At 45.4% G+C, this 60,948-nt stretch overlaps 1 protein-coding gene and 1 long non-coding RNA gene across 2 annotated transcripts; one reads left to right on the forward strand and one right to left on the reverse strand.

Annotated features, from left to right (window-relative positions):
• Positions 1-24,893: 24,893 nt before the first annotated feature.
• Positions 24,894-35,255, reverse strand: CKAP4 (cytoskeleton associated protein 4). The gene is made up of 2 exons (XM_003832672.6): positions 34,082-35,255; positions 24,894-27,357 (listed from the first exon to the last, which is right to left on the reverse strand). The coding sequence occupies exons 1-2, from the start codon at positions 34,553-34,555 to the stop codon at positions 26,032-26,034; spliced, it is 1,800 nt and encodes a 599-aa protein (XP_003832720.4). The 5' UTR covers positions 34,556-35,255; the 3' UTR covers positions 24,894-26,031.
• LOC134728453 (uncharacterized) lies at positions 35,238-39,500 on the forward strand. Its single transcript, XR_010108868.1, has 2 exons — positions 35,238-35,463; positions 36,375-39,500. It is a non-coding gene; the product is annotated as an uncharacterized LOC134728453 (long non-coding RNA).
• The last annotated feature ends 21,448 nt before the right edge of the window (positions 39,501-60,948 follow it).

The following is a 60,948-nucleotide window of genomic DNA, read 5'->3' on the forward strand; positions in this document are numbered from 1 at the left end:
CACTGGGAGCTGCAGACCGGTGCTGTTCCTATTCAGCCATCTTGAATCCCCTCTGAATGTTATTGAATTAACTTAGCCTTGCAGGTAAATCAAAAGGAACAGTAGAATTTTCTCCTATCAGAAAAGTGTGTTATGAGTCCTCCCCCTTTACCACAGTCATGAAGAACGTGGGCTTTGACATCAGACAGACCTCATTTTGCACCCTGGTTTCACTGCTTTCTTGGGCAAATTATTTAATCTCCCTTAGTCTTGGTCTTCTTAGTTGTAAAAACGAGCTAATAATTGCCCCCACTGTATTGTGTTCCAGCAATGATTCCGTGAAGTAAGGCCTTTTACCACTTAACCATAGTCTTTGCATAAAGCAAACTCAATATATGGTTTCTACAATTTTTCATTTGGTCCTTCCAACACCCTCTGGGCTTAGAATTTTATCTCATTGCTTCCTCTCCAAAAAGGCTATGATGTGCATTGCAAGAATCCCTCAAAAGTTCACCTTCAAATCCTAGTGCAGTGGAAAAACAGGGGGTCCTAAGCTAGGATTCAAATCCCATCTCAGCCACTGTCTTTTCCATTTAAAGCAAGTCCCCTCTGTTCTCACCACATGACTGAAAGAACTGCCTTTCAAAGAAGCCAATAGTAGACAAAATAATGGCCCTCTCACGCTGCAAGATGTACACATCCTGATCCCTGAAGCCTGTGAATATGTTGCCTTACATGGCAAAGAGGACTTTGCATGTGTGATTAAGTTAAAGTCTTGAGAAGGGGACATTATTCTGGGTTATCCAGGTGGGCCCAAGGGTCCAAGGATCCTCATGAGGGTCCTTAAAAGAGTCAGAAAGGGATTTTCAAAGAGAAAAGCAAAGTGTCAGAGGGACTCCAGGTTGATCTGAAGATACTGCACTGCCAGCTCTGAGGGGGGCCAAGGAATGCGGGTAACTCTAGGAGCTGGAAAACACAAGGAAACAGATTCTCCACTAGAGCCTCCAGAAGGAATGCAGCCCTACCAACGCCTTGATTTCAGCCCAGTGAGACGATCTTGAACTCTGACTTCCAGAACTGTGAGAGAATAAAATTTGTGTTGATGTAAGGCACTAAGTTTGTGATTAGTCACAGCAGCCAGAAGAAACTGATACAAGGCTGTTCTGTGAAAGGTCTTTAAAAGTCACTCTCAGCCGGGTGCGGTGGTTCACCCCTGTAATCCCAGCACTTTAGGAGGCCGAGGTGGGCAGATCTCAAGGTCAGGAGTTCCAGACCAGCCTTACCAACATAGTGAAACCCCATCTCTACTACAAATACAAAAATTAGCCGGGCGTGGTGGCGCGTGCCTGTAATCCCAGCTACTCAGGGGGCTGAGGCAGGAGAATTGCTTGAAGCTGGGAGGCAGAGGTTGCAGTGAGCAGAAATCACACCACTGCACTCCAGCCTGGGTGACAGAGCAAGATGCCGTCTCCAAAAAAAAAAAAAAGTCACTCTCTGGCCGGGAGCAGTGGCTCACACCTGTAATCCCAGCACTTTGGGAGGCCGAGGCGGGCAAATGACTTGAGGTCAGGAGTTCGAGACCACGCTGGCTAATATAATGAAACCTCATCTTTACTAAAAATACAAAAATTAGCCAGGCATGGTGGTGGGCGCCCATAATCCCAGCTACATGGGAGGCTGAGAGGCAGGAGAATTGCTTGAACCCAGGAGGCAGAGGTTGCAGTGAGCCAAGATCATGCCACTGCACTTTAGCCTGGGTAACAGAGACTCCGTCTCAAAAAAAAAAAAAGTCACACTCTGCCTGCTTGCTTTCTCTCTCTGTCTCACACACACACACACACCCCATAGCTACTGCTAACATTTAAGGTGAGTGACTCGGCAGGTCAGCTGGTAGTCCATGCTCTAGCAGAGGGGAGAAGTGTAAACCCAAGACTTCACTACCCAGAGGTCAAGGGTCCCTAAAACTTCATTAGACGAGACCCAGCTGTCACAGAAACTAAACTGGGAGCTTCCCATTCACAGCTCCCTGGGAGATCCAGAGCCTGGAGAAGGTCAAGGAATTTCCAATCTTTCCAACAAACCCTTATTATGCTTTCCACCCTTACTCAGAACCAAAGATTTTGTCCCAACCAGATCCATCCTGGCAGAAACGCACCATCCGCAGGAATTTAGCACAGCCGTGGCTATTTTGCATCCAACATGAAGAATACTAAGGAAAAAAAAGCCAGCCTTCTTCCAGTGGTCACTGACAGCATTTCGCTCCATCGTCTGTAATTACCCTGTGTTATTGTTGGTGTCTTGTGTTTTTTTTCCCCCATAAACAATGCAATTTGCCTTTGCTTTCTGAGAAAGTTCCTTGGAGAAAGTGCAAAAAAAAAATGTTTTTCGGGATCCCTCCCTGATGTTTCAAACTGCTTGGCTCCAGATTTTTCTGCGGAAAAGTTCCATAAACATTCTACCATGCGGAGAGCTCTTGCCTGGCATGAGGAGCATTGATTTTGGCAGCCAGACGTGTAGCCAGGAGCACACCTGCTAAAGGTAGCCCTCTCCCGTGCTCTGCAAAAGCTGAGGTTAGGTGGGGAAGTGGGCCATTGCAGGTGGCCAGGGCAGAGATGGGAGCCAGGGGCTAAGGCTGGGGCTGGGGCAAAGCTTAATAGGACACACCTGTTGGAAACAGCATCACAAGGGAGCCCTCAAGTCAGCTGGGCACTTTTCAAGACCATGTGCTGTGAAAACGCAGCCCAAGATATAGTGATAATAAAAGGGGGAGAGACTTGTGCAAGGAGAAGGGAGGGTGGGTTGGTGGAAGCCAGTGGAGATGGAAAAAGAAGAATGGAGAGAAAGGAGAGGACAGGAGAGGAGGGGAGGGGAGGGGAGAGGAGGGGAGGTTGAGAAAGAAACTATTAGTGTTGGGGGTATACATATTATTGTTTAGAATTTATGGTTGGGAGAAAGATACGTACACACACACACACACACACACACACACACACACCTTAAATGCTGACATATCCTGAGAGATCAGTGTTGTGTGTAGCTCACTTCAGCTCAAGGTCTTCTCTTTTCTGGGACACTTAAGATGCGGGGGTCTCCCTCTTCCTAGCTCACCCTCCATGGCTGAGTCCCCCAGGCTCAGTGGAAAGACTGCTGGATTCAGGACAGTGAGGAGCTGCTCCCTAGCCTCCTGCTTTTTCTTTCCTTCTGCAGCCCCCTCCTAATGAACAGAGGCCCAGGCAAATGGTACCCTGGAGAAGTAAAACCCAAGTCCCAAGCAAGCCTCTAAGCACCAAAATGTGCCCACTGGAGTAGGCTAACCAGACCACATGGAGGAAGCTGCCCGACTGAGAGTGTTATATACCCCGCTAAGGGTCTGAGACCTCAGCTACATGGTAGGTGACAGGTAGCCAGGGAGAGATGCAGGAAAGGAACATGTTAGAATAATGAAGCTGGTAATCTTTGGCTGAGTGGATTAGAGACAGAGAAGAGGAAAAAGTGTGAAAAACAGGAGAATTTTGTGGTTTTTCTATAATGAAAGGAAAAGAATGACAAAAGGAAGGGTTAGAAGTAGTGGCTTTATGAAAACAGACTGATTGGCTTTATCTTTCTCATTTTCATGCTAGAAAACACAGAAAAGGATAGCAAAAATAAAAGTGATGCATAATCCTCCCATCAAGAAATATTTTTGTTAACAGCTTTCCTCAAGTACAACTGGCAGACAATAAAGGGCGTATGTTTCAGGTGTAGAATTTAGTCAGTTCTGACATATGTCTACACCCATGAAATCAGCACCACAATAATACAATGACCATGTCTGTCTCTCCTGAAAATTTTCTCCTACTCTCTTGGAATCCCTCCTTTCCACCCCTTTGCATTTTATCTTCCATGGTGGTTTATTAGCTATAACTTTGGTTTGCAATTTTGGTGGATTTTCTAGGGTTCATAACATACATCTTTTTTACTATTATACTTTAAGTTCTGGGGTACATGTGCAGAGCATGCAGGTTTGTTACAAAGGTATACACGTGCCATGATGGTTTGCTGCACCCATCAACCCGTCATCTACATTAGGTATTTCTCCTAGTGCTCTCCCTCCCCTTGCCCCCAACCCCCCGACAGGCCCTGGTGTGTGATGTATAACATACATCTTTAACTCACAGTCTACCTTCAAGTATATAATGCTGCTTCACATCTAAGAATTGTACAACTATCCTATTTTGCCGTTCCTCCCTTTCTGTGTTCTCGTTCTCATATATTTTATTTCTATATATGTTATAAGCTCCACAATAGTTTGTTACTTTGTAAATTTGAAGTCAATTATAGTTTACAGAATTTAAATAATGAGAATTTTTACTCAACATAATTAACAATTCTGAGGCTCTTCATTCTCTTACATAGATTCAAATGTCTACCTAGTAGCATTTTGCTTCTGTCTGGAGGACTTCCTTTAATATTTCTTTTTCTTTCTTTCTTTCTTTTTTTTTTTTGAAGCAGGGTCTCACTCTATTGCCCAGGCTGGAGTACAGTGCTGTGATCATGGCTCACTACAGCCTCTACCTCCTGGGCTCAAGATCCTCCCACCTCAGCCTCCCAAGTAGCTGAGACCACAGGTGCATGCCACCATGCCTGAGTAATTTTTTTGTTTGTTTGTTTGTTTGTTTGTTTTTTTAGAGATGGGGTTTCGCCATCTTGCTGAGGCTGGTCTTGAACTCCTGGGCTCAAGCCATCCTCCTGCCTTTGCATCCCAAAACACCGGGATTACAAGTGTGTGAGCCAGTACACCCAGCCTAATATTTCTTACAGTACAAATTGGTTGGTGATATTAATAAATTCTTTCAGCTTTATTTTGCCTTCATTTTTGAAATGAGTTGACGGTTTTTCTGTCAATATTTTAGATATATTGCCCAATTTCCTTCTACCTTACATCATTTCCAACAAGATATCTGCTGTCTTCTCTTTGGTAGAAAATGTGTTTTTCTCCCTCTGGTTGCTTTTAATATTCTCTACTTGTGACCTGTTTTAAGCAATTGAATCACGATGTATCTTAGTGTAATTTTCTTCATGTTTCTTGGGATTAGCAAGCATCTTGGATCTATGGGTTTATATCTTTCATCACATTTGAAAAATGTCTGCCATTATTTCTTCAAATATTTTCCTGCTCTCCCCTCTGCTTCAGAGATTCCAATTACATGTATATTTGGCTACTTGCAGTTTTGCCACAGCTCACTAATGCTGTTCGTTCTGGGTTTTTTTCAATGTTTCATTTCCAGTAATTTCCACTGTTATGTCTTCAAGTTTATTAATCTTTTTTCTCAAATGTTTAACCTGCCGTTAGTACCATCTTGAACATCATTGTTTTCACCTCTAGAAGTTTGACTTGGGTCATTTTTATAACTTCCATATCTCTACTTACCATGTTCAATATTTCTTCTAGCTTCTAGAACACATGGAATACATTTATAATAATTATTTTAACATCCTTGCCTATAGCTCTTAACATCTGTGTCACTCCTAGGTCAGTTCTAATTGATTGAATTTTCTCTTCATTATGGGTTGCATTTTGCTGATGTTTTGCATCAGCCTAACATTGTGAAATTTACCTTTTTGGGTAAAACTTTGTATAGTTTTTGTATTATTATAAATATTCTCGAACTTTGTTCTTGGACAGAGTGAAGTTACCCGGAGACAGTATGATGTTTTCAAGTCTTGCTGTTAAACTTTATTGAGCAGGACCAGAGCAGTTTTGTTTGAGGCTAATTTTCCCTACATCTGAGTCCTCTGCCTAATGTACTGTGAAGTATGAGGTTTTGAGGTTTTCACTTTTACTGGTGGGAACAGAATCCTAACCCTATGTGAGCTCTGAGAATTATGGCCTTTCGTTCTTTGTTTGTTTGTTTGTTTTTGAGATAGAGTTTCACTCTGTCACCCAGGCTGGAGTGCAGCGGTGCGATCTTGGCTCACTGCAACCTCTGCCTCCCGCGTTCAGGTGATTCTCTTGCCTCAGCCTCTCGAGTAGCTGGGATTACAGGTGCATGCCATCATGCCTGGCTAATTTTTGTATTTTTAGTAGAGACAGGGTCTCACCATGTTGGCCAGGCTGGTCTTGAACTCCTCACTTCAAGTGATCTGCCCACCTCAGCCTCCCAAAGTGCTGGGATTACAGGCGTGAGCCACTGTGCCCAGCCTCTCATCCTTTTAAGTCATTCTTTCTCCAGCCTTGGATAATTTTCTAAAACACATGTGCTGGTGGGTACTCTATTGAAGATTGGAGGGAGACCATCTGCAGATCTCAGAGTTCTATCTCCTCTGCAGTTCTCTGTCCTGTAACCTCTAGCCATGTTGGCCTCACCAGGCTCCTGGCTTTGCCTCTTCAACTCAGGGAGACTGCCAGAATCCACCTGGGATCTCCCTCCCTGCACCACAGCCTGGGTTCCCCAACTCTCCTCAGTTGGGCAACATATTCCTCTCCAGGCAACAAGCTAGGGCAGCTGTAGCACTCATTTCATTTGCTTCTCTTCTCTCAAAGATCGCTGTCCTTCATTGCCTAGTGATCAGTATCTTGAGAATCATTGTTTCATATATTTGATCCAATTTCTTAGTTTTTTCAGATGAGTGGGTAAATCCACTGCTGTTATTCCACCTTGGCCAGAAGTAGAAGTCAAAATATGAGTTTTTCATTTATTTTCTTAGGGAATTTTCTGGCACACACTCGTCTGTGTTACATATATATAATGTATATATATGTATATATACACACACAAATCTTTACTGGGTGCTTGCTATGTGCAAGGCACTATAGTAGTGCTGGGGATAGAGCTCTCATCAAGACAGACACAACTTACAGCCTAGGAGATGAACTAGGCAAACACATAACTATATAATTACCACAGTTCATCAAATCTAAGATGCCATTGCTCATAAATTGCACCATTAGTTTATATGCCACTAAAAAAAACACTACCAATGATACTTCTGAGATGCCTTCAATTATAAGATGCATCCCAACTTCAGAGATGTTAGGTGTTTAGAAACATATACACATATCAGAAAGTCAAGGAAATATAGTAATAATTAATTGCAATTTTGATGAGAGCTGAGATAGAGAAATCCAGAATGCCAGCAGGCCACGTATTAGAAAAACCTGACTTAGCCTGGAGAGGCAAGGAAGCCTTATTCACATGCAGCATTTCAGCTGAGATCAAAAAGATGACCTGGTGTTAGCCAAGTGAAGGTGGGTAATAGGAAGGGCATTCTAGGCAGAGGGACTAGGTTGTGCCAAGATGCCAAGGTGGTAAGCAGTTTTGCATTGGTGGGGAACTGAAAGTGCTTCTAGTGAAAACTGAGGGACTGCAATGTGATTTTTAACTTTACCGTCAGAGCAACACAAGCCAGACTGTAAACAAAGGAATGATACACAGTCGTGTATCACTTAACAATGGAGACACATCCTGAGAAATGTGATGTGTGGTTAGGTGATTTTGTCATTGTGAGAATATCACAGAGTTCATACACAAACCTAGACAGCATAGCCTACTACACACCCAGGCTATATGTTATGGCCCATTGCTCCTAGACTACAACCTATACAGCATGGGACTGTCCTGAATACTGTAGGCAATTGTAACAGAATGGGAAGTATTTCTGTATCAACATATGTAAACATAGAAAAGGGACAGTAAAAATATGGTATTATAATCCTGCAGGATCAACATCGTATATGCAGTCCATCACAGACTGAAATGTCATTAAGTGGCAAATGACCGTAAGTAAATTTGTCCTGTTGAAACATCACTCCAGCTTCTGTGTGATGGGTGGACTGGGAGAAGCACAGACACTGGTTAAGAGGCAATTACGAGAGTCTGGGAAAGACAGAATGATGGTTTGGACAAGAGTCATGGCAGTGGAAATCAGGAAAAGTTCCCAGGAGATATTTATAGAGATGCATCAATACGATGACCGGCTGTGGACACTAAGGGAGAGGGAGGCACAAGGACTCATGCTTCTGACATGAGAAATTAGATAGATGGAAAAGCCATTTACTCCGATATGGTTCAATGGAGAAGGAGGAGGTTTCAGAGGAGTGGTCAATGAGCTCATTTGGAGCACAGTGAATGTAATAAGTTTGTACCACTCATGGGTTTTTGTTGCAATCAACACAAAACACTCCTGAACATTTGCCACCTCAACCCTGAATGCTCAGTTTCTTCAGTTTCAGTGTAAATAATTCTTTTTTTTTTTTTTGGAGACTCAAGTATAGTTTTATTATCTTTCTACATAGAAAACCTAGTTTTAGGGTACATGTGCACCTATGTGCCACAAAGATTCAGAGCTCTAGTCTGAGAGTATGTAATTGGCTAAGAACTAGAAGAGATAACATCTGTGCCCCCTCCCTAAAATAGAAAGGGTGTTTTAATGATGGAGAGTCCACTGAAAGATCTTTAAGCAAGCCTTGGAAGGATATCCAGTGGCTCACGACCAAGCCCTTAGGACTGGTGGAGGAAGAGAAGCCTGCACAGCTCCCAAGAGGAAGTGGTCATCAGAAAGGCCAGAGATTCAGGTGCTGAAATTATTCAGGCAGGAGGGAGGCAAAGTTCAGGTGAAAACAGTCTGTTGTGGATGCTACTAGTGACATCACCACACCAGGACATTTGCCACCTCAACCCTGGACCCTCAATGTCTTCAGTTTCAGTATAAATAACCTCTGATCATCTCTGCCCCACAAAGACTAGAAGTTCTAGTCTGAGAGCACGTAATTGGCTGAGAACTAGAAGAGAGGATATCTGAGCCCTTTCCCCCAAATAGACGGGGGGGTTTTAATGACAGAGATCTGCTGAAGGATCTTGGAACATCCGGGTAGAAATGACAAGTAAGCATTTGACCAGTGCTGGGCTGGAACTCAGAAGAAAGGTCTGGACTAGAGATAAAACTTTAGGGTCCTCAGCCTGTGTAGGTGGCCTGCATAATGTAGGCACAGATGGCATCACCCAGGAGGAAAACATAGAGCAAGGAGAGAGAACAGCTCACATCCAAGCCCTTAGGTCTGGTGGAGGAAGAGAAGCCTGCACAGCTAGCAAGAGGAAGTGGTCAAGAAAGTAAGAAGAAAACCAGGAGCATGAAGTTGCATGCACACCAAGGGAGAGAGTGGGCACCTGCAGTGAACACGGATGACAGGCTAAGGGAGATGGGAACAGGAAGAACTCAGATCTTGAAAACTATCGGTGACTTCAGAAAGAACCATCTTGACGACAAAGAGCAGAGTTCATGATACAGGGGATTGAAGAGTGAAGACAAGCAGACAAGGACAGGTGACTCCTTGGAAGGTTTGTCTGTGGAGGGAAGGTAAGGGGTGAGATGGCACTGGAGCTTTTCTTTTTTTGTTGTTTTTTTTGTTTTTTTGCTTTTTTGTTTTCCTGAATAGGAGAGAGGCAAACATGTTTAAGACTGGACTGGATAAAGCCAGGAAAGGAGAGGTTGAAGAGACAGGAGAGGAGGAAGAGGATCGAGAGTATCTCCTTCTGGGTGGTTGGGGCCATTCATTCAACAAATGTCACTGAACCCTTAGCTACATGCTTGGGCATGATAGCACAGTGGTTCAGAGCACAGTCTCTGGGCCAGGCACGGTGGCTCTCGCCTGTAATCCCAGCACTTTGGGAGGCCGAGGCAGGCGGATCACCTGAAGTCAGGAGTTTAAGACCAGCCTGCCCAACATGGTGAAACCCCATCTCTACAAAAAATACAAAAATTAGCTGGGCGTGGTGGCACATGCCTGTAATTCCACCTACTCGGGAGGCTGAGGCAGGAGAATCACTTGAACCCGGGAGGCAGAGGTTGCCGTGAGCCAAGATCGCACTACTGCACTCCAGCCTGGGTGACAGAGTGAGACTCTGTCTCAAAAATAAAAAGTACATAGCCTCTGGAATGTCTGCATCTTGACTCTGCCTCTTACTAAGTGACCTGGTCAAGTCACATAAGCCATATGAAACACAATTTCCTCAGCTGTAAATGGAACTAATAATACAACCTGCTTCACACACTTGTGAGGGATGAGTTAAAGCATGAAAATAATAATGGTAAACATTTAATGAGCACTTATTATGTGCTTATGATTTAGTTGTTTCAGACAGGTTGATAAATCTAGTCCCTGTTACTCTACCTGGCCAGAAACAGAAAGCAAGAGATTTTTTTTTTTATGTATTTTCTTCTGAGATTTTTTTTATCAGGATACATCAATCTGTGTAATATAGACATGCATGTATATATTCAACAAATCTTTGTTAGGTGCCTGATAATAATGCTGTAAGCACTTTATAGATTTACTTCTCACGAATACTCTATGAGGTAGGTACTATTATAATCACCTCATTTTCCAGGTGAGGAACTGAGGCAATACGTTTAAGTGCTTTGCCCCAAGTCACACACCCAGGTGGTCTAGCTGCAGAGCCTAAGTTTCTAGCCACGAGGCTATCCTGCCCCCACCAGCTCCAGAAACAAGTCCAAGGGTAATACCAGGACAGCGGGTAAGAGGGCCACAGCCACGGATGCAGGAATAGTCTGGAAAATGGGAAGTGAGGTAGGAGGGCCCTGAACAAGTCTCACCTACCCTATCCAGCGCTCACACTTCTGGTGCTGGCTTTGTGGTGCTAGGTGATTCTGGCAGGATCAGAGGCCAGTGGAGAAACAAATACCCAGAACCATCGAAAATACCCATTTGTCTCTGAATGACAAGCCCTTAGGCCTCCAGAGCACCCACTGAAATGACTCCAATGGAAAGAGACTCTGCCCAGAGTCAGAGGCTGGGAGGTGAGGGGACTGCCAATGGGGTTTCTGAAGCATAACAAGGCATGTTCGGTGGCCGCCTGAGCCAAGCCAGAAAGGGTTCGCCTGCTGACTTCACTTTTCATCTCTGCCAAGGAGCACCCAAGGCCACCACAGACTCTGCAGCAAGCCATTTCTGGAAGGCAGTTCCATCAAGAAAGAAAATAGGCTCTGCTTTTACAAAATGCAGAGATGGGCAAACCACCAGTGTGTGCTATCTGTAACTTTAATTGTTTCTTTGGGATTAAGCACTCCTCCAACAAGGGCAGGAGTGAGCTATAATGTCATGTTGGATTCCAGTCGACTTGGGGTGGTTTGACAGGCTGCCCAACCTGAGCATGTGACCCCAGGGGAGCTGTTTTAAGGCTTTTTTTTCCTCCTGCTGGATTCACTTAGACAGATTTTAGCCCCCAACAAAAGAAACTTTCCAGCCACACCCACCTCCTCCCCCAGCCCTTGCTTCTGGTTTCTTCCTTCTATAACCCACTTGGAATTCTTGACTGATTCATTCCAGTTCTCTCCTGATGGGATTGCAGAATGTCAGAGCTAGAAGGGGCCATCAGGAAAAATTGGGCCAAGCTTCTTAACGGCAGGTCCCAGCTACTTCCATGCACTCTGGCCTAGAACCTTCATCGGCTGCAGCTGCTCCCTCCCGGGCCGCTGCACTACAGTGCCCTCTTCTGGTAGTGGATGGCAATTGCCTCTGAGTGGCACCTGATTTTCAGGACTGTCCTGTGGCTCTGACACCTCCTCAGCATAGACTTTCTCTGCAGAGCGGCTCTAGGGGTTGAGTGTGTGGGCTGCCTCTCTGCAGATTTTACTCCCTCTCTCCTGTGCCCCTCCTTACCTCAGCAAGCCCCGGTTCCTTCCCGTGAAGGCTAGGAGGAAAGTAGCCATCTGCAGAAGAATCTGGGGAGGGACTGCCGTGGTGGGCTTTAGTTCTTGGCTAGAAGAGCCTCTGTTCTCGGCAGGAGAAGCCAAATTGCACAAGAAAACCCAAAGATCTTCTTTGATGTACAAAGCCATGAAGTCACAGCCCTTAAAAGAGGTCGACAAAGAGCCCAAAGTTTCCATCAGGTTGACAATGTCCATGTAATTCATCTCACTCACTGTAAGGATCAAAACACCAAATGCTTCCAGGAGCCAGACAGGAGGCCTAAATGAATGCAGAAGCAGACACAAGTGAGTGGTGGGAAATGTGAGAATCTAGAGGCCACAGGCCCACCTGAAGGCCTCACAATCAAACACAGGCCCACCTGAAGGCACTCACAATCAAACACAGGCCCACCTGAAGGCACTCATAATCAAAATTCCAAACTCAGCGGGGCGCAGTGGCTCATGCCTGTAATCCCAACACTTCAGCAGGCCGAGGTGCAAGGATTACTTGATCTGAGGAGTTTGATACCAGCCTAGGCAACATATTGAGACCCCTGTCTCTATGAAAAAATCAAAACACGAGCCAGGTGTAGCGGTGTGCACCTGTGGTTCCAGCTACAAGGGAGGCTTAAGCGGGAGGATCGCTTGAGCCCGGAGGGTCAAGGCTGCAAGTGAGCTATGATTATGCCACTGCACTCCAGCCTGGGCAATGGAGTGAGACCCTGTCAAAAAAAAATTCTAAACTCACATTTTGCAGGCCAACAATAGGAGGGCTCATTTCACAAGCCTGGCATTTCAAATTCCCTGCATTTAGTCAATTTCTAAGTACTATTTATTGAGCACTTCACTGTCATGGCCACTGTTCTAAGCACCTCAGATGGAGTAAGCCTCACAACAACCCTATGAAGTAGGCACTATCATTAGCATCATTTGCATTTATAGGTGGGGAGACTGAGGCATGGAGCACTTAAGTAACTGTCCCGATGTCAGACAGATAGAATATGCCATGGCTGGGAACTCAAATAGTAAGGCTCAAAAACCCAACTTATCCAATTTCTTAACTTTTTTTTTTTTGAGACAGGGTCTCACTTGGGCTAGAGGGCAGTGCTGCCGTCATGGGTCACTGCAGCCTCGACTTCCCAGGCTCAAGCAATCCTCCCACCTCAGCCTCCTGAATAGCTGGGTCTACGGACATGCATCACCACACCCGGCTAATTTTTATATTTTTTGTAGACATGGGGTTTTCCGCCATGTTGCCCAGGCTGGTCTCGAACTCCTGGGCTCAAGCAATCTACCTGCCTTGTCCTCCCAAAGTGCTGGGATTACAGGCACAAGCCACTGCACCTGGCCAGAACCCAGTGTCTTAACCACCAGTACTATACACACAGTACAAGTACATAGTTGTATCCTGGGACATTATGGGAAGCTGATTTTATTACTATGGGAAAGGGAGTATGGTTTAACAGACAAAAAGCAGGCCTTGTTAGAGACAAACAGAGTCCGAGTCCTGCTGCTACCACAGACTGTGTGCTCCCAGAGCAAATTAATGACCATTTCTTAGTGTCTGATCAGTAAATCAGAGACAACCACTTTTACTCCCTGGGATAATCGTCAGGGTAAGCGAGATGATAAATGTGTTCCACCTAAAGCATGACATCAAACACAAAACACAATTATGGGTGACTATTACTTAAGTGAAGGACTAAGCATCCAACATTTGACTTGCCTTATTTAAAGGGCGCCACTTGCACTTTTTTTTTTTTTTTTTTTTTGTCCTTTTTGAAACAGAGTCTCACTCTGTTGCCCAGGCCGGAGTGCAGTGCTGTGATCTCAGCTCACAGCAACCTCCGCCTCCCAGGTTCAAGCGATTCTCCTGCCTCAGCCTCCCGAGTAGCTGGGATGACAGGCACGTGCCACCACGCCCAGCTAATTTTTTGTGTTTTTAGTAGAGATGGGGTTTCACTGTGTTAGCCAGGATGGTCTCGATCTCCGGACCTCGTGATCCGCCCACCTCGACCTCCCAAAGTGCTAGGATTACAGGCGTGAGCCACTGTGCACTTCTTAACTAGCTTGACATGGGAACGATAAAGGTCTTTCGGTATCTAAACTTCTACTAACAAAAGAGTCATATTAAACAAAACCCTTTATTACCTAAGTTTTCAAAAGGGGCTAATTAGTAGGATAGTATACACATTACAAAAGCATTCATGTCACAGAGAAATACACACATAGGTCTTTTAAATAGTGGATTTCTCTGGTATTTTTAATGGTACAATTGGATTTTATCCCCTTTCTGGAACAAGAGCTAAAAATGAAGAAATCATTCCTGTGATCCCTGACTCTGACACTAGATGGCAATAAATTCTCACTTCAATTATGTTCTCTGGGTTCCTACTGCCACAGTCAGCTGATTTGGGGCTATTCCCCAGCTGAAATAATCCAGGGGCTTGAGCCGCTCTGGATTTTTTACTGGTGCATCCCGGCATCTTCTGAAAGTGAATAGTCTTCACATGAGGTTATCCAAGATGTCAGCCCGGCCCAGCCAACATTCCCCATTTCACCCCAATAAATGAGAAAACATTAATTGTGACCCAGTGTGTGTCGGCCCCCATGGGAGCTACAAACAGACCCTTGGTTAAGACAGAAGCCACCCTGGCCCCTAGAGATCTGCTCACTGTCTAGTCCTTTTTCCCTTAGGCCTCCTCCTGCCCACCCGAGGCTCCAAAAGACTCTTGTGCAATGGTTAAAGTCAAGGAAAGTTGGATCTGGAAGAGAACATGAAGATTACTTTATCTCCCCTCACTTTTCAGATGGGAAAACAGATGGAGGCCCAGAGAAGGAAAGTGAATTATCCTAGGCAGCACAGCCCGGCAGGCCAGCATTCGGACCAGAGTCCTGATTCCAGGTGACTTCCCCCATCCCTGCTGTTCTTGTCACACCATGTGAGAACTCCGTCCTGGAGTGCAAACCAAGATCATACCCGTGAATGGAAGAAAACAAAAAGACCTAGGCTTCTGAGTTTCCATGAAGGACTCTGTGGGACAGGATGTGTCCTCACACCAGCAGCCACACCCAGTTGGTAATGCCTCTTTCAACACAACATCACCAGCTATTTGAACACAGGCCGGGATTTCCCCACAGCCCCATTACCCAACAGGTATTGCTCCTGAGTGTTCGCTGCCACACGCGGGGGCTTGCACAGCAAGGCCAGGCTGCCACACCCCTTCCTGCCAAGAGTGGGTTTTGCTGCCTGCAGCAACTCAACTGCCCTGATTCTTCGCTTACTTCTGAGCATTTTGCATCTGTGCTTAGGCCTGGAGCCAAAACAAATTGTGGGGGATAAGAGAAGAAATTAGGCCCTGTCTTCTTAGCCAGTTAGTGTATGAGCTTGGGTGAACAACTTCCTCTGAGACTCAGCCTCCCCATCTGTAAAACAACAGAATTAGATTAGAGCCTTCTCTTAGCCTTAGCTTTCTAAGGCCTGTCACATGGCTACTTAGCTATCATTACTATGAAAAGTAATTAATCATGCGTAAATGCAGCACTTCACATAATATATGTAGGCGTCATTTGTTTTCTGACCTGTACTAGTTTAACTATTAAAAGTATAAGCTTTTCTCTATGTGTTTCTTCCCCTTAAAAAAAAAAAAAAGTTTAATTACAAAATATTTCTGACCTATGAAAAGATATCAGGAATATGGGGAGGCCAGGCATGGTGGTTCACACCTGTAATCCCAGCACTTTGGGAGGCCAAGGCAGGTGATCACTTAAGTCCAGGAATTCAAGAACAGAATGAGCAACAAGGCAAGAACTTGTCTCTACAAAAACACAAAAATTAGCCAGGTGTGGTGGTGCACGCCTGTTAGTCCCAGCTACTACTTGGGAGGCTGCGGTGGGAGAATCACTTGAGTTGGGGAGGTAGAGGCTACAGTGAGCCAAGATCGGCCACTGCACTGCAGCCTGGACGTATATATATCACATATATATATACCATCTCCCCATTTTTTTTTATTTTTCTGAACAGAGCAAGACACTGTTCAAAAAAATTTTTTTAATGGGGAGATGGATATATATGCGATACACAAACATAGCAAAGTGTTCATTATAGTATCTAAGTAGTAGATATATGAGTATCCACTGGACAATTCTTTCAACTTTGCTGTTTGAATTTTCATAATAAAATATTGAAAGGACAGAAAATGTATTATGAGTGATATCATGAATACTTAGGTAGCCCCCACTCAGCCTAAGAAATCAAATGATCTGAATTTGGATATTCGGTCTCCTAGTCATTTCTTGGTACTTTCACTACAATGTATAGTATTATTTTACACGGTAAAATGTCTTAGTTTTAAGAATTAAGGAATTTCTGAAGTGTCACACTGTATATTTTGTCTGCAGCTTATTTTTCCACTCGGCATTTTAGTTGTGAGATTCATCCCCACGATATATGAGATTAGGATTTCTTCCTTTTTGTTGTCGTTTTGAGGTCTATTGTATGAACAAGTGATAGTGGATTTACTGATCTTGTAGCTACTTTCTCGGTGTTTCCACTTTTCTTTCTTCGTAAGCGGCGCTGCTGTGCCCATTCTCTCCACGGCTGCATGTCGCCTTGTGCGCAGGAAAGGGGACACAGTGGTGTTCAGGGGCTCTGTGGAGACACACATGGCCTCTAGCACAAGTGACCTGGGTGTTCAAACTATGTCCTCAGGAACCTGTGTTTCGCCGACTCTTGGTTCTGTTTTCTTCTATGCTGGCCTCATTCTCAGTGGCCTCTGCACATGTTGTGGCCTTTAGCAGCTCTGGGCATTTATCCAGCTTGGCAGTCCCGGTGGGCAGAAAGCATCCCTTTCCAGAAAGTTCCAGCAGTAGTCAATGGACTGGATGGCGACCTGTATTCCTCCTGCACAAGTCAGACCAGATTTCTGATTGGCCAAACCTGGGTCATGCACTCAGCCCAGTCAGTCTCATCAAAGCGAAATGGACTGAGAGTGGGGAAGGGGTGATTCCCTAACAGAAAACAGAGAAGTGGTCACCAAATGAAGGAGGACTGGATGCTGGGCAGGCAACAACACATGTCCAGGACCCAGCAGTCCTCATGTGGTCCCTTGACCACTGCACAGGTCACCCTGCATGTGATTATGGTGCCATTTACATGTCTGTGTCCCCTGTTTGGCTGGGAGCCTCTCAAAGAGGAAGACTTCATCTTTCATCTCATCTCCGCTGAGCAAATGCAGCTCAGCACCCAGTTTATAATAAATGACAGTGGGTGGAATCAATCCCTTGACCAAACACATCCTGAAGACGGGGAAGGGCAATTCAACCCTCTGCCTCTGAGGTTTTAGGTCCTCCCTCTGTGAACCCAGTCAGAGGGGTACGATGAAGAAAACGTCCACTACACCTCACCCTCTCTTTTTCTCTCTGAGTTACTGACCATCATGACAAATGCAATGTCCAGTTCAGAAGTCGGTATGTTCTCAAACAGCTGCCCTTTATTGAACACCTACTATGTCCCACACATTTTTTTAATACATGGCGGGGCAAGATTCATCCAGATAGGAATGTTTCCAGCCTTCTGTGAATATGCTGAAAACAATTGTACACTTTAATAGGGTGAACTTTATGGTATGTGAATTTTATCTCAGTAAAGCTGTCATTTTTTAAAAGAAATACCAAGTCTTATATGGTATGATTTCATCTCTACAAAATTCAAAAATGGGCAAAATATTCTATGGTGATAGCAGAATAGTGGTTAGGTTAGAGAGTATTGACTGAGGAGCACAGGGAGCCCCTGGTGTGCTGGAAAAGTTGCATATCTTGATCCGGTAGTGAGTACATGGAGATACCGTGTGCAGAAATTCATTCAGCCATATATTTCAGATGTGTGTGCCTTAAAGCACCAAAGTTGCACCTCAACAAAAAGTAATCCCAAAGAGTGATGTCTTTTTAAGTGAAGAAAAGAAACCAGTTCTAGAGCAGTACAAAATTTTAATGGTTTGCCATTACTTTTAATGGCAAAAAACACGATTACTTTTGAACCAACCTAATAACTCAAGCTATTGGGTTCTAAACCTGGCTACCCCATTTGCTAGCTATGACTAGGAAGTACTTTGCCCAAGTTACTGAATCGCTCTGTACCTCAGTTTCCCCATCAGTAAAATGGAGAGGCCAATAGTACCTACCCTTAGGACTATTATAATGATTGAATGAGATAATCCTTGTAAAACCTTTAGAGCAGTGTCTGGCACATAGTAAATGCTCAATAAATTTTAGTTATTTCTGTTATTATTGATGTGGGCCAAGCACAATGATCTCTGTGGATGCAGAGATGAAAGACAGAGCCTTATTCTCATGTGGAACACACCAGAAGCAAGCGGTCATGATACAGACAGAGGAGCACTTTGAAGACAAGAAGCCTGGAGTGTAGGCTCTCGTGGGAGGAGCTCCCAAATTCAGCCTGTGGTTTGGGTTGAAGGATCCAGGGAACGTGCAAAGGCACCAAGAGTGACAGAACCAGGGGCCACATGAGGGGTAGTTATGCTAATCAGGGCGGCTACAAACAGAGTTCACAGAAGAGGAGGCTGGAGGGCAGGAAGACAGAGCAATCGGAAAGCTCCTTCTTGGCCACGACCCAGAGCCAGGCTGCTCCTGAGGCCAAGGGGAGAGCCTAGGGATTTAGCAGGGAGGGGACACAGGCAGATTTACTTTTGAGAAAGAGAACGATGGTCACCCATGGAGGATTCCCTGAATGGGAGCCAGGCTAGAGACAGGGAGGCCAGTTAGGAGGCTGTACCCGTCCCTCAAGCATATACTGCAGTCTGTATAATACATTGTCCTGTATGTCTCCTCCCAGCTGCATCATGAGCACCATGAAGGCAGGAACCATATCTGTAAAGTAATCTCCTTAGTCTGGCAAAGAGTGTGTGCTCTCTGAATATTGTTGAATGGATACCGAGTGCATGGACCACGTATCTGATCTCAGTTGACCAGCAGAGAGCATCATGGGGAGCGGCTGCTGCTGGAACCCAAAAGGCTGGGAGGAGGGGACAGAGGTGGATGTGACAAGGCCTCAACCCTAGGAGAAGTGGAGGGAGGGGAAAGGGGAGAAACAGGGAGACAACGGGTGACTCCTGAGCTTCTAGCTTAAGCAGTGAAGGGGCCAGCTGTGCCATTTACTTCGAGGGGAAATGACTTCAGTTTGGATCCGAGGGAGATTTCTGGAGGTGTTAGGGGGCAGCAAGGTGTCCAGATATTATTGGAAAAACAGATCAGTAGCTCAGAGGTATGGTCTCAGCTAGGCATAGGGATTTAGGAATTATTATTATCTAGGTGGCAAATTACATGAATGCATATACAAGAAAAAGTCTAGAAAATGACTGCGTCATTCTGGCACCTATGTTGAAATAAAAAATGATTTAATGAATTCATTCATGCCCAGCCTTGTTATGAAAAAAATTGAGATGGCACTCATAAATATACTTTTTATATTTCTCTTTAGCCTATAGCTTCCGGCTCCTTCATCTTTTTCCTCTAGGTAGAAATAAATACACCTGCCACCATAGAATTTTAGTCTTACTCTCTAATTCTGCCCTAGTGGTTCTCAAAAGTGTAATCCCCTCACCACCAGCATCAGAATTATCTGGAGCTTGTTAAAGATGCAAATTCTTGGGTCCCTCCCCAGACATCCTGACTTGGAAATTCTGGGACCTGCAATCAGTGTTTTTTTGTGTGTGCGTGTGCGGTTTTTTTGTGTTTTGTTTGTTTGTTTGTTTGTTTGGAGACGGAGTCTTACTCTGTCGCCCAGGCTGGAGGGCAAGTGGTGTGATCTTGGCTCACTGCAACCTCTGCCTCCCAGGTTCAAGCAATTCTCCTGCCTCAGCCTCCCAAGTAGCTGGGAACACAGGCGCGTGTCACCACGCCCAGCTAATTTTTTGTATTTTTTTTGTAGAGACAGGGTTTCACCATGTTAGCCAGGATGGTCCCAATCTCCTGACCTCGTGATCCACCCACCTCGGCCTCCCAAAGTGCTGGGATTACAGGCGTGAGCCACCCGGCCCAGTGTTTTCACAAGGTTTCAAGGTGACTCTAATGCATGTTACAATGTGAGAGCCACTAGTCTGGCCCAATGCCATCATTTTGCAGATGAGAAACGTGAGATACAGAGAAATTAAAAGATGTACTTGCCTGACATTGAGAGGTGAGAGCGTGCTGGCAGCCCTTGCAGCCCTCACTCGCTCTTGGCGCCTCCTCGTCCTCAGTGCCCACTCTGGTGGCGCTTGAGGGGCCCTTCAGCCCACCGCTGCACTGTGGGAGCCCCTTCCTGGGATGGCCGAGGACGGAGCCGGCTCAATCAGCCTGCGGGGAGGTGTGGAGGGAGAGGCACCGGCGGGAACTGGGGCTGCGTGCGCCACCTAGAGTTCTGAGTGGGCATGGGCTTGGCGGACCCCACACTCGGAGCGGCCGGCGGCCCCGGGCAGTGAGGGGCTTAGCAACCACGCCAGCAGCTGCGGAGGGTGCGCCGGGTCCCCCAGCAGTGCTGGCCCACCCGCGCTGCACTCGATTTCTCGCTGGGCCTTAGCTGCCTCCTGACCGGGCAGGGCTCGGGACCTGCAGCCCGCCATTGTCTGAGCCTCCGACCCCATCTCCCCCACCTCCGTGGGCTCCTGCAGCCCGAGCCTCCCCGACGAGCGCCACCCCCTGCTCCATGGCACCCAGTCCCATCGACCACCCAAGGGCTGAGGAATGCGGGTACACCCAGCGGGACTGGCAGGGAGCTACACTTGCGGCCCCTGGTGCCAGATCCACTGGGTGAAGCCAGTTGGGCTCCTGAGTCTAGTGGGGACTTGGAGAACCTTTATGTCCAGCTAAGGGATTGTAAATGCACCAATCAGCATCCTGTGTCTAGCTCAAGGTTTGTAAATGCACCAATCAGTGCTCTGTGTCTAGCTAATCTAGTGGGGTCTTGGAGAACTTTTGTGTTTAGCTCAAGGTTTGTAAACGCACCAATCAGCACCCTGTCAAAAGGGACCAATCAGCTCTCTGTAAAACAGACCAATCGGCTCTCTGTAAAATGGACCAATCAGCAGGATGTGGGTGGGGCCAGATAAGGGAATAAAAGCAGGCTTCCCGCAATAGCAGTGGCAACCCACTTGGTCTTGTTCAACACTGTGGAACCTTTGTTTTTTGACTCTGCAATAAATCTTGCTGCTGCTCAGTCCTTGGGTCCACATTGCGTTTATGAGCTGTAACACTCACTGCAAAGGTCTACAGCTTTGTTCCTAAAGGCAGCGAGACCACGAGCCCACCAGAAGGAAGAAACTCGGAATACATCCGAACATCAGAAGCCACAAACTCCAGACACGCGGCCTTTAGGAACTATAACACTCACCGCGAGGGTTGGCGGCTTCATCCTTGAAGTCAGTGAGACCAAGAACCCACCAATTCCAGACAAGCATCACACATTGGCCATAACAGGACATAATCCAGACATCTGAAGAAAGACTAAGATCAAGCTACACAGCCTAAACAGAGGCAGCTACCTCCGTTGCAGTGGTGATATCAGGAAGAAATGTCTTCAAGGGGTTGCCTCTGCAAAGCCATCTCAAATCACTCAATTTCTTAAGTGTCTGCTGAAAGCGGGGCACCGTGTCAATCTCAGAAGTAAGGCATGGGCATTGCTGGAAACCATGAAAGAAAGTACATTTTCTTTATCAAATAATGTTTCACCCATTGGAGGCCTTCTGTATGAGTTATGGTCCCGTAAGGAAACAGAAATTAAGTAATTTAATGAGGGGAATTTCAGCATACAGAATTGTGATCTAGTGAGGCATGGTTAACTATTCAAGCCACGGGGCTGTGGCTGCTGACTGGCCTCCTGGGCCTTTCCTTTCCTTGCCATTACTCCCCATTCATTTTTCTCCTTCCTCTCTGATTTTTTCATGGGTTCCTTTCCTTCACATCTCCTTTAAATTATCTAAGCAATCCTATCCACTTCCTTAATTTCATAGTAAGTATGGATGAGTAATTCTGAAAGCAGGCCTCTCAACCGATCTCCAGACCTGGCCAGCCCATGGGCTCTGTCTGTACAGGCAACGTGAGCGCAAGTCACCTTCTTATATCCTCTCCCAATCTGGGAGGGCTGTTGTCTTAGAGGCCTCTCCCTTCCTCACCCCACATGCATTCAGCAGCATTTGACCCGGCACGTCTCTGACATCCATCTGCAACCCTCATCCTCAGGGCACATCGGACCCAGCCTGGACCACTACTTCCCAATGTCTACCCGACCTCCCCTTGCTCTCCTCCAATCCTGCCAATGCGGGGGCACTCTAGAACCCAGTTCTGACCATGGTTACTTCCCCCGTCCCACTTAAACCCTTTTGTTTATTCCTCATAGTTCAGATCCAAACTCAGGGATGACACGCAAGGCCTCCAGGTCCTGGCCCCATTAGCCCTCCTACCCCATCTCCACCTGACTCCCCACCTCTGCTTCCTCTATTCCAACTGCAAGAACTGTGTTCAGCCTCTCAACTCTCCTGACTACTTCAAACCCAGTACCTTTTGCCTGGTATCTGACAACCCTACCTATCTTTTAGAACTGGGTTCAAGTTTTACCACCTCATTATATAGTCACTTCTTTGAAACAAATCTTACACACACACACCAATTATTGAGCTCACAAGGAAGGATAACTTCAAAATATTTAATCTGATGGGCACCCACCCATCAGAACAAATGCAGGCCCTGGGGCTAGAGCAGAGTCTTGTGGTCTCTGCTATACTAGAATATTAACCTATTAGTTGCTGGATTGTAAAGAGGTATAGTGGTCCAGAGAGAGGACACGCAGGGGGCTCAGGGCAGAAGCTATTCACCAACTAGGACAACAGTATTTCAACATTTTAACCTCTGGTATGATCCATGCACGCATGATCACTGAAGCACTTATGATGTGCCAGATTCTGTGCTAAGCTAACCCCTCTCAACACGCTACCTCATTCAGTCCTGACAACCACCCTGTACCATCACATCATCTTCATCACCACCATCATCATCTCCATCTCCACCATCATCTCTATTATCAACACCATCACCATTTTAAGTGACTTGCCCAAGGCCACATGGTCAGTGGTGTAGTAGTCTCCTCACCAGGGTGCTGTCAGTCCTGCCTGAGAAGTTTCACTGCAGCCTCTTATCCTGGTGCTGGATCTGCAATTTAACCAACATGTTCAGTAATTTGTGTATATTGTTTGTTCAAAGGGCAAAACAACCTGTTTCCCGAAGCTTCCCATTACTCATGAAAGCATTCCAAGGGACTTCCCCCAGCCCTTCAAAAACCTGTTCTAACCACCTCTAGACCAACCATGGCACAATGGTCACTCCTTCCTCTTGGCCCAATACACCCAAGTATGGCACCTGTATTTCTAATACCTACCACTTTACATGACTGTCATTCCCACTGGGCTAGTCCTGTACATTTTAATTCACTGATACTTAGCAAAATGGCTGGCTATCAGCCCAATAAATGTTTGTTGAATGAATGAACACTATATTGAATGAAGGAACAAGACTGAGCTGCATTATTTGGTGTAAGAACTCTAACTGCCCCACCATCAGAAATATGTGAATTCCTAATATATTCCTTTTATTTTCACCACTTGAATTTATATTTATCAGACACTTGTCAATATTTTCTTTTATAATATTAATGAGAATCTATTAAACCACTCCATAGTCAGAGATGAGCAACTGCAGAAATGACGACAGGAGAAACAGCAAGAACATACTCAATGCAACCAATTGGCCTGAAAAGGAAATGAATTTAATTTTTTCCATGCCTGCGACTTTATGCTGTTCCGCACCCTCCCCAAGTGGGTGAAAGTAGCCATTTAAAGCATACATGTCAATACTTAAGACTTTAAAATAAAAAGTAAAATGGTTTTGAAATAAAAATAGAAATTATTTACAGAGCCTGTCCTGATTTGCTAACTGCTTTGGAAAAAACTTCCAGCTCTGAGTTGTGAAGCTTTGAGGGACCCAGAGTGACTGACAGCAATTCAGAGATGAGGGGCCTTTCAGCCAGAAAGGGGGACATCAAGCCACAGGACCTCAGGTCCTAGCCACCCTCTACTCCCTAGGTGGGGAAGAAGAAATCTCTTGCAGCCTCGGGCTCTGGAACAGGACAGATATTCCACAGGCCAAATGGACCTGCACTGGTGTCAGTGGACGGTAGAGGATGCTGTCCCAGTTAGAGCAAGGATGAGGTCCAAAGCTTAGCCCTGCCACTTCGTAATGAATGATCTTGTATGAAGCTTCTCAGCCTGCTGTTCCTCTGTGAAATGGGAAATGATACTGCCTACCTCGGGGGACTATAAGAAGGAATAACAGGTTATTATGCATGCTGAGCACAAGACCTGGCACACAGGTACTCAACAAACAGCATGTGGTTTTTATTGGGTGGAGGGTGGAAGGCAATCCAGGGAAGGAAACAAGCCCAGGTGTGCACTAGGGCTGAAGGTCACTCAGATGGTCTGAGACACTGGTTCTCAACCCTGACTGGACACTAAAATCAGAGAGGGAGCCTTTAAAATACCAGTGCTGGCCAGGCATGGCGGCTGGCAGATCACTTTGGGAGGCCGAGGCGGGCAGATCACGAGGTCAGGAGATTGAGACCATCCTGGCTAATACGGTGAAACCCTGTCTCTACTAAAAATACAAAAAATTAGCCGGGCGTGGTGGCAAGCGCCTGTAGTCCCAGCTACCCAGGAGGCCGAGGCAGGAGAATGGCCAGAACCCGGGAGGCGGAGCTTGCAGTGAGCCAAGATCCTGCTACTGCACTCCAGCCTGGGTGACAGAGCGAGACTCTGTCTCAAAAAAAAAAAAAAAAAAAAAAAAAAACCAGTGCCAGCCTCTTTATGCCTATTCAATCAGCATCTGTGCGGGCAGGGCCCAGGCATTTTTTAAAAGCTCCCAGGAAGATTCTAATAGGTAGTGAGGGTTGAGATCCTGTGCTTGAAGCTAACAGAGCTGGAGACAAGTCATCATTGAACACACTTGCTAACAGTCCATCAAAGGAGGTCCCCGGCCCAAGAGTGAGGCCATCTTGGTTTCAGAATTAAAAGAAAAAACAGCCTTAAAATAGTAAACTTACCTATTTGCTAATCGTTTATACCACGTGCTAATAAAACACATCATAATTACGAAATTCTCAGAATGTAACCACTCTGGAAAAGTCATAACAAAGCTCAAGTGTTTATTAAGAATTAAAAATACTGTAAATAAGCCATACAGTTCATTTCACAGTAAACTAAACAAAACTTTTTTTTTTTTTTAACTTTTCGCGGTTTTTTTTTTTTTTTTTCAATTTTTTTTGGAAGGGCAAGACAACCATTAAAGAACAATACAGCTCAGAGGGAAGGGAGATACAGCAAACAATTACACAAATGCAGTATGCACGCTCCTTGCTGACAGGGCTGCCCAGACAGCAAACCTCTTCATGGACATCATGTTAAAATAAAAGGACTTGGCCTGCATTCCCCAGGGAGACCCCCTATTCCACTGCAGACAGCTCTCCTCACCAATTTTTTGAAAGAACCCAAGGACTCCCCTTTCTGGTAGTCTAAACTTGTGCATTCCTTGGTGACCTCCGGAGAGAGAACATGGGCCGGCAGCGGGGACAGAGGGCACCGGGACTCTGCTGGGTGTAGTGCTTCACATTCAGAACCGTCTGGATGCTTTGCATAGTTACCTCTGATATCACAAGATGCGTCAGGAAGAGAAACGACACGCACACCATGAGGGAGGCAGCCCTCAAGCAGCGGATTCCTTTCAAAGAAAGACCCAGGGGCTTCTCCCCTCCTCATTCAGAGCTGACAGCTATGAGCTTTAACCGGTTCAAAGTGGAAGACAAGTGAGAGATATCTCATAAAAATTTCGGCCAGTACAAAAAAAAAAGTAAAATTAATTTTCCTTAAAGACAACTAGAAAGAAAAGGGTGCCCCCAACCCACCTTTTTTTTTTTTTTACTTGAAATCTGCCAGCCAGACAGGATTTCTGAGGTTAATCTGCTTCTGTTAATCCTCAATTTAAGCCTTTATCATTTTTCTCTGACTAGAGACATCCATGAAAAGCCACCTGTTATTCACATGGGCTGCGCTTCAGGAAACCAACCAAATGCAGAAGCAGAGAACTTAAACATTGTCAATAAGTTAACTGGGCATGAAAATACAATGCCTTGGTGTTCAGGTGGTGACAACTGCTCTTTAAGAGGGGACAAGAAATTGGGGGGTAGGGGACACATGGGAAAAAACCACACATTTTTTGGTCATGAGAAATTGGACTTTAAATCCGCGCCCTGCACACGCACTTCATTTAGACCTTTTCGTGAATCTTCTCCACTTTCACAAACAACCTATCCAGATCATTCCTCAGGTCATCTAGTAAACCCTTGGCTGATTCCAGATTGTTCTCGTTGGTTTCTATTTTGACCGAGTATGCAACCAAACTGTCCACAGCAGTCCTGAGCATTTTCAAGTCCGCCTCCACTTGGCTGACTGAGGCTTTCAGGTTGTCTAGAGAAGAAAGTCTGTCCAGGAAGTCCTGAGGAGGCAGACGGGCGGCCTGGGCTTGGTCCTGACTGAGCAGCGTGTGCACCTGCTCCTGCACCTTCTGGAGTGATTCCACGGTGCTGGGGAGCTCGCCCACACTCCTCTTCAGCTCCTCCACGTCGCCGTAGAGCACCAGCTGGGCTTCGCCCAGGCTCCTCACCGTGCTGGCCAGGCCATCCTGGTCTGCCTCTGAGGACCCGAGGCCTTCCAGGCGCCCCTGCAGGGCGGCCAGGCGCTGCTCGTGCTCCTGGCTCTTGGACAGGAGGGACTCCAGGCTCTCGGTCTGGCGCGCAGAAGCCACCTGCATGGAGAGCACCCCATCCTCCACGTGCTGGAGCCTGGAGTCCAGTCCCTGACTCTTTTGCTGGAGCGCCTCGAAGGCTTCCGAGTGTCTGAAGCCTCCGTCCTCCTTCGGCCCGTGGGAATCGGACTTCAGCTGGCGGAGCTCTTCCTCCAGTCTCCGTATCTCCTCCGGGAGGCGGGAGACGGACTCCTCGGACCTGAGAAGCTTCTCTGTGAGGGCCTGCAGGGCGAGCCGCTCCGTGTCGGCCGCCTCCTTGAAAGCCTGCTGCTCCTGCTTGAGGCTCACCAGCTCGCGGACCTCGGTGTAGACGTCGGACTCCATAGTCTGAAGGGTACTTCTCAGGGCCTCCATGTCCCACTCTCTGGACTTGGCTGAGGTCTGTATCTCCTTCACAGCTTCCTGTAAGGCTTTCAAATCCTGCTTGTGCCCCTCAGATTCTTCCAGGGAGGCAACCTTTGCCTTCATGTCATTGATCTCCTTCTGGCTCCTCTTCTGGACTTCTGTGAAGATGGCGATGTTGTCGTTGATGGATTTGGTGAGCTCCGTCAGCCGCTCCTCCACCGTGTTCTCCAGGGACGTGAAGTCCCGCTCCCGGGCATCCTTCACCACATGGATCCCATCCGAGAGGTCTTTGAGAATCTCATTCTGGAGTTTCTGCAGCACTTCGCTGATCCGGCTGACCTCACTCTCCCCTTGCTTCACAGCTTTCTCTGTGAGGTCTTGTTTATGTTGGGAGCTTCTCAAGATGGACTCAAAAGTCCCAAATGTGGCTTGCAAAGACTGCACCTGTAATCAAAATCCAGACGTTAATTGCTGAGAAGAGCTGATGAGTTTCACATGATACAACTTTTTTGTCTGCCCAGCCTCCAGGTCCTGTTTTTTTCCAGAATGGCACCACAATTTTCCTTTGGAGAAACATCCTTCCACATATAGTCCATATGGTTTTAAGGACCAATCCTAGGGTCCCCTCCTAATGCTCCAGGGATGATTTATAACCCAGGCCTGACTAATCAGGCTGGACAGCACAATGATTAATAACCTGGAAATAAATGGATTAATAACCATTAAAGGTGGCACATGGTGCCACCTTTAATGCTTTGTTGCAAAAAAAAAAAAAGAAAAAAAAAGGGAAAAGACAGAAAACAAGAACCTGACTCTATCAAGTCCCCATCATGCAGAAGAGACATGTCGTGAGGATGCAATCAGCCAAACCCACAATGTGGAAAATTCTACAGGACAAAGAACCAGGATCTTCAACAACTAAGTGGCATTTTAAAAGAAGGAAAAGCAGGAAACTTACAGACTGAAAGAAATTTAGGAAATTTTTCAATCAAATATAATGTGTGGATCTTCTATAGATCCTGATTTGAACAAACCAACTGTTAAAAAGACATCTTTGAGCTGGGCCTGGTGGTGTCCACCTGTAGTCCCAGCTACTTGGGAAGCTAAGGTGACAGGTTGCCTTGAGCCCAGGAGTGCCTTGAGCCTGGGCAACAGAGTGAGGTTCTGTCTCTAAAACAACAAAAAAATTAAAAAATAAATAAATAAAATTTTTAAAGCCATTTTTGAAATAATCAAGAACTGTGATTCTGGACTGGGTGTCAGATGATATTCGAGTAATACTGTAAACTTTGTTAGGTATGATATGCTGTGTTCTGTTAAAACAAACAGGGAAAGGAGTACAAAGGGAAGGAAAGGAAAGGAACCCTTATCAGTTGGAAATAAATCCTAAAATGCTTTGGGTAAACTAAAAATGTCAGCCAGGGATTCATTTTAAAACTAATTCCTAATTCACTATCCCCTGGATCTGCCAGGACAACACAGGCTCTTCAGGGGCCCTAAAGCTGAACTGCCAACATTTTCTGAAGCCCTGGACCCACTTCTGCCTAGTAAATTTTCTGGCTTCAGGACAGGACAACCTCTCTGCCTGTGCTATGGCCATGCAACACCAACAGCATCTGGAGAAGAAGGGAGACCAGGCTGGGCACGCATAGGGCAAGAGAGTGGTTCACAGTCAGTCTTCTAACTCCAGCCAAAAAAAAAAAGTGGCAGAGGGGAGGAGTGCCGATGGAATGAAAAAAGAATGGCAAAACATCAGTAATTCTTGAAACTGGGGTTCATTATATTCTTTTTTTGTTTACACTTGAACACTGCCATGATAAAAAGTTAAAAAATAAAACAGCACGGTCTTTGGAGCCAGACTGCCTAGGTTCAAATCATAACTTTAACACTTTCCAGCAGTGTGATCTTGGGGAAGTTATTTAGCCTATCTGTACCTTGGTTTCCTCAGCTGAAGGATGGGAAAACAGTACCAGACTCATATGATTGTCTGTATGAGGATTAAGTGAATTAATAATATATCAAGTACTTAAACTGTGCCCAGCACATAGTGAACACTCAATACATGGCAGCTATTATCATCGTGATTATTTCCCATTTCTTCTGAAGCACCTGGTAAGTCTGCAGATTCCTAGAAATATCCTCAGCCCATGCCAAAAGGCAGGAGGATAAACTGAAGTGGGATGTGAACAACACCCCTCAGCTCTCGTGCCAGCCCCACCAGTAGCCAGCTCTGTAAGCATGAAGAGTCACATTCACTTTCCGAGTCCCAGGCTCCTCATCCAATAGCAAATAGGTCTCTAAAGTGCTGTCTAGCTCCATCAGTCTGTTTTAAGGCAGATTAGAATAAGGTTCTCAGGGGCTCCAGAATACTAGACAATTTCCCTGCCCAACCAAATACAACCTGAGTCTTAAAGGACACTCTGTGAAGGTACTGGAGAGAGCCCATCTCTGAAACTAGGTTATTAAATCACAGTGTCTGCCTGTTCTAAGCATAGCACTCAGAACAGAGGTGTGAGCAGGTGAGCACAGTACCTTCAACATGGCAGGCTTTCATCCAGTGTTTTTTGATGGAATCACAGAATGAGGGAATTCAAGCAAAGCCTGATGAGCTGGTCCATGTCTCCTCTGATCCCTGTCAGCCCTGACCTGCGCTGGCTCTTCACAAATGGTTAGGAAGGAGACTAGAACAGAAATTATATCCAACCCCCAACACTATAAAAAAGAACATGGTGTTCCCCTACTGAGGGGACTATGAGTTGTGCATCTTTATGTGCAAATAACTCATTATCATCAATATGCATTGGAAATATCTGTTCCCCCAACAAATGTGGGATGCCCACTAAGTGGTAGGCAACAGGCAAGATGCCAGAGATGAAATAATGGCTAGGATCCTTGCCCTCAAGGTTACACCCTAGGGTGGGGGGACTGGGTGTTAGCAGTGGTTGACATTCAACCGGACACTTGTGATGGACCAATAACTATACAAAGGACTTCAGACACATCATCTCATTACACCCTCATCATAATCTCATGAGTTGGTATCTCCCAGTGATCTCCATTTTACTAATGAGGAAACTGGTAAGTGGTAGGCTCAAACGTTAAAATCCCAAAATGCTTGATTTCAGAACCTGAGCTCTCAACCAGTATGTGATATGCTCAGGCAGGGGCACTGACTTCAAAGTGCCCTGAGTACCTGGAAGAGAGACTGCCAACTCCTGAAGCCCTGACTCCTTAGCCAGAGAATCTAGACAAGAAAACAAAGAAATATGACCAGGGAGCTCACTCTTCCACAAATAGGTCCTACTCTCATTAAACTGTCCCTACCAGGCCTAAGCCTACTCCTACCATTGCTTTATATCACGCTGGATCTGCCAGGGCAACACAGGCTCTTCAGAGGGCCTAGAGATGAACTGCCAACACTTTCTGAAGCCCAGGACCCACTTGTGCCTGCTGAATCCTCTGGGTAAGGACAGGCCTGCCTCTCTGCCTGTGCTACAGTCATTCAGAAGATTTGAGCCATTCTCCAATAACAAGAACATCTGGAGAACAAGAGACAGGTGGGCACCCAACTCCAGCTACACAACTTATGGTCTGTGTGTGACCTTGAATGAGTTACACAGCCAGTCCTCAGCTGCCCCATCTGCAAAATGGTGCTACTAAATGATACCTGCCTCAGAGGGTGGCTGGGAGAACAGAAATCATGGCTATAAAGCATTTAATAGCATGGCTGACCCATAGTGAACAGTAATTATGAATACCGTAAGTATACTTCCCTGCTATGAACCAAACTCCACCCCCCAACAAGTAACCAAGAGTTATAAAAGGGTTCAAACTTAGGCTGTCAGAGACCAAACACAACTGGTTCCTCAATGCAAAATAATTTATTTACTGGCCACCCCAAAGATAGAGACAGAGTGGCCACATTCTATGGCAAATCCTAACACTGTTCTGGCCATGTTCTGAGTCTCAAGTCAATGGAACATTTATTGGGCACCTACTATGTACTAGGCTAAATAGTGGAGTGGTTAATAGTGTTCCAGGAGTTAGACAACAGTTTGGATCCTAGCCCAGCCACTAACTAGCTATATCCCCGCTCAGTTACTTAGCCTCTCACTTTTCTCATCTGTCAAAGAGGGCTGATAATAGTACTTACCTCTTGGGGTTGTTGTGAGAGTCAGCAGATGATGCATTTTCAAATGCTTTGCATAGTGCCTGGCACGTAATAAGTGCACCATAAATATGACACATTAAATTATAGTTTGATTACACTACTAAATTAAAAGAAAAGTGGTCAGCCAGGCGCAGTGGCTCACATCTGTAATCCCAGCACTTTGAGAGGCCAAGGCGGGAGGACTGCTTGAGCCCAGGAGTTTGAGACCAGCCTGAGCAACACAGCAAGACCCTGTGTCTATCAAAAATTTTAAAAATAAATAAATAGCTGGACGTGCTTGTGCATGCCTGTGGTCCCAGCTACTTGTGAGGCTGAGGCAAGAGGAACACTTGAGGCCAGGAGCTCAAGGCTGCAGTGAGCTATGATCACACCACTACGCTCCAGCCTGGTGACAGAGTGAGACCCTGTCTCTACGAAATATAAAATATGAAATAAAAAACAGAGAAGTCACTATTTCAATGATTTTAGAGCCATGAGGATTCTTAAAAGTCTGGATGGAGCCCTCTTCTCATTGTGTGGATGGGAAAACTGAGCCCCAAAGAAGAAAGTGATCTATATACATAGCTGTGATGGAGAAGGGGTGAGAAGCAAAAAGAAGGGACTAAGTGAGGGGCAGGGAGAAGCACAGAGAATTAACCTGGATTCACGACCTTCCCTATTTTGGCCTCAACTTCCAACCCACCCTCTCTCACAATTTCCTACATGTGACTCTGCCATTGGCAGGGTAGCCACCTCCTCTCTCTCAAACATGCTCAAAATAGTGCCCCTGCCACGGTGTTCATCACAGTCCTTCTCTCAACATTTATCGATCACCAGCTAGATGGCTGGCACTACCCTGGCCACCGGGATACAGGCGAAATTCCACACCCTCCCTCTTCTGAACTTTCACAGGAGTTACCCTCAACTGACACCTCCTTATGCGCTGCACAAGTGATTCGTGTCTTTTGCTCCTTCATACCCTCCCACAAAGCCTACACAGAGCCATGCAACTGTCAGACTTTAATAAATATTATGATTGACTAGTAAGTAGGTGGATGAAAGAGAAGAAACAGAGGCTAGTCATTATACTCCAGCAGTATGTCTATTTTTTAAGAATGGTTTGACATTCAGGATAGGCAAAGCAGCACTGCCTACTTAATTCCCTTAGAAAAGTCACCTCCCTTGGCCTGCAGCGTTTAGCAGGCTGACTCATTCCAGTTGCTCTGCCAGTCTTTTTTTTTTTTTTTTTTTTTTTTTTTTTGAGACGGAGTCTCACTCTGTTGCCCAGGCTGGGGGTGCACTGGCAGGATTTCCGCTCACTGCAACCTCCACCTCCCGGGTTCAAGCAATTCTCCTGCCTCAACCTCCTGAGTAGCTGGGACTACAGGCATGTGCCACCACACCCCGCTAACTTTTGTATTTTTAGTAGACACAGGGTTTCACCATGTTGGCCAGGCTGCTCTCAAACTTCTGACCTCAGGTGATCCGCCCGCCTCGGCCTCCTACAGAGCCGGGATTACAGGCGTGAGCCACCACGCCCGGCCATGCTCTGCCAGTCTTAAGAGGAAATTCCTGGTCCTGCACACTCAACAAAAGCAGAGAGCAACTTGGCAGGACAGACAGCATGCTGGGAAAAGGAGGCAGTGGCTCCGGGATCAGAAGTGGCGGGATTTTTTGTTTCAGTCTTGCAACCAACTTTCATTGAGCAATGACATAGTGGAGGGCGAATAAGATCAAAGGGGCTGTACTTGGTATGGAAAAACCACAGAAGGGTGGAAGCTAAGCACCTTCGCCTTGAGAGTTGGGTCCATCCATACCTGAAATGGACCCCTGTGGACCCTTAACGAACAGGGCAGTGGCCTAGACATTCTCATGTGTCTGCCACTCACCAGCTGGGGACTTTGTCAACTCATTCCTCTGTCTAAACCTCAATGTTCTGCTCTGGGAAATGAAATCAAAACTGTTAGTCCTCCCTCCCAGGGTAGTTATAAGAATTAGATAATATGTGAGTGAGTAAGCATTCTAAACACCATATAAATGTGGCTAGAAGTATTATTCACCAGTATGATCTAGTATTTTTGGCCCTCCTCTTCCCCTAAAGCGGAAGTAGGGCCGGGCGCAGTGGCTCACGCCTGTAATCCCAGCACTTTGGGAGGCCGAGGCAGGCGGATCACTTGAGGTCGGAAGTTCGAGACCAGCCTGGCCAACACGGTGAAACTTTGTCTCTACTACTAATAAAAAATTAGCTGGGTATGGTGGCACATGTCTGTAATCCCAGCTACTCAGGAGGCTGAGGCAGGAGAATCGCTGGAACCTGGGAGGCAGAGATTGCAGTGAGCTGAGATCGTACCACTGCACTCCAGCCTGGGCGACAGAGCCAGACTCTCTCTCAAAAGAAAACCCAAAAAAGCTGAAGTAGGACTACGTCAAAGGCCCACCTGGGCAGGCTGGTCCAATACAGGACAAGGGACCTAAAGATAGATGGTATTTCATTTGGACCTGCAAATGAGTAAGAACGCCAGCTCCGGGTCTATTAAAAATCCCGCTCGGATGTCTCCCACAGGCAGAGCTGAGGTGGGGCCTTGCCTGAGGCTTCCAGGGATGCGCTGGCTTCCCTTCCAACCTCCTTTTCAGACAGCTCTGCCCATTCAGCGGTTCCTAATGTAGAAAGAATGGGCTCCCCGGAGCCTGCCGGCTTCCTTACAGGTCACCGCTAATGCCCTGTGACAGGCCCTTGGCCCACCCTGCCAGGCGGGCCTGGCCATCCTCGCGGCGGCCCATCCCTCGGGGCCGATTCCTCCGCAGCCATTAACAAAGGGGGTCTGGGGACTGCCTCGGAACTAGGGGGCCGCATGGAGTGGGATGTCTAGGCCAGGGCCCGCCAAGGAGCAGCCGCCGGCTCCCGCCTCCGGGCCTGGGCAGGCAGCGCTAGGGGCCGGTCGGGAAGCACGAAGGAGCCCGGCCGTGGGTCCGGAGGCCGCAGTCGATGGGGACAGTTGGGGGGCCGGGGGTACCCACCTTCTGCTCGACGCCCTGCAAGCCCTGGCCCAGCTCCTCCCTCTGCCGGGAGAAGTCCTGGTGGCTGCGCCGGACCTGCTGGACCTCCTCCAGGACGTGGTGGACGCACCAGCCCGAGAAAGCGGCCGCCGCCACCAGGGCGAGGTAGAAGAGAAAGTTGAGCGCCCTGCCGAGCCTGCGCGAGCAGGACGCCGAGGACGAGGCGACGGCGGCGGCGGCGGAGGCGGAGGAGGAGGAGGAGGAGGAGGACTTGCCGCCGCCGCCGCCGCGGTGGCCGCCCTTGCCGTGCGCCTGGTTCTGCGGGTGCTGCTGCGGGTGCTGCTGCGGGTGCGGCGCGGGCGGCGGCGGCTGCTGCGGCGCCGGCGGCGGCTTCTTCGCCACGTCATCCGCGCCGCCCGACGGGTGGGCACCCTTCTCCGAGGGGCTCGCGGCGCCGTGGCCGCCCTTGGAGCCCCTTTGTTTGGCCGAGGGCATGGCGGGCGCGGCGGCGGCTCGGGCCGCGGGCTGGGAGGCGAGCGAGCGCGGCGCGCGGCCCGGGAAACTTGCAGGGGCTCCCCCGGGACTGGGCGAGCGGCACGCGGGCGCTGCTGGCGTCGGAGCGGCGAGAGGACGCGCGGCCGGGGAAGGAGGCCGGGCCGAGGAGGCGGGAGGAGGGGGCCTGCCTCCGCCGCCGCGGCGCCGACCCCGCCTCCCGGTAAGGGAGGCCGAGCGAGCCGAGCCGGGAGAGCTTGCCACGCACGCCGGCCCGGCGGCCCCTCCTCCCCGCCGCCACGACCCCGGAGAGGGAGGGCCGGGCGGGGTCTACGGGGGCCGGGAAGCCGGCGCGGGGGTGGCTGGGCGCGGGGCGGGGTCCCGGCGGGGTCTGCGGAGGCCGCGGTGGGCACCGAGGTGGCCGCGAGGGGAGGGGAGAAGAGCGGAGCGGAGGGGAGGGGAGGCGGCCGAGGTGGGGCTGGCGGCCCGGCGGGTTCCACGCAGGCTGGGGGCGGAGGGCCAGATCGACCCCAGCCGGGGCGGCCGAGCAGGGTCGACGGGGGTCGGGGATGGGCGGCCAGCCGGGGTCGGAGGGACGAAAGCCGGGGTGAACCTGCGCCGCGGGCCAAGCGCGACCCCCTCCCTTCCCGACCTGTGCGGAGAGGAGAGAAATGAAGGGGGGCGCCCAAGGAGCCCTGGCTCCGGGAGTGGGAGTCAGCGGGTGGGAACAGATCGCCCTTCCTTTCCGCTGGGAATTGGGGGAATCCCCCTGCTTTCACTCTCCCAGCCCGCCATGGGGTTGGGCCTTGTCCTTTGCCTTGGGTTTGAAGGCGGAGACACAAAAGGCTGTCCAAAATCCAGCCAGCTTGGGAGGCATGGTTGATGCGAGTTAGCAAAGATTCTCGACTGCGGTAAGTCTGTTCAAGGGGACGCATTCACCAAGTGTCCCCGTTAGCCAAGTTAGCCTGCTGTGGCCAGCTCTTTACTTTTTCCCCCCGAAGCCCCTTCAGCTCTGTTTTCTCTTTCGGGGTCATGAAGTTTGTCCACGGCCCCTACTCCTGACAGCCTCTGGGATGGGTGCTGCGGAGGCAGCAGCAGCCACACAGAAAGAGGCAGATCAGGGTTGTCACCCCTACTTTTGTAAAAGGAAATCTAGTATTGCCAGGCTGTGTGCTTAGCGACTCACATATGTTCTCGAAATCTCACAAAAGCCCTGTGAGGTAGAAATTATTTTACCCATTTTATAGGAAGGAAATTGAGACTGAGCGAGCCGGCTTCGGATTGGCTCAAGGTCACATATAGTCATCATTCGAACCTCACTCAGTCTGCTTCTTTCTGAAGTCTGTGCAGCTTAATCACTTCAGAATGGGAAGGAAACGGGGGCCCAGGGAAGTTAAGCAACTTGCCCACTCACTCAGTCTAATTGGTGCCAGGGCAGGGACAGAACTCACTCAATTCCACTGCTTTCCCCAGTTCCTGGTGAGTGAGGTGTGCCTGGCACTGTGTGCACCTGGCACTGTGTGTAGTAGGAATGCTGTTTCTTCTGTCTGTAACCTCCTCCCAGTTCTGTAAACAAAGACAAAACCATGCCCTGCCCTTAAAGCCTATAGGGTTCAAATGCCACCTCTTTGATGGTGCTTTCCCTATAACACCATTTGATACCTCTCATGGGACTTAGCAAGTAATTGCAACGAGAGGCATATATGTTAGTTCAATATAGCAAACCTTTGTTGAGGGCCCACTGTGTGCCAGGTATGTCTCCCCTCCCTGAGGACTGGAAGAAACCATAGTTTATATTTCTCTTTCTTTCTCGCTTTATAAGGTGTTGCTAAAAGCCTCTAGTGAATGAATGAACACTTGTGTGCCTGCCCTCAAGGAGCCTGCACTACACTTGGAGATATATACAGAAACCTGTTGAGGGCTAACTTAGGTAAATTGGGAACATAAATGTAAAGAGATTTGGAAAGCAAACCATTGGCCTGTACATGGGCAGGCTTTGGGGGCAGAAAGACCTTGAGCAGTGCCTTGAAGAATGATTTGCATATGAGGAGAGCAGGGAGGATATTTCTGTGGCGGAAATGGGGTGAGCCCAGGACACCTGTTGGCCATGAGGGTGTGTTCTACATGTAGAGAAGAAAGAGATGAACTGGGTGGAGCGGGTCCAGATTGCAGAAGGCTATAGAAGCCAAGCTGGCAGATAGAAGAATCGCTATTAGTGTGGGAGGACAGAGTAAATTATAGCAGGTTCTGGACTAGAAATACAACCATCTGCCCCAGACAGAGAGGAACACCCTACTTCAGCTAAATACCAGGAGCTATTGTAGGAGCCTCCAGGTTCAACAGGGCACAGGTCTCTGACCTGTGGCGCGGGGAGACAGCAGAAGAAATCAGAAGACACTCATCACAAGAACCTTGTTTAAAAACTATTCAGCTGAGTTCGGGTTGTGTTGTTAAAATCTCTAGCGCGCAAAAAGAGGTTATCCCCCTTCAAGCAGTTCTCCATGTTAGGGGCAGAGGCAGTGATAACTGGTAAAGCAGCTTGCTGCCAAGATCTGGCCTTGAAAGCAACAGCCCTACTCCTTTAGTGCTACCAAAGTGTGTGACCTTGAGAAGTATCCCTAAACTCCTCTAGATTTCAGGGTCACCCTTTCTGTAAGGTGCATCTTTAAGGACCTGTCTTATTATTAATCTGTTTCTTAGAGAAATAGTCATCTGATCCTTATCAAAAATAATTAAATGATATTTAAATTTTAAAAAATTGATCCAGGCCAAGTACAGTGCCTCACACCTGTAATCCCAACGCTATGGGAGGCCAAGGCAGGAAGATCACTTGAGGCCAGGAGTTCAAGACCAGCCTAGATAAGAGCAAGACCCTGACTCCACCAAAAAAAAATTTAGCTGGATGTGGTGGCACTCAGGAGGCTGAGACAGGAGGATTGCTTGAGCCTGGGAGTTCAAGGTTATAGTGAGCTATGATGGCACCACTGTACTCCAGCCTGGGCAACAGAGCAAGACCCTGTCTCAGGAAAAAAAAAAAAAAAAAAGCAGACTGTAGGCCAGATATGAGAATGGACGCTTTCTCAATTTTTACCTCTACTGAGCACTGAATGAATGAATAGAGAGTAGGACGATGGGACTGTTAATATTTTCAGCATTTCCCTCTCATTCTTTTCCTCTGGGAGATAGTACATACAATAGTTAAGACACAGGCTATAGAATAGACTGACTTGGGTTCAAATTCAGCTCCATGACTGACTTTGGAGTGTGACCTCTCTGAACCTCAGTATCTTCAGCTATAAGACAGGAGTAATTGCTACCTCACTAGGCCAGGTGTGGTGGCTCACACCTATAATCCCAGTACTTGGGGAGGCCGAGGCAGATGGATTGCTTGAGCCCAAGAGTTCAAAACAAGCCTGGGCAACAAGGCAAAACCCTGTCCCTACAAAAAATACAAAAAAAAATTATCCAGGCATGGTGGAGTGTGACTGTAGTCCCAGCTACTTGGGGAGCTGAGGTGAGAGGATCACTTGGGCCTGGAAAGTCAAGGCTGCAGTGAGCCCTGTTCACCATTGCACTCCACCCAAAAAAAAAAAGAACAACCTTGCTGTTATGCGGATTAGACAAGAGACACCATATGATACTGGGCATATGGCAATGCTCAGTGAATATTGGACAGCTAATATAATTTGCAGAGTCACTGAGGGAAAGTATAGCTTCACAGAGCTTCTGTGTCCAGATTTCAACGATTTTCTTTCATCATTATTTCTTGGGGCTCCCAGGACCATATGTGGCTCACAAACCACAGGCTAGGATGTGTTTAACGTTAAAAGCAAGCAGTGTGTTTCTCTGAAGTGTGGCTCCACCATGGTGTTCGGTTACACCCAGAGGAGGAGGCTGGTGGGCAGTCATAGAAGTGCATCTTCCAGAGCAGGAAGGGATCAACAGCTCTTCCTGGAGACTTCCATTCTCCTACCCCAGTTTCTGAGCACAGCATGAATCTAGAGGAGTTTCTCTTCTGCTTTTCCTCCTGGTCTTGTTTCCTCTATCCCTTTTCCTTGCTAAAGTGTGTTGGATGGTCAGGAACGTGGGCGGAGAAGAGGGGGAGCTGGAGACATCTCATCCTTTCATCCAGCTTGTGTAGAAATGCCTCAGAACTCCCTCGTACCACATGCACCATAAATTATAAGGTCAAGCTTTGTAAGCCTGCAGCCCTCTTGGCTTTTTGCATGTTGGTTAGAATGCCTAAATAGAAAGCCTCTGTTAATGTTGATTGCCTCTTGTCTGTTCCAGGTTGGCAAGGCCCCCAGTGGCCAAGGCATGAGCCTGGATGCCCTGCAAATTGAGTACGTGTTAGGGATGGGGGCCATTCTTTATAGTTTGACTCTGGAGAGCTAGGACCACCTTTTCCAGCCTCAGGGGTGCACATCCTCAGGAGCTGCCTACCTCCAGATATTGTAAGTCCATGCAGAAGAGGAAGGGCCCAGCTGGGGCACCTCTTGGTTGAGGAATGAGTATGTGACATTTTCATGTGGGCACATTTTGATACTACTTTAAAAATAGACCCAGCACAGTGGCTCACACCTGTAATTCCAGCACTTCGGGACGCTGAGAGAGGTGGATCACCTGAGGTCAGGAGTTCGAGATCAGCCTGGCCAACATGGAGAAACCCCGCCTCTACTAAAAATACAAAACATTAGCTGGGTGTGGTGGCACACACCTATAATTCCAGCTACTCGGGAGGCAGAAGCAGGAGAATCGCTTGAATCCGGGAGGCGGAGGTTGCAGTAAGCCGAGATCACGCCACTACACTCCAGCTTACACTGGATATGATGAGGAGGAGGAGGATGATGGTGGTGATTATGATAGAAATGGTGATGGTGATGATGACAATGGTGATGGTAGGGATGGTCTTGCTCTGTTGCAATCAATAAATGAATGCATAAACACATTTCTACTTGTTTTTGCAGTCCTAAGATAAGTGCTCAGTAGCATCCCTGCCCTTCTGATGTGAACTTGAGGGATGGGTAAGACCCAGAGATGGCATGGGGGACGGGATAAGGAAGGCCTACTGTTCATATTGTGAACATAAAATGGTTTTACATTTTGATGCCACTTCATTAAATTGACTGTATGATATGAGCTGACGCTACACCCTCCTTTAAATTCTGGCTAACACATCCATATCCTCAGGTGGTATCAGTTGATAATGCCCATGAAAATATTTTGTAAACTACAGGGTGCTAAACAATTATTTACTTGTATCCCTTTCTGTGGGGCACAGTTTGGTGCTATACACAAAGCAGTGAAGTCTCGACAAGAATCATGACCACTACAATGAGCACAAAATAAAGTCTTTTTGGGGTTTTTGTTTTTTGTTTTCTTTTTGGAGACAGGGTCTCGCTCTGTCACCCAGGCTGGAGTGCAATGGCACGATCTCAGCTCACTGCAACCTCTGCCTTCTGGGTTCAAGTGATTCTCCTGCCTCAGCCTCCTGAGTAGCTGAGATTACAGGCCTGTGCCACCACACCCGGCTCAATTTTTTGTATTTTTAATAGAGATGGGGTTACACCATGTTAGCCAGGCTGGTCTTGAACTCCTGGCCTCATGTGATCCTCCTGCATCAGCCTTCCAAAGTGCTGGCATTACAGGCGTGAGCAACTGCTCCCGGCACAAAATAAAAGCCTAATAAAATAATATTAAAATTAATAGCAAACTTTTGTTGGGTCTTGCTTATGTGTGGTCATTGTACTAAGCACTCTGCATATATTTTTTATTTTTTATTTCCATAGGTTTCTGGGTAACAGGTGGTGTTTGGTTATCACTAAGTTCTTTAGTGGTGATTTCTGAGATTGTGGTGCACCCATTATATCTTTTAAACTTCACAACAACCCTATGAAGGACTTACTCTTCTCCACGTTTTACAGATGATAAAACAGAAGAGAAGCATAGAACAGTTAAGAAACCTGTCCTAGTTCCTGCAGCTATTAAGTGATAGAACCAGGATTTGAACCCAGGTGGACTGACCAGAGCCCGTGCTGTTAGGCACCATTTAGCTGCTTACAATCCTAGCAGGCCCAGCCAGTGCTGAAATGGGTAAATAGTGATCACTGGGTGGCTAAGGATGGAGAAAGCTTCGCACCCAGAGTTGGAATGGAAATCAGACAGCTCAGTCCGAGGTGCCTTAACAGTCACTGAAGCTCATTCATTTTCAAGTTAATGAGTTCAAATTTCACTCACCAACCAAAACTTCACTGGCCAGAGGGATCTGGGGCCTCCTCCAGCTGGCATGAGTGATGTTAAATTTGGTGGTCTGGAAGGTGAGTGGCCTCCAGTGTTCTCTCTGGAGGAAGGGAAGCCTTCATGTGCACAAGTTTCACTCCTGTAGAAAAGAGGGACCTTGTTTAGTTTGAGTGGGAGCCATCAGTATAACCCTTGATGGTCAATGGTAAAGCCCTTGCAGCTGAGAGGTTGGTTGGAACCCGGGTCTAAGGAAGCCAAGACCAGAGTTTCTGTGAACTTGGCTTTGTTATAGGGTTATATTCTGTAGAATCAGGGAGAGCTAGTTCAAATCTTGGTTCTTGCCACTTACGTGACCTTGAGCAAAATACTTCACCTTAGTGAGTCCCAGTTGTTATGGAAGATAACCATAGTACCTACTTTACAGGCACAATATGAGCATAAAATTGATTTTCTCCTCCACATCTGCTCACAGTCTTCCACATCCCAGCACATGCCAGTTCCATCTGTTCAGCTGCTCAGGAATCATCCTTGTCTTGTCTCTTTCTCTCACTCCTGTTCCATATTCAGTGCAATATGTTAGCAAATCCTGGGGCTTTATCTCCAAAATATATCTAGCATCTCCCATTTCTCATGACCTCCACAGCTATTCCATTGATTCCAGCCACCAGCAGCTCACACTTGCGTTACTGAAATAAGCTAAAGACTGGCCTCTCTGCTTAAGTACTTGTTGCCCTGTCTTGTGTTTTCAGCACAAAAGCCAGAGTGACTCCATTAGAATATAAGTCAGATCATGTTACACCTCTTTCCAAAACCCTCTGATGACTTTCCAAGTCAGTGAGAGTAAAGGCCAGAGTTTTTACAATGACCTGGTCCCCATGTTCTGCCCCCTGCCGTGTCTCTGATCTCATCCACTGTTACTCCACGCTTTCATCTAGCCACACTAGCCTCCTTTTTGCTCCTCACATGCCAGGCATGTTGCTACCTGGGGGCCTTTATAATTTTGTTCCTGGCCTTTGCCCCACCAGGTATCCACATGGGGCCCCCTTCCCTTTCTCAATTCAAATGTCACCTCTAGATGAGCCTTCTTTAACCATCCCAAATAAAAATGACAACTGCCCAACCCTAGAAACTTCTTTCCCTGCTTTATTTTTCTCTCCAGTATTAATTTTACTTTGACATACTACATAGTTCCTTGTAGTATGTCAAATTCTACATGGAAATATGTAGTATGTCAAAAAAAAATTAATGTCAATCCTTGTAGTATTGTAAATTCTCACTTGTGGAATTAGGTTAATGAGAAGAGACAGAGAATATGTCTGTCACTTCTCATTAACCTAATTCCACAAGTGAGAATTTTATTTAGCTCACCCCTATATCGTTTGTGCCCAGAAAAATGTCTGATGTATAGTAGGAGCCCAATAAATGTTATGAATATCACATCATAAAAGTCTAGGTAGGGCCTTCTTTTTCATAAGACAACCACAAGGAAGAAGACTGGAAGCAAAGAACCCAGTGAGGAATGACCTGTGAGAGCTTCGATATGATGATGATGAGGAGGATGATGGTGGTGATTATTATGGAAATGGTGATGGTGATGATGACAATGGTGATAGTGGGGATGGTTGTGCTGATGACAATGGCAATATGAGAAGGATGATGGGATGGCAAGGACGATGACAATGAAGACAATGATTACTACAATGACAGTGAGAATTTGATCACTAACACCGTTCAGCTCCAGGGGAGCTGCAATGACACATGCCTTTGTGATCTTTAACATTTACTGATCATTACTGTATGCCAAACACTATGCCAGGAGCTTCACACGCGTTACCTCCTTTCATCCTCAGCGAATCTTTGATGTAGGCACCACAGTAGTATTGATCCAGTTTGCTGATGAGGGTGGACAGCTTATCCAAGGTGACCCAGCTTGAGAATGGTAGGGGACAGAGTAGAATCCAGGCAGCTAATGCTAAAGGCCATACTCTCAACTAGCATACAAACAGATAAGAGATAAGAACAGAAGGCCTAGTATGATGAAGTGACTAAGCCAATATCATTCAGCCTTCAGATAAAATCCAGATTCTTACTAAGCATCATGAATCTCAAACTGTGAAGGGGAAGGCAGGGCCGTATCTCAACCTGACACTGGTATTTCACCTCTGCAACTGTTCCCTCTCACCACGCTGTTGACGGACATGCATCATCCCTTAGGTGTGCTATAGGCAGAAAAAAAATTACAAGGAACACTGCCTTAACATGACATTGAAAAAAAAACCCTTTCTCAATCCTTCTCTCTCTAGCCTCATTTCTCCCCTAGTCCCTTCCTACTATACATTTAGCCAGACTGAGCTTTCATGCTCTTGCCCTAATTGGCCATATTCTCTTAGGAACTCAGCTTCTTTGACCCTTTTCCTACCTTCACCCCCAACCTGGATAAGGTGTCCCTTCCTGGTACATCCCCAGCTCCCAGATGGGTCATGACACTTACCACAATGTATTTTAATTGCCTGTTTACCTGCTGTCATCCACACTAGAACTTGCAGAGCAGTGACTGATCTGTTCCTTTTTTATCCCAACACTTTGCCTAGATTGTTGACTAGATGTATTGCATAGGCACTCAACATATGATGGATGGATGGATGGATGTGGATGGATGGATGGATGGATGGATGGATGGATGGATGGATGGATTATATATTAGTTTGCTAGCACTCCCATAACAAAATACCACAGGCTGGGTGGCTTACACAACAGAAATTTATTTTCTCACAGTTCTAGAGTCTAGAAGTGAAAAATTGAGATATCTATCAGCAGGCATGGTTGCTTCTAAGGCCTCTGTCCTTGGCTTCCACCTTCTCACTGTGTCCTCACGTGGTCTTTCTCCTCTGCACATGCATCTCTGCTGTCTCTCTGTATGTCCAAATTTCCTCTTCTCATAAGGATAACAGTCAAATTGGATTAGGGTTCACCATAAAGACCTAATTTTAACTTAGCCCTTTATCTATACATTTAGCCAGACTGACCCTTCCTGCAATTGCCCTAATTTGCCACATTCTCTTTGGAACTCAGTTTCCTTGACCCTTTTCCTGCCTTTACCGCCAACCTGGATAAGGTGTCCCATCCTGGTACATCCCCAGCTCCCAGATGGGTCATGGCACTTATCACAATGTATTGTAATTGTGTTTGCTGCTGTTTACTTACTGTCATCCACACTAGAACTTTCAGGGCAGAGACCGATCTGTTCCTTTTTTATCCCAATATGAGGCACTTTGCCTAGATTGTTGCCTAGATATATTGCATAAGCACTCAATATATGATAGATGAATGGATAGATGTTTAAATGGATGGATGGATGGATGGATAGATGGATGGATTGATACTATCCTTAATGATACTATCTCCAAATGCAGTCACATTATTAGGTACCAGAGGGCTTCATCATAAGGAAATTGGGGGTATACAATTCAGCCCATAACTGGTGAATGGGTAGATATGACAGTACATGACTTAGAATGCTAGGCTTCTGGAGGAGGTGGAGCAAGATGGTGGAACAGAGGCCTCCACTGATTGTCTTCCCCACAGGAACACCAAATCTGGCAACTATCTACCCAAAACAGCACCTTCATAGGAACCAAAACTAAGGTGAGCACTCACAGTACCTGGTTTTAACTTCGTATTACTGAAAGAGGCACTGAAGAAGGTAGGAAAGTCAGTCTTGAATTGTTGACTCCACTTCTCCCTATTCCCTGGCAGTGCCCTCGTGGTGCGGAGAGAGAATCTGTGCACTTGAGGGAGGGACAGGACAGCAATTAGGGAACTTTGCATTGGAACACAGTGCTGCCAACACTGGGCAGAAATCAGTTGACACCCATGGAGGGAGCATATAGACAAGCCCCAGCCAGAGGGGACTCACCCATCTCAGTGGTCAGAATCTGAGTTCCAGCAAGCTTTGTGACTATGGGCCCAAGTGATGTGGGGTTCAAAATAAACTTGAAAAGCAGTCTAGGCCACAAGGACTGCAACTCCTAGGCAAGTCCTAGTGCTGTGTTGGGCTCAGAGATAGTGGACTTTGGGGACACGTGACCTAGTAAGACACCAGCTGGGGCAGCTAAAGGAGTGCTTGTATCACCCCTCCCCAAACCCCAGGCAGCACAGCTTGCAGCTCCAAAAGAGACAACTTCCTTCTGCTTGAGGAGAGAAGAGGATAAAGTAAAGAGGACTTTGTTTTTCAACTTGGATACCAGCTCAGACACAGTAGGATAGGACACCGGGCAGAGTCATGAGGCCATCATTTCAGGCTCTAGCTCCAAATAACACACTCTGGGCCAGAAGGGAACCTGCTGCCTTGAAGGAAAGGACTCATCCTGGCAGGATTCATCACCTGCTGACTACAGATCCCTTGGACCCTGAATAATCAGCAGCAGTAACCAAGTAGTACACACTATGGGCCTTGGGTGAGACTCAGGGACATGCTGGCTTCCGGAGTGAGCCATCATATTCATAGTTGTGGTGGCTATGAGAAGAGGTGCCTTCTACTTGAGAAAAGAAGAGGGAAGAATAAATGGGACTTTGTCTTGTAGTTTAGGTACTAGCTCAGCCATAGTGGGGAAGAGCACCAACCAGGCTCTTGGGGTCCCCAAGTCCAGGCCTTGGCTCTTGGACAGCATTTCTGGACCTACTCTGAGCCAGAGGGGATCCCACTGCCCTGAAGGGTGAGTTGCATGCCTGGCAACATTCACCACAAGCTGACTGAAGAGCCCTTGGGCCTTAAGTGAACAACATTGGTGCCCTGCAGTAATCCCCATGGATCTGTGGTGGTGGTGGACATGGGGAGAGACTTCTCCGCCTGGGGAAAAGGGAAAGAAGAGTGGGAAGGACTTTGTCTTGAGGTTTTGGTGTCAGCTTAGCGACAAAACAATAGAGCACACCAGGTAGATTTCTAGGGTTTCGAACTCCAGGCTCTGGCTCCTGGACAGCATCTCTGGACCTGTCTGAGCCCCAGGGGACCTTGGCACTGTGCTGGTTTCAGGTCTGACCCAGCACAGTCTCAGTGGTGGTGGCCACGGGGGTGCGTGTGTCACCCTTACTCCAGCTCCAGGCAGCTCAGCACAGAGGGAAACAGAATCTATTTCCTTGGGAGAAAGTAATGGAAGAGAACTAGTAATTCAAAGAATTCTTCTGGATCTTATCTAAGACCACCAAAGTGGTACCTCTATGAGTCTGCAAGAATTACAGTAATACTGGGCTTGGGGTGCCCCGTAATGCAGATTTGGCTGCAGTGACCAAAAACTTAGATTGCAAGACCCAGATCCCTTTGAATACCTAGAAAGCCTTCCCAAGAAGGATGGGTACAAACAAGCTCAGGCTGCAAAGACTACAATAAATACCTAACTCTTCAATGCCCACACACTGACAAACTTTTTTTTTTTTTTTTTTTTGAGACAGAGTTTCGCTCTTCTTGCCTAGGCTGAAGTGCAATGGCGCGATCTCAGCTCACCGCAACCTCCACCTCCCAGGTTCAAGTGATTCTCGCCTCAGCCTCCTGGATAGCTGGGATTACTAGCATGTGCCACCATGCCCAGCTAATTTTGTATTTTTAGTAGAGACGGGGTTTCTGCATGTTGGTCAGGCTGGTCTCAAACTCCCCACCTAAGGTGATCCGCCCGTCTCGGCCTCCCAAAGTGCTGGGATTACAGGCATAAGCCACTGCACCCGGCCCACACTGACAAATATTTACAAGCATCAAGACAATCCAGGAAAGCATTACTGACCTCACAAAATATACTAAATTAGGCACCAGGGGCCAACCCTGGAAAGATAGAAGTGTGAAACCTTTCACAGAGAGAATTCAAAATAGCTGTTTTGAGGAAACTCAAAGAAATTCAAAATAACACAGAGAAGGAATTCAGGCTCCTATAAGATAAACTTAACAAAGAAATTGAAATAATTAAAAAGCCTCAAACAGAAATTTTGGAGTTGAAAAATACAATTGACATACTGAAGACTGCATCAGAGTCTCTTAATGGCAGAATTGATCGAGTGGAAGAAAGAATTAGTGAGCTTGAAGATAGGCTATTTGAAAAGATACAGCCAGAGAAGACAAAAGAAAAAAGAATAAAAAGGAATGAAACATGCCAACAAGATCTAGACTATAGCCTCAAAGGGGCAAATCTCAGAAGTACAGGCCTCAAAGAGGAAGCAGAGAGAGAGACAGGGGTAGAAAGTGTATTCAAAGGGATAATAACGAGAACTTCCCCAACCTAGAGAAAGATATCAATATTCAAGTACAAGAAGGTTATAGAAGAGCAAGCAGATTTAACCCAAATAAGACTACCTCAAGGCATTTAATAATCAAACTCCCAAAGGTCAAGGATAAAGAAAGGATCTTAAAATCAGCAAGAGAAAGGAAACAAATAACATACAATGGAGTTGCAATATGTCTGGCAGCAGACTTTTCAGTGGAAACCGGAGGGTGGCATGACATATTTAAAGTGCTGAAGGAAAAAACTTTTATCCTAGTATAATATATCCTGTGAAAATATCCCTCAAACATGAAGAAGAAATAGTTTCCCAGACAAATAAAAGCTGAGGGATTTCATCAATACCAGGCCTGTCCTACAAGAAATGCTATAAATAGTTATTCAATCTGAAAGAAAAGGATGCTAATGAGCAATAAGAAATCATCTGAAGATACAAAACTCATTGGTTATAGTCAGGTCATGGAAAAACAAAGAATATTACAACACTGTAATTATGAGGTGGAAATTCATATCGTAAGTAAATGAATCAATCAAAAATAACTACAACTTTTCAAGACATAGTACAATAAGGTATAATTCAAACAACAAAAAGTTAAAAAGTGGGGAGAAAAAATTAAAGCATAGAGCTTTTAGGGGTTTTTTTTGCTTGTTTGTTTATGCAATCAGTGTTAAGTTGTCATCAGTTTAAAATAATGAGTTATATTTTTTGCACACCTTATGGTAACCTCAAATCTAAAAATATACGATGGATACACACACACCAAAAAAGAAATTAAAAGATACCACCAGATAAAATCAGCTTCACTAAAGAGAAGACAGGAAAGAATGAAGAAAAGGCCACAAAACAACTAGAAACGAATGACAAGAATAAGTTTTTACTTATCAATGATAGCATTGAAAGTAAATAGACTAAACTGTCCAATCAAAAGACATACAGTGGCTGAATGGATTTAAAAAAAAATTTATTGCCTATAAGAAACACCCTTCACCTATGAAGACACATATAGACTGAAAATAAAGGGTTGAAAAAATTATTGTATGCCAGTGGAAACCAAAAAAAGCAGGAGCAGCAATACTTACATCAGACAAAATAGATTTCAAGGCAAAAGCTATAAAAACAGACAAAGAAGTTCGTTATATAATGATAAAAGGGTCAATTCAGCAAGAGGATATAACAACTGTAACTATATATGCACCCAACACTGGAGCACCCAGATATACAAAACAAATATTATTAGAGCTAAAGAGAGAGAGAGAGACCTCAATACAATAATAGCTGGAGACTTCAACGCCCCATTTTCAGCATCAAACAGGTCATCCGGACAGAAAATTAACAAAGAAACATTGGACTTAATCTGCACTATACACCAAATGGATCTAACAAATATTTACAGAACATTTCATCCAAAGGCCACAGAATACATATTCTATTCCTCAGCACATGAATCTTTCTCAAAGACAGGCCACATGTTAGGCCACAGAAGAAGTCTTAAAACATTTTTTAAAATGAAATAATATCAAATATCTTCTCTGACCACAATGGAATAAAACTAGAAGTCGATAACAAGAGAAATTTTGGAAACTATACAAACACATTAAAATTAAACAACATGCTCCTGAATGACCAGTGGGTCAATGAAGAGATTAAGATGGAAACTTAAAAATTTCTTGAAACAAGTGATAATGGAAACACAACGTACCAAAACCAATGGGATACAGTGAATGCAGTACTAAGAGAGAAGTTTATTGTCATAAGTACCTCCATCAAAATAGAAGACAACCTTCAAATAAACAACCTAACAATGCATCTTAAAGAACTAGAGCAGCAAGAAGACTAAACCTAAAGTTAGTGGAGGAAAAAAAAAATAATACTGGTAAGAGCAGAAATAAATGAAATTGAAACGAAGGAAGCAATACAAAAGATGAACAAAATGAAAAGTTGGTTTTTTTGAAAAGATGAACAGAATTAGCAAACCTTTAGCCAGAGTAAGATAAAAAGAGAGAAAACCCAAATAAATAAAATCACAGATGAAAAACGAGACATTACAACCAATGCTGCAGAAATTCAAATAATTATTAGAAGCAACTGTGAGCAACTATATGCCAATAAATTGGAAAACCTAGAAGACATGAATAAATTCTCAGACATGTTCAACCTACCAAAATTGAACCATGAAGAAATCCAAAACCTGAACAGACCAATAACAAGTAACAGGATCAAAGCCATAATAAAAAGTCTCCAAAGAAAAGCCTGAGACCTAATGGCTTCACTGCTGAATTTTACCAAACACTTAAAGAACTAATACCAATCCTACTCAAATTATTCCAAAAAGAGAGATGGAAAAAATACTTCTGAACTCATTTTACAAGGCCAGTATTACCCTCATTCCAAAACCAAAGACATATCAAAAAAAAACCAAAACTACAGGTTAATATCTCTGATGAACATTAATGTAAAAATCCTCAACAAAATACTAGCAAATCAAATTCGACAACACATTAAAAAGATCATTCATCGTGACCAAGTGGGATTTATCATAGGGTTGCAAGGATGGTTCAGCATACAAAAATCAATCAATGTGATACATCAAATCAACAGAATGAAGGATAATAACTATATGACTCTTTCAATTGGTGCCAAAAAAGTATTTGATAAAATTCAACATCCCTTCATGATAAAAAAAAAAAACTCTCAAAAAATTGGGTATAGAAGGAACATACCTCAATATAATAAAAGTTACACGCCATAGGCCCACAGCTAGTATCATACTGAACAGGGAAAAACTGAAAGCCTTTCCTCTAAGATCTGGAACGAAACAAGGATGCTTACTTTTACCGCTGTTATTCAACATAGTACTGGAAGTCCTAGCTAGAGCAATCAGACAAGATAAAGAAATAAAGGGCATCTAAACTGGAAAGGAAAAATTCAAAATTATCTTTATTTGCAGATGATATGATCTTATATTTGAAAAAATGTAAAGACTCCACCAAAAAATGTTAGAACTGATAAACGAATTCAGTAAAGTTGCAGGATACAAAATCAATAGTATGGCACAGTGGCTCATGCCTGTAATCCCAGCACTTTGGGAGGCCAAGGTGGGCCGATCACCTGAGGTCAGGAGTTCAAGACCAGCCTGGCCAACATGGTGAAACCACCTCTCTACTAAAAAATGCAAAAATTAGCCAGGCACGGTGGAGGGTGCCTGTAATTCCAGCTACTGGGGAGGCTGAGGCAGGAAGAATTGCTTGAACCTGTGAGGCGGAGGTTGCAGTGAGCCAAGACTGTCCACTGCACTCCAGCCTGGGCAACAGAGCGAGACTCTGTCTCAAAACAAACAAACAAACAAAACAAAACAAACAAAAGCATAAAATAAAATCAACATATAAAAATAAATAGCATTTCTACATGCCAACAGCGAGCAATCTGAAAAAGAAATTGAGAAAGCAATCCCATTTACAATAGCTATGAATAAAACTAAATACCTAGGAATTAACCAAGATTTCTACCATGAAAACTATAAAATATTGGTGAAAGAAATTGAGGAGGACATACACACAAAATGGATAGATATTCCATGTTCCTGGATTGGAAGAATAAATATTGATAAAATCTCCCTACCAGCCAAAGGGATTTACAGATTCAGTGCAATCCCTATCAAAATACTAATGACATTATTCACAGAAATAGAAAACAAAATCCTGAAATTTATATGGAAACACAAAAGACCCAGAATAGCCAAAGCTATCCTGAGCAAAAAGAACAAAAGTGGAGGAATCACATTGCCTGACTTCAAATTACACTACAGAACTATAGTTACCAAAATAGTGTGGTACTTGCATCAAAACAGACACATAGACCAATGAAACAGAATACAGAACCCAGAAACAAATCCATACATCTACAGTGAACACATTTTTGACAAAGGTGCCAAGAACACACAATGGGGAAAGGACAGCCTCTTCAATAAATGGTGCTGGGAAAACTGAATATCCATATGCAGAAGAATGAAACTAGATCCCTCTCTCTCACCATATATAAAAATCAAATCAAAAGGGATTAAAGACTTAAATCTAAGACCTCAAACTATGAAACTACTATAATAAAACATTGAGGAAACTCTCCAGGACAATGGACTGGGCAAACATTTCTTGAGTAATACCCCACAAGCATAGGCAATCAAAGCAAAAATGAACAAATGGGATCACATCAAGTTTAAAAGCCTCTGCACAGCAAAGGAAACAATCACTAAAGTGAGGAGACAACCCTAGAATTGGGGAAAATATTTCTAAACTATCAATCTGACAAGAGATTAATAACCAGAATATATAAGGAGCTCAAACAACTCTTTAGGAAAAAATCGAATAATCTGATTTTAAAATGGGCAAAAGATCTGAATAGACATTTTGCAAAAGGAGACATACAAATGGCAAACAGGTATATGAAAAGATGCTCAACATCATTGATCATTAGAGAAATGCCAATCAAAACTATACTGGGATAGCATCTCACCCTGGTTAAAATGGCTTCCATCCAAAAGACAGGCCATAGCAAAGGCTGGCAAGGATGTGGGGAAAAGGGAAGCCTCATACACCATTGATGGAAATGGAAATTAGTACAACCCTATGGAGGACAGTTCGGAGGTTCCTCAAAAAACAAAAAATAGAGATACCATATGATCCAGCAATCCTACTACTGGGTATACACCCAAAAGAAAGGCAATCAGTATGTCAAAGAGATATCTGCACTCCCATGTATGTTGCAGCACTGTTCACAGTAGCTAAGATTTGGGAGCAACCTAAAAGCCCATCAAGAGATGAATGGACAAAGAAAATGTGTTATTTATACACAATGGAGTACTATTTAGACATAAAAAGGAATGTGATCTTGTCATTTGCAACAACATGGATAGAACCAGAGGTCATTATGTTAAGTAAAATAAGCCAGGCAGAGAAAGGCAAACTTTGCGTTTTCTCACTTACTTGTGGGAGCTAAAAATTAAAACTATTGAACTCGTGGAGATACATGGTTACTGGAGGCTGGGAAGGGTAGTGGAATTGTGGGTGGATGAATAAGGGGGAAGTGGAGATGGTTAATGGTATGTTAGTCCGTTCTTACATTGCTATAAAGAAATACCTGAGACTGGGTAATTTATAGGAAAAGAGGTTTAATTGGCTTATGGTTCTGCAGGCCACACAGGAAGCATAGTGCTGGCATCTGCTTCTAGGGAGGCCTCAGGAAGCTTACGATCATGGCAGAAGCTGAAGGAGGAGCAGGCGTCTCACAAAGCAGGAGCAGGAGCAAGAGACAGTCGTGGGGAGATGCCACACATGTAAACAACCAGACCTTATGAGTACTCACTTGCTACTGCAAGGACAGCACCAAGACATGAGGGATCTGCACCCCATGACCCTAAACACCTCACGCAAGATCCCGCCTCCAACATTGTGGATTACATTTCAACATGAGATTTGAGCAGGAACAAATATCCACACTACATCAAATGGGTACCAAAAAATAGTTCGAAAGAATGAATAAAACCTAGTATTTGATAGCACAATAGGGTAACTATGGTCAATAAAAATTTAATTATACATTGTAAAATAACTAAAAGAGTGTGATTGGATTGCTTGTAACACAAAGGATAAGTGCTTGAGGTGATGGATACCCCATTTACCCTGATGTGATTATGACATATTTTATGCCTGTATCAAAATATCTCATATATCCCATAAATATATATGCCTACTATGCACCCACAAAAATTAAAAATAAAAAAATTATGAGAATGCTAGAGTTCTGATTCTCAGCATCCTGCATTGTCAGGGTTCTTTTTTTGTTTGTTTGTTGTTGTTTGTTTGTCTTTTGAGATGGCGTCTCTCTCTGTCACCCAGGCTGGAGTGCAGTGGGGCGATCTCAGCTCACTTCAACCTCCACTTCCCGGGTTCAAGCAATTCTCCTGCCTCAGCCTCCTGAGTAGCTGGGATTACAGGCATGTGCCACTACACCTGACTAATTTTTGTATTTCTAATAGAGATGGGGTTTCACCATGTTGGCCAGGTTGGTCTCGAACTCCTGACCTCATGATTCGCCCGCCCTGGCCTCCCAAAGTACTGGGATTACAGGCGTAAGCCACCACACCCAGCCCAGGGTACCCACTCTTTAGGTGGACAGAATGTTGGGGAAGTCTCAAAGCTTTGAAAGTGGTTAGTAGAAGTGGGTATTATATATAAATGCAATGTTCTATGATAGGTTCAGATAATACATATAAACACATGTTGCTAATTTAACCAAGAAAATAGAAGAGGTGCATGGACACGATGGATTTCTAAATAAGTAGGATGAAAAAATAGCTGTAGATGCCCTATTTCATCCTGCCCTTACCTTGCTCAGGGCTCTGCCATATCTCCTTATTAGAATCAGACCATAATGGCCAGGAGTGTGGGGGTGGTTAGGGTTGGAGATGTGGAAACTATGCCTCCTCACCCACCCAGGATTCTACTCAACCCACCACTCCCTGCCCTACAGCCACCTGCAAGCCTTTGTCCTTTGTTCAAGCTCTTCTCCCTAGTGCTACCACCTGTGAGTCCCAATGGTCTCTTTCTCTAGAAGAATATAGTCCCTGACTACCCCTCCCTGTCCAACTAGTGCCCCCATCATTTGGATTCCTTACAATGGAGAAGAATTTTAAGGATATGGATTGGGTCTGATGCCATCTAGAAGAGTTAGTAGGTGTGTGGGTCTGGTAAGTTATCTAACTTCTCTCATTTATAAAGTAGGATGAATAATTAACAGTATTTATGGGAAGCATTAAATACGAAAAAGGCCATTATAATGGTAAGTTACATATATACACTTATCATCAATATGTGCCAACAAAAAAGTCCATTCTCTCTGTAAGTCAGAGGCTATCTGGGTATTTTCAACTGTAGAAAAACAGATAGCATCTGTAAACTAGGGATTATAGTACCCACATCCTAGGGTTGTGGTAAGGTTTCAGCGACATGATATCAGTAAAGCACCCAGCATGTTCTATTTCAGGAGAATGGAGATTATTGTGTAATTAGTTCAGTATCTTATCCTCAACAGGCCATAGGACTCTGGAGGGAACAACCTTGTCTGCCTCGTTCACTACACTATCCTGCTGCTAATTGTTGGGTGGAGCACATAACTAACACTAAGAAATAATATCTTTTATTCAATTCATGGAGCAAATTTGAGCATCAGACCTAGGCCAAGGGGCTACAGAAGTGAACAACGCAGTCCAAAGTCCCTACCATCATGGAGCTCTCAGGCTAGCAAGAGAGACAGACAATAGTACATTAGTAAAAGTCAGCATGGCCAGGCGTGGTGGCTCACGCCTGTAATCCCAGCACTTTGGGAAGCTGACGGGGGTGGATCACCTGAGGGCAGGAGTTCGAGACCAGCCTGGGCAACATGGTGAAAACCCTGTCTCTACTAAAAATACTAAAATTAGCCGGGTGTGGTAGCATGCACCTGTAGTCCCAGCTACTCTACTAGGGAGGCTGAGGTAGGAGAATCGCTTGAACCCAGGAGGCAGAGGTTACAGTGAGCCAAGATTGTGCCACTGCACTCTGGAGATCATGGCACTGCACTCCAGCCTAGGCAACAGAGTGAGATTCCATCCATCTCAAAAAAAAAAGTTAAAGGCAGCATCCTAGATACAGTAGTACTAAGTGCTAAGAGGAAAAAGTGAAATGGAGAAATAGGAACAGAAAGGGTTGGGAATCGGGATAGGGGTTATAATTTTAGATTAAGTGGTCAGGACTTCACTGAGAAGGTGACATTGGAGGAAAGACCTGAAGGAGTGAGGAGCCAGCCAACCAAATACATGGAAGAAGAGCTTTCCAGGCAGAACAAAAGAGCAAATGCAAAGGCCCTGAGGTGCATCCAAGAAACAGAAAGGAGGCCAGGAGAGCTTGTGCAAGTAAACAATTCATTCAGCAAGTATTTATGTTGCCCTGTTTATTTATTAAATTAACAAATAAATTAGCACAATGCCCGGCAAGTAATCAGCTCTCAGGACATGTGATGTTATTATCAATGTCATTATCACTATTATCTCTGTATCTCTCCCATCACCACCACCATCACCCAGTACCCAGCACAAGACCTGCCACCTAGTAAGAGCCCAGAAGCTGCTTAGTAAACTGAATCTCACTGCCCTGTGTAGGCTGGTGTCCCTAACCATTAACACTTGGTTATCCTTTGAGGTTTAGCCGCATTGGAAACTATTTCTTTACATTGGACTTTTTGCTCTAAAAAATCATCAGGTCTTAAAGTGATACCAGAATTGTACATAAATGCAGTAGTATATTTCTTTGGTTTAATTCCTCTACCTTCAAAATGATAGAGAGTCTAGTGTTTGGATTCTGACTTCCAATCAGTCCCCTGGATCCCTTCATTGTATAGGTCCATGACCAGCAGGATCCCTCGAGGGAAGGGCAGGTGCACCAGGCCCAGCATCTCCATGGCTTTGGAGTATCACGCAGGACCCAGCAGCCAGAATGAGGAGCTTGCTGTTTAAAATGCAGATTCACCTCTGAAGGGATTCTGCCAAAAAGAGGGGTAGTTGACAGCGAGGGAACCAGAGCTCACCAGGAAACTTTCAACCACAGTGACACTGCAATAACACAGTAGACTTATCTAGTATGCTTAAGTCCTCACTTATCACTGTTCATAGGTTCTTGGAAATTGCAACTTTAAGCAAAATGACATATAACAAAACCAATTTGACCATAGGCTAATTGATATAAACATGAGTTAAGTTTCTACACCCTATTTCTGGCCACAAAAGTATCACCAAACAGGCCAGGCGTGGTGGCTTATCTGAGCCTGTAATCCCAGCAATTTGGGAGGCCAAGGCGGGCAGATTACCTGAGGTCAGGAGTTTGAGACCAGCCCAGCCAACATGATGAAGCCCCATCTCTACTGAAAATACAAAAATTAGCTGGATGTGTTGGCACACGCCTGTAGTTCCCGCTACTTGGGAAGCTAAGGTAGGAGAATTGCTTGAACCAGGGAGGCAGAGGTTGCAGTGAGCCGAGATCATGCCACTGCACTCCAGCCTGGGTGACAGAGCAAGACTCGGTCTCAAAAAAAAAAAAAGTGTCACCAAACTTCTAAAGACCAAAACACTTCTCATAGTAAACACTAAAATACCTGTGAGCTACACATACATTTAAGAAAGATTAATAAAAACAAGAAAGATAATTATTTACCCAATTATTCCAGTTCAAGGTTGTAGGTGGCAGAAGCCTCTCCCAGCAGCTCAGGGCACAAGACTGGAAACCACCCTGGACAGGATGCTGTTCCATCACAGGGCACACTCACGCCCACACCGATGCCCACACTCACTCTTACTGGGACCATTGAGACATGCCAGTGAAACTGACTTGCACATCTTTGGGAGGAAATCAAAGTACCTGGAGAAAACCCACGCAGGCATGGAGAGAGCCTGCAAACTCCGTACAAACAGTGGCCCGGCTGGGAATCCACTGTTTTTTTTCTCACCAACTTTATAACAATACCACATTGAATGAGAAGACGTTATTCAAGACCTGCTGTACATGAAAGAGATTGAGAGTCACTAAGGAACTCCCTTCTGAGCCTCTGCCAGTTAGGAGATTTCAAGTCTCTTAGAAAGGAAACTCCTTGGTGAGGTAAGATAATCCTGTACTTTTCTCACAGTGAGGAAGTCAGTATTACTATCTAACTTAAGACTCTCTTGATTCAATAAGCCTAGGTCTCCTCGTTCTTTCTTCAAGTGAAAAAAGTACCATCGGCAGGGCATGGTGGCTCATGCCTATAATCCCAGCACTTTGGGAGGCTGAGGCGAGTGGATGACCTGAGGTCAGGAGTTCGAGACAAGCCTGGCCAACATGGTGAAACCCCGTCTCTACTAAAACTACAAAAAATTAGCCAGGCATGGTGGTGGGAGCCTGTAATCCCAGCTACTGGGGAGGCTGAGGCTGGAGAATTACTTGAACCCAGGAGACTGAGGTTGCAGTGAGCTGAGATCGTGCCATTGCACTCCAGCGTGGGCCACAAGAGCAAAATTCCATCACACACACACACACACACACACACACACACACACACACACACACACACACACACAAAGCCATCCTCTCTTGATCTATTTCTCTGAGTCCAGTAAAAGCAGAGCAAAAAAGAACCTCCATTCTCAGGAGGCTTTCAGTTCAGCTGCAAATTGTCTCAATGTGTTCAGCCTCTGCAGCTGAAGCCCCACCATCACCCAGGGGGGATTTGTGATCTGTGTATCAAGCAGAAGGGCTCTTCTTCCACTGTTCCAATGTAACTTCTCATTGTTCCCAAACACACCTCCCTCCCCGCTTATTGGGCAAGCTGGTTGGTCTCTTTCTGTCCCTCTGGTACCTCACCAGTTCCCATCTTCTGGGATGAATGAGCTCTTTCCTCCTCTCCACCCAACTGAAAGCCACTCTGAAGAAGAGAAAACTGGCTTTAGAGTGAGAAAGACATTATTCTCATTTTAGAGAAAAATAAAGCTGGGTCAGAGTGTCTTCACGATTAGCCTAAAGTCACACGGCTTGTCCCCATCGAGAGTCAAGGTTTGAGACTATGTGTGTCTGATTTTAAACCTTTCTCCCTTTCTTCCAGTCACATTACCTCTTGGTTGGGTGACCTCCAAGGAATGCTGATTAGTACCCAATCCCAAAATAAATATTTGGTGTCAATTTATCATACAAGGAGGCGTGGAAAATTGGTTTAAAATTATTACTGTAGAGAGAGGCCAGTTCCAAAGTAGTTGTCAAACAGAAGTGATATCAATAAATATTTGTCAAATCACTGAATGAATATCAATGATACAAAGTTAAGGAGGGTGGATCTTCTGAGAAGGAATGGTATTTTCCATCTTCAAGAAAGGAGATTCTTTGCTCTGTAAACAGATTTGAATGAGGAATTTTCTTTTATAAAAATGACTATGGCTGTGTTATTTTCATAACAGCTGACCTTGGTTCCCAGGCTAAGCTGCCCAGGGGCAAGGATTATCTCTGCAACTGAGCTGAGGTGGCTTGTAGTGGAGCCAAGTTTTGCCTTTGTCAAGCTATGAAGGCAAGGCCTTTGGGAAATTCAAAGCTTCTCTCCATTTCTCTAAGGAAGAAGAGTTCCTCTCCTAAAAAGTACAACCTCTTTGAAGGTTTTGGAAACCTCTGGGGTTAAAGGACAACTTGGATCTCTTTCCATTTATCATCTTGACATGTATTTGCATGTTTTCTCTGGAAATGTCTTACATTAGTTCATCCCAAAGGCAACCATGAGGCAGGCCTGGCATAGGCCAAAGGCTCATTCAAGAGGAAGAAGGCAGAATTCATTTACGCATAAGGTGCTGAGCCAGGTATTTTATACTTGACTTCCCATTGACTCATCACAGCCTATTAAGTAGATATTATTAATTTTGTTCAAGGTGAAAAAAAGAAAGAAAAAAAAAGCAAGACTCTGAGAGAGGACCTGCAAACTGGAAAACATAGCCTGAAATCAGTAAAAATAGTATCAAAACCTCTATCTGCTTGAGTCCAAAGTCCATGCTCTTTCAGCTGTGCCCTCAGAGGCTTCCTGAACCCACAACTAGATTCAGCTTGGCATTGCTGTCTCTCTCAATCTGCTCCCTACTTACCAGACCAGCTTCATCTGCCACAATTTCCCACATTAGTTGTGCCTGGGAAGCTTTTAAAAAATAGGTGAGTTGGCCAGGCACGGTGGCTCATGTCTGTAATCCCAGCACTTTGGGAGGCCGAAGCAGGCAGAACACGAGGTCAGGAGCTCAAGACCAGCCTGACCAACATGGTGAAACCCCGTCTCTACTAAAAATACAAAAATTAGCCAGGCATGGTGGTGCGTGCCTGTAATCCCAGCTACTCAGGAGGCTGAGGCAGGAGAATCGCTTGTACCCAGGAGGCGGAGCTTGCAGTGAGCTGAGATCACACCACTGTGCTCCAGCCTGGGCGACAGAGCGAGACTCTGTCTAAAAATAAATAAATAAAATAAATAATAATAATAATAATAATAAATAACAGATGAGTTGGCCAGCAGTGGTGGCTCACATCTGTAATCTCAGCACTTTGGGAGTCTGAGGCAGGAGGATCACTTGAGCCCAGGAATTCGAGACCAGACTGAACAACATGGCAAAACCCTATCTCTACAAGCAATACAAAAAAATTAGCTGGGCGTGGTGGCTCACACACCTGTAGTCACAGCTACTAGGGAGGCTGAGGTAGGAGAATCACCTGAGCCTGGGAAGCTGAAGCTGCAGTGAACAGTAATCGTGCCACTGTACTCCAGCCTGAGTGTCAGAGTGAGACCCTGTTTCAAAAAGATAAATAAATGAGTTCCAGCTGTACATTAAACCTCCTAATGGTACAGCCCAGGCGTGAGTATGTCTTTAGAGCTCCCTAGTCAACAGGTTTGTCCATCCTTGGTTAAGAATCACTACAATATATGGACCTTTTATTCCAGACAAACTCTGCCTGCATCAATGCCTTGTATGTACCAATTTTCTTGCCATTTCCCTTACCAAATTACCTAAACTGAGCAACTCCAATTGCCCTTCAACAACCCCCATCTCACCTCTCCACTGATCAATGTTCTGCCTATTGTCATCTATTCAAATCAATGAAAAAAGGTACAGTTCAGTAAGTGTTCAATGTTTGGAAAAAATAACCAGTGTAGACGCTCAGCTCACCCCACACACTATGATAAATTATAAATAAATAAATTAATTGCATACAAAGTTTCATGACTAGGAAAATCAGAAATAATGAAAATGAATCATATCTTAAAATTTTGCTGAGGAAATGAAATTTCTAAGCATGGAAGAAAAAGATTGTGTTAAAAGGGGAAAGTAGGCCAGATTCAACCACATAAAAATGTAAAACAACTGTATGGAAGAATAAAAACAGCTTATAGGAAAAATATTCATTGTGAGTATGACAAGCAAGACTTAGTGTATTGTTTTCTAAACAGGCCATACAAATAGAGGGTTAAGTACTCTAAAGATGGGAATGCTGTCTGCCTTGTTTACTATTATATTTTCTGCATCTATAAATGCTTGGCCTATAACAACAAATGAGTAAATATTTGTTGAATAAAGAGATTTAAAAATAACTTATCCATAAGGTAAATGAACAAAAGATCCAAACATTCACAAAAGAGGAAATACAATTACTTCACATTTAGGAACATATTGCTAACCTCACTTGTGACGTAAGAAATGGAAGTAGGCCGGACATGATGGCTCCCTCATGCCTGTAATCCCAGCACTTTGGGAGGCTGAGGTGGGCGCATCACTTGAGGCCAGGAATTCAAGACCAGCCTAGCCAACATGGTGAAATCCCATCTCTATGCAAAAAAATACAAAAATTAGCCAGGCATGGTGGCGCGCACCTGTAGTCCCAACTACTCAGGAGTCTAAGGCAAGAGAATCACTTGAACCTGGGATGCAGACGTTGCAGTGAGCAGAGATCACGCTACTGCACTCTACCCTGGGCAACAGAGTGAGACTCCATCAAAAAAAGGAAGGAAGGAAGGAAGGAAGGAAGGAAGGAAGGAAGGGAAAGGAAAGGAAAGGAAAAGGAAAGAAAAGAAAAGAAAAGGAAAGAGAGAAGTACTTAAAATATCAATAGATTATTATTTTTGCCTGTGAAATTAGCTGAGATCAAACACAATAAAGAAAACTCCTGTAATCCCAGCACTTTGGGAGGCCTGGGTGGGAGAACGGTTTGAGCCCAGGAGTTCAAGGCTATAGTGAGCTATGATCTCACCGTGGCACTCCAGCCTGGGTGACAGAGTGAGACTCTATCCCCAAAAAAAAGAAAAGAAAACTATAAAATATA

The sequence above is a fragment of the Pan paniscus genome, chromosome 10 (assembly GCF_029289425.2).
Source record: "Pan paniscus chromosome 10, NHGRI_mPanPan1-v2.0_pri, whole genome shotgun sequence".
Lineage (NCBI taxonomy): Eukaryota > Metazoa > Chordata > Mammalia > Primates > Hominidae > Pan > Pan paniscus.

Coding starts and splice junctions, on each gene's coding strand:
- CKAP4 (XM_003832672.6), bottom strand. CDS start 34,555: ATGCCCTCGGCCAAACAAAGGGGCTCCAAGGGCGGCCACGGCGCCGCG. Junction 27,358..34,081: donor TGCAGGGCGTCGAGCAGAAG/GTGGGTACCCCC, acceptor TTTTGATTACAG/GTGCAGTCTTTGCAAGCCAC.